The 72089-nt window shown below is 44.2% G+C and overlaps 1 protein-coding gene and 1 long non-coding RNA gene across 2 annotated transcripts; both read right to left on the bottom strand.

The window, feature by feature from the left end:
* Positions 1-19473: 19473 nt before the first annotated feature.
* Positions 19474-34482, bottom strand: LOC142786686 (uncharacterized). Its single transcript, XR_012889116.1, has 3 exons — positions 34351-34482; positions 22224-22291; positions 19474-19601 (listed from the first exon to the last, which is right to left on the bottom strand). It is a non-coding gene; the product is annotated as an uncharacterized LOC142786686 (long non-coding RNA).
* On the bottom strand, positions 24476-25572 carry LOC142786689 (uncharacterized; the record flags this gene model as incomplete). Its single annotated transcript, XM_075884316.1, has 1 exon — positions 24476-25572. A coding segment is annotated over one exon (909 nt), but the record flags the coding sequence as incomplete, so codon positions are not given.
* Positions 34483-72089: the final 37607 nt, after the last annotated feature.

Below are 72089 nucleotides of genomic sequence, written 5' to 3'. Positions count from 1 at the left end.
GTTTGATGCAGTGGACGCCAAGTAGTAGCTTCTTTGCATATACAATAAGTTCGTCATCTTGCAATGCCTTAGAGCAGCTTGTGATAAGCTAGCTTCTTCGAGCATTTAAATTCGGTCATCTAATAAAGCGAACGCCACACCATATTTGTCTTAATTATGATTTTACTAACTACCTAAGGCTTAATGAACGTAACACTGAATATTGCTGTCTTTACCGATATTGTTTCAAATAAAATGACAGCAATTATCTCGCATGCAATTAGCGAAACCATCATTATTATAGAACTGTTTATCTCAATGCTTATTAGCATGATCGTAATGTCCATCAAATTAGTAAGGTCTAACTCTCAAGGTGTTATTTAGCGTGCGCATGATTGACATCTGGTTACCTAAGATGATTTAGTGCATCAACTTGCAGGCTTTAGTTAGCACGGTTCTAGCTTTGCATGGCTTCATTGCCACGGTCCTATTAGGGCGTAATTATCTCAGTCTTAGCACGACTAGGCTTATACCCGTGACACACAGGCAAAAGTAAAGTACCTTGAAGTAAACCCCTTTTGTTGCCTAAGGGGACCATTTGCAGAAAGGAATGGCGCTGATGACACACGGCACCGGACTACTGCTTTAGGCGGTGAATCAGAAGAACGCTGCTGAAAAAATGGCGCTGTTTGTGGAAGCAGCAAGATTGGAAATATTAAAAATAATCTGCGTATGTACATCACATTCAGCGACACCCAAGCATAAAACCGTCTTTCTTTTATTGTCTGGTGGCTTATAATGCGCATACCTGTGATTTTCTTTCACTTTTTTGCGTTTTTAGCAACAACATAAGTTCGTCTGGCAACTATGAACAGTCGGTGTGTTGCTGTTTTTGTTTTTTGTCGTGCTTTTTACATGGCTGCGTCCAGTTGAGTCAGTGACGGCGTGCCGCGTTTCATCGTGGTCCTGCGATGTCTCTGCGCAGAGACAGAGATAAAGCAGCAGTTGAGGTGGGCCTGACTCTTGTCGCCCTCGGCTCCTTCGACGATGAGCTAAACGCTGCGAAGGCAAGAGTGATGAGCCTCAAACAAACACTTGTCATGAACAGCTCGATTTTGACTGCTTCCGCACTGTCCCCCCGAGCCATCAACCGCGAAAGTTGGGCCTAAGTGCGCAACGAACGCTGGTTCGAAGACACATTGCCGTTATAAGGCGATGGCCACTTTAAGCAGTGTTTTCGAGTAAGCCCAGTTACCTTCCGTTTCATTGCGGACAGACCACGCCTTTCGCTAGAGAGGATCACAACTAATATGCCCGATGGTACACTCCACCGTTGTGCTTTTGCCCTCGGAAGGCGTCCAAATGGTCCTCCCATAGCTTTATCAGTGCCCAGGTCTCCTTTTCAGTCCACTGGACACGCGGTTTTTTCTTCACCAACTGAGCCGACTCCATTGTTACAAGATACGTCGCCGACACAGCAACTGCCGCTGCCAACCCTAACCTGATCGCACTAGTGACGTAATGCAGGCGTTTGAGAGTATGGACAGACTATAGGCCTTCACTTTTCAACAAATCGCACTCCTGCTGAAAATGAAAACATTTTCTCATCGCAAAAAAATACTGACAGGGCACCACAGTGTTGCGACACGTTTTCTTCTATTGATAAAGTATGCACACTGTATGCGAGAGTACTCCCTTCCTGCCAGAAAAGTACATGCGGGATCTGCTTTTGCGAAAAGGATCTTTGCCGGAAAGGAGTTACTCCTTTGTCGTGTGTCACTGCGCCCGAACGCCTTTCCGAAAGATGTCACCTTGTCTAAAGGACTTCAGGGTGCTCGTGTGTCAGGGGCATTAATCACCTAGGTAACAGCATGTCTTGGCCTATCTAAAGAAGTATACTGCACAGCCAAATAGATCTTTAGCCAGCCGCACATGCATGGGTGCAAGCAGACGAAGAAGACGACAAAAAACGCGCACACAGGCTTAGTAGCGCGCTTGAATGTACAGGCTGACCACAATGCTCAACTCGTGGTCTCAGGGTTAGCTGCGGTAGCGATGTTTGGAGGTACTTTGCCGGAACGAATCTAAGAGGCCATCGTGCTGATTGTTTTGAAGAAGATATGATGCAGGCCTTAAAAGCTTCAGAGTGTACTTAAACAGCTAGTGCCTTCAAAGTTTTCATCTGTAAAGCGTCTGACTGTTTTATTGAATGGGGCACTTTCACAATGCGTGGAACGTTAAGCAAATGAAAGAAAATGCCTCTGGTTTTAAAACACCACCCAACTTTGTCGACCATCCGTTACACGAAGCTGGGCTCCATCTTAACCAGCGCAACGCAGCGGGCTGATACTTTTCTACAGAGTGGCCACTCGAGTCTTTTCGCGGCCGAACAAGGAAGGGCCTAGGTACTAGAACCTCTATCTAAAACCGCTAGATAGCGCACTGATGCTCGCTTCCACTCATTCGTCAACACATGCAGCCACTTACTTAAGGAGGCCCATGAAGACGCAACTATGGCATGAATTTTTGTAAACAAAAATTTATTTATTTGGCACCCCTTCATGATGGCTATACATCGTGTTAAGCTGAGGACGTTTATTTCGTCACCAGAAAAATAAGTAAAATATGAATAGAAAGTGTTGTCTTTCTGCATTTGTTTTGCACAAAGGATACAAATTCATGTGGTTTAAATATACTGTACATTTACTCCCTTTGTGGAAGCATGGGTGTGTAGTTTAGCGGTAAGGACACTTGCTGTCGGAGCATGAAGGTATGGCTTCAAACTCCAGTATCGTGAAGAAAATTTTTGCTATTTTAGTTATGCTGAAAACATATTTGGGTCTGACCAGCCACTCATGAAGCTCAAAGCAGTGGAGTGTCCTGACCTCAGGAACCTACGGGAGTGTTTGCTCTTAATGTAAGTATGTTTCTCTATGCTGGTGGTTCTATGAAAAAGGGTGTGTCGCCCAAGCTCCGAAAAATATCTAATTTTGCCAAGCTCGGGCGATATTGCGTAGGGCCCAAGGGCACTTTGTTTTTAAATGCGAAGAATTTCTTAGTGAGCTTCGGCGAGATTGAGCATACCTATCTATCTATCTATCTATCTATCTATCTATCTATCTATCTATCTATCTATCTATCAATCTATCTAGCCGCATACGACTTTTAGCTCTCCTGGCCGTTTCGATAGTGGTATCAATAACAAACTTGGTATGGCATAACATGACTGTATGAATAACATAGTCATAACATGAAAATCAAGGCATGTATGTTATGAACGTCATGATTTACATTTCATGGTCTTGCAGCTCTTGTGGTGGGTTCCTTCACGTGGCATTTTGCAAAACTGGTATGGTATGACATGATTGCATGGCGAACACAAGCGACAGACTCTAACATGAAAATCATGACATGTGTGTCATGTAAAAACATGACTACATGCCAAGCTTATGATGCACTCACGGCTGTTTCGCTAGCGTCACATATAGCAGACTTGGTATTACGATATGTGAATGGATGACGGAGTTATGTGACTGGTGAAAGCACGATAATTATGAGGTGCGTGTCATGTAACAACATGACTACATGCCACGCTAATTATGCGCTGGCGGCCGTTTTGCTAGTTTCACTTATATCAAATTTGGTATTACGGGACGTGAATTGACGACGAAGGTATGATACTGGGGCAAACGTGATAAACATAATACGTGTCATGTAACAACATGACTACAAGCTACGCTCATGAAGCGCTCAGGGCCGTTTCGCTAGCTTCACATGTACCAAACTCGGTATTACGCGATGTGAATGGACGACATAGGTAAATGACACATGCAAACATGATAATCACGACATGCGTGTCATCTAAAAACATGACTACATGTCACACTGATGACGCACTCGCGGCCGTTTTGCTAGCTCCACATATGCCAAATTTGGTAACACGCGACGCCAATGGATGATGAAGGCATGTGACTGGTGCAAAAATGATAATAATTGGATGCGTGTCATGTGACTACATGCCACAGTCAGGGCGCCAGTAGATTTCGACGTGACGCGGTGCGCGTGCTCGACAGCGTTCATTTTGTCACGTCACGCCGGCGTTGCTACGCCAGGCGCCAGCCCTGCCACATACTCGCAGGTGCGCGCCCCGCTGCGTTGCTTTGACGCATGCGCGATTCAGTGCGTCCGGCATCCCTCCGGCACGAAAAGACGAAGACGCAGTGTTGTTTGGTAACGCGTTGGTGCAAAATGCAGGATGTCGCATTTCACGCCGGTTGCCGTCAGGCCGCACCGATGGACGCTGGTCGCGCCGCGCGTCACACTATATAGCGCTCAAGTTTTGCAAACGTAGAGTCGCTTTGCCCAGCGTGCGCGTGCTTTAACGCTTTGTTCGTGTATCTTGGGCCCTTCAGAATGCGCTCGCAGTCATTTTGATAGCTCCACATATACCAATTTTATTGTTATGTGACGCTAATTGATGAAGAAGTGTATGACTGGTGCAAACTTGATAATCCTGACAGGCGTGTCATGCAAGAACATGACAACATACCACGCTCATAGCGTGCTCGTGACCGTTTCGGCAGCTGCACAAATACCAAATTGGTATTACATGACGTAAATAGATGAAGAAGGTAAACGACACATCCAAACGTAATAATTACGTCACGGAAGTCATCTACGGCATCGTTTACCTCCACCTCGTAACGTTGTGTAGATGTTAAAGTGACATATCAACATTTCTCATTCTTGCTTCACATATCATTGATTCTCATGATACGTGGGGTCTGCCGATTTTTTTTCGACATTTTGTGGCGTTTAGTAGAGAGATAACCACAGGTTCATTTCGTGGCCTTCTATAATTTTGCATGAACATGCAGTCGTGTCACTGCTGATATTCAGACACAGATGCAACCAGTGTACAATAGTACGCTACAGCGTGCATTTCTTTGAGCGTTTTAGTGAGGCCAAGCAGGGCAAAGTTGAATACAACAAGACTTTAGAGACAGTGTTGCGGAACGCCACGGCACGTGTTGTGGCCGGAGGTGCGACCACCTTCATAACCTCCAAACAATAACCTTCACGTCAGGCAACTTGCGAGGGACGGAAATATTCGAGCTGCAAATGCATTTAATAAACTATTAACTAATATACATTGATGATAAGTGCTGTAAAGGGCCCCTTTCGCATCATGAAAAAAGCGCCACTGGCCGTCGTTTTGTGCAATTTCTCAGGTTTACTAAACACCATGACTATGACCTTATGTTCCGCCATGAGAACCTCGAGATAGCTGGCGAGTTCTGTAACCACTTCAGATGTCAGTAAGAGTGGTGACTTTTCTGCCTTCAAAAGACAGCCTTTCGGCTGCGTGTTCATTCTTCAGTTTCCCTATCTCTCCCTATTATTACAGAAAAAGATCAGTGGTTCTCACCGTCCTGCTTGACCTAAGCAGTACAGAGCACCATAAGTATTATCCCGCATTCTCGTGAAAACCAACGCCTAGTGAGATTTACGGTATATTTAGCTCTTTTAAAGAAAATACAGCGGGCATACCCATACCTCGTGAATCAGGCGTATTCTATGAGACCATTTTAGTGTGTTGAATAGACCCGGTGGTGGTGTTGAGTTCTCAGAGCACCGATGTGCTCTGCAGTTACGCACTGCAGTGACGTTTAGTTTAACTACCACGTGATTGGATTTGTAAATAAATTTGGACCATTCTACCGATACATACTTGTTTCTGCGCTTCAAGTGTATTTTTTTTATTTATATTTGGCAGAACGTGAGAAGGTAGGCTACATTAGAGCCGGATATCCCAACATCATAACAGTAGTATACAATATTAACACAGAGAAAAGAAAAATTAAGCAGAAAATAGAAAAAAAAACAATGAAATGCAATGTACGTCATACAATGCATGAATAAGTACAGTATGTATGGTCATAGTCCGGTTACTATATCGAGATCACACTGCGGATAGAGCCCGTACAGATAGTGGCAAGGTATGATATGAATTAAAGCCAGTTCATTTGATTTGTGTTCAATAAAAAATCGCGGAGGGCGCTCACTGCGCACCTTTGATTACCCGAATGCGGCCATGGTCCAAGTATTTTTGTAATCGTGAATGGTAGTCTGTCAAGTCGGTTCAAGCGATCCCTCAGTTCAGCGCGTTGTTGATCGTATTGCGGACATTCTAAAAGAATATGCTCTCCTTACGCATCGACAGAATCACAGTGGCCGCAGTGCAGGAACGTTCGTCTTTTTGTGCGGCATAAAAAGTGAGGTGTGTATGAAACACCTAATTGTAGACGGTGCAATGGCGTGTAGAATGGTCTATCGATTGTAAGAGCAATTTTTCAGCAAAAAATTCGGAAGCAAGGGATAAAACAATATGCGACAAACACCAGCGCTACCATCGCTAGCTTCGAACTGAAGTGCACTAACTGGAAGTGGAGGCAGAGATCGGAAAGTGTCTATACCTCCATTGTGTCACGCTCTCGTTTGCTAATATGCTGCAGCAGAGCTGCTTCGACCAATGGAGTCCACTTTCTTGCGTTGCGTGGTATCAAAAAAAAACAATTCACAAAGCATTCCTTTCATGGTGTCACTAGTGAGCTCAACAAAAAGACAAAGAGCGCAAAACAGAGGCAAGGAGGGCTATCATGGAAGCTTTCCTTTCCCGCTTCATAGTCAAGCAGACTGTCTTTGTGTCATCATGCAGGTCTGCCGAGATTACGTAGTCACTCGTCAGCCTTAGTTATTGATTTGAAATAGTTGTTTGAGTAGTCTTTGAGTAACGTGGACAGCTTTAAGCTGACTGATTTCTCATGAAGGCGAAATTCGAGCGATACATGTATTATGTCAATCTTTTTCGCATTAAATCGGATGTTTCATTCCGAAAAACACCACAAATAGAAGTGGTGGGAAAGCGTTAATCGGCTAAAGCACCTTTAACACCCAAATGACCTGTGTACAAAATTATGAAACAATGAACTTGGAATATCGGAATCATTTCAAATTCATAACAATCATGATTGGGCTACCCTATACTTGACTCAATCATGTCCCTTATGGCGCCGCACAAATTTGTTTTCGCAGAAATTTAGTAGCAGACAAAACAAGAGTACCAATAGCATGAGAACAATGTGGCAGAACAAGCGTTTGAGGTAGGCTTCATTTGATGAAAAGTCAGTGAATGTCAATGGAAAGGTTTCAGCAAGCTAGCTTGTCTTCGTCAGGAAAGCCACAGGGCTTTGACGCAGAAAAGTTTGACGCAGTGCCTTGACGCTTCAGTGACATTTCCAGTGATGGAAATATTGCTCCAATTGCTCTAAACTGCTTTAAAAAGAAAATGCTGTTCCATACTGCTCTAAATTGCAATTTTGTTTGTAATTGTGCCGAATATGCCCCAAAATGGCGCTGAGAAAATGAAAATTACACAGTTTTGTGTTTCACCAGCACACAAGTCCTGAAGAAACTGACACTAACTTGTGTATTGCTATCTTGTTATGGTGCTAGTAGTGTGCAGCATTATTGGCGCTGATCTCATGCGACAAGAGCTGGCATAATAAGTTTATAGCTCATTTGACAGTTGATTTTTTTTTCTTTTCAGGTAGACATACAGGTCATTGCCATAAAATGTGAAAATAAGCAGGATTTAATTCATCTCTTATCATTTATGTACACCTTGATTGGAAACATTTAGGAATACTGTAGTACTTCCAAAATGTGGTGCTAAGTTTTACTGGTTCAATTTTATTTTTGTAACAAACACTAGTACACTCATAACTAGCCATCTTTTTATTTGTTTGCTTCCCGAATCTACTTGCATTGCTGTCGGTGTGATATATTTCATAATAAGTAATATTTATGAAATGCTACAAAGATGCTTTGAACTCCATTTGGTGTATGGAAAAGTTTGTATCAGCTCCTAAAACACCAATAGTTGCTCCAAACTAACATTATTTTACGCTCCAAAAACTCTTATGGCTGCTCTAAAGCAGAACTTTGCCAGCTCCAAAGTATGATCCAAAAAGTAAAAAGTCGCTTTCTTCACTGCCTTCCCTGCTCAACGCTTTCTAGAAACGGCTCCGTCGCGGTGCTCTAGTGGCTAAGGTACTCGGTTCCTGACCCACAGGTTGCGGGATCAAGTTCTGGTTGTGGCAGCTGCATTTTCGATGGATGTGAAGGTGCTGTAGGCCCGTGTGCTCAGATTTGGGCGCACAATAAAGAACCCCAGGTTGTCGAAATTTCCGGAGCCCTGCATGACGGCGTCTCTCATATACATATGGGGGTTTTGTGACGTTAAACTGCACATATCAATTAATCTTTCTCGTAACGTTCCGTACCATACGTCTACTTCACTGATAGTAGGATATAAAAGTAAACACCCACATATTAGCAAACTGGTTACATACGTTGCCACGAAGGGGCATATATGTGATTGACGTCATCAGAATTACATCCCAAAAGTACAACATTGAAAACTGTGTAGACGTATGGACAAGCATTCAAACATTTTACTAAACGGATCGCCGGCAGCAGCGGTAGGTTGTCTTGATGAATTACGCTATAGCAACAGTGTGTTTATTTAGGTTCAATCCAGTCAGTCCCAAGCACTTGTTTTTTATGGTGCCTCAAAGCGTCGCCTTGTCTCAAACCATTTAAATGACCTCGTAACACAACTTCTACGCTGAAAAAGCTTGCTCGTTCAATTGCCATTGATTCGAAAAACCGGGCAGTTCAGGCATGTTCTGTAATGCAGGCATATGTATTGTGCAATGACACAAAAGCCACAATAATTCGAAGGTATTTGACTCCAACCCTGTTGTTTTAACTGTTCTTCAAAGCCTCCAAGCACGAAGCACTGCAAATAGGCAACGCTAAGCAGCGAATAATGATTGCTGATGTTTCTCGTCCCAAAGCAATACTGTCGTGGAAGGCTCCGAAAATTTTGACCACTAGGGGCTTTAGCGCCGAAGCTCCTTATGGCGCGGCTTGTGCGTTCCTCGATGTCTCGCTAGACACTTTTCGCTACAATCTTTTATATACTAAATGATGACCCGTCTGTTTGTCGTTATATATCGAACGTCTACACCAGACACACTGCTACCATGTAAGGGCCTTCAGGCACATTCCAGCTGCATCTCGCAGCTCTTAGATATTCTGCAGAACATAAATGAAGTCTGATTTTGTTAACAACTCAATTATGCTTAAAAAAGAACATTTTTTGAGAGTATAAGTAAAATCTGAATCTCACCAGTGAAGACCGTAAATTATTCACGAAAAATTGAGAATGCTACTGATGAAGTGTTCAGTAGCTCTTTGCAATCACCAGGGCCGAAAGAAGGCAGCACAGGTACTTCAAACACAATTTTTGGAATATGAATATCAGTGAGAAAATTTTGCTACTTGTGAGCTGCTTAATACAGGCCCCTGTCATGGTCGGCACTCATGCTAACCCACTGACAAGGCTTTGTAGAACAAAGCCGACTTACTTGCCTAGCTCGTTTACTTGAAAGTTGTCGAAAAAAGCGACTTACTAGTATGGCAGATAACAAGCAATAGCTATAACAGGTACATTATCTGCTATAGAAGAAAATTTGGCCTCTGACATCCATAAAATAGAATCCATACTTACCAAAATGAACTAGAGCGGCTTGAGAGAGGCTACTATGACTAACGCTTCAGCCTTTTACAGTTTTGACACGAACAGCAAAAAAGCAACCTTTGGAATAGTTCTTCAGCCGAGACATTCAAAGAGACTCATGTTGATCGCAAATAAGGGTAACTTTTGCGAAGGAGTGCGAAGATAAAGTGCGATGTATATGAGATGCCATCCTGCCTTGACGCTTGCGAGGAAGCTCAGGGACGAACTACAACATGTCCAATTTATTATTATTTTCGTTGTCAGTGTTTCATATTGCTTCATTGATTGATTGTAAAGTGAAGTTTAACGTCCCAATACCCCCATATGATTATGAGAGATGGCGTTGTGGAGGGCTCTGGAAATTTTGACCACCTAGAGTTTTTTAACGTGCACCCAAATATGAGCACACGGGCCTACAGCATTTCACCTCCATCGAAAATGCAGCCGCCGCCGCCACCAGGATTCGATCCCGCGTCCTGCGGGTCAGCAGTCGAGTTCCTTAGCCACTACAGCACCGCGACTTGGCTCTTTCAAAATGCTGCTATCAGTGCAAGTGAAATCTGGGCTGATTAAACTGCTCGTCCTTCTGGAGGAAATGACCTATCGTCAGACTGACACAGAACCACGCTGAAAACATAAAAACAAGCAGGACCAGCTAAAGCAGCAGAAAAGTCACGAACCGCCACACGTGTTGGAACTGATACATTTTTCAGGATATGGTGCCATGAAGAAAATGTACGCATAAAAGAACCTAAGTTCAAGTATTTAGGTCTACGTTTTCCTAAAAACCAAGCACGAAGTTTTAGGTTCGTGCATTAGTGCCTCCTATCTTTTGTGTTTTTGTTCTTTGTAGATAAATTTTATACACGGAATATTGCATAAATGTAGAAAAGAAATAGAAATGCACTACAATAGAATTATCACAGGCTCTCAAATATGCGAAAAAATAACGGAAGTGGTGTTATTTTCTGGATAGTCCCAGTATTCCATGCTTCCAAAACAGCCAAAAACAGGGCTGTCTCGGAGCGTTTACCGAATGGAATACTGGGACTATCCAGAAAATAACACCACTTCCGTTATTTTTTCGCATATTTGAGAGCCTGTGATAATTCTATTGTAGTGCATTTCTATTTCTTTTCTACATTTATGCAATATTCCGTGTATAAAATTTATCTACAAAGAACAAAAACACAAAAGATAGGAGGCACTAATGCACGAACCTAAAACTTCGTGCTTGGTTTTTAGGAAAACGTAGACCTAAATACTTGAACTTAGGTTCTTTTATGCGTACATTTTCTTCATGGCACCATATCCTGAAAAATGTATCAGTTCCAACACGTGTGGCGGTTCGTGACTTTTCTGCTGCTTTAGCTGGTCCTGCTTGTTTTTATGTTTTCAGCGTGGTTCCGTGTCAGTCTGACGATAGGTCATTTCCTCCAGAAGGACGAGCAGTTTAATCAGCCCAGATTTCACTTGCACTGATAGCAGCATTTTGAAAGAGCCAAGTCGCGGTGCTGTAGTGGCTAAGGAACTCGACTGCTGACCCGCAGGACGCGGGATCGAATCCTGGTGGCGGCGGCGGCTGCATTTTCGATGGAGGTGAAATGCTGTAGGCCCGTGTGCTCATATTTGGGTGCACGTTAAAAAACTCTAGGTGGTCAAAATTTCCAGAGCCCTCCACAACGCCATCTCTCATAATCATATGGGGGTATTGGGACGTTAAACTTCACTTTACAATCAATCAATGAAGCAATATGAAACACTGACAACGAAAATAATAATAAATTGGACATGTTGTAGTTCGTCCCTGAGCTTCCTCGCAAGCGTCAAGGCAGGATGGCATCTCATATACATCGCACTTTATCTTCGCACTCCTTCGCAAAAGTTACCCTTATTTGCGATCAACATGAGTCTCTTTGAATGTCTCGGCTGAAGAACTATTCCAAAGGTTGCTTTTTTGCTGTTCGTGTCAAAACTGTAAAAGGCTGAAGCGTTAGTCATAGTAGCCTCTCTCAAGCCGCTCTAGTTCATTTTGGTAAGTATGGATTCTATTTTATGGATGTCAGAGGCCAAATTTTCTTCTATAGCAGATAATGTACCTGTTATAGCTATTGCTTGTTATCTGCCATACTAGTAAGTCGCTTTTTTCGACAACTTTCAAGTAAACGAGCTAGGCAAGTAAGTCGGCTTTGTTCTACAAAGCCTTGTCAGTGGGTTAGCATGAGTGCCGACCATGACAGGGGCCTGTATTAAGCAGCTCACAAGTAGCAAAATTTTCTCACTGATATTCATATTCCAAAAATTGTGTTTGAAGTACCTGTGCTGCCTTCTTTCGGCCCTGGTGATTGCAAAGAGCTACTGAACACTTCATCAGTAGCATTCTCAATTTTTCGTGAATAATTTACGGTCTTCACTGGTGAGATTCAGATTTTACTTGTACTCTCAAAAAAATGTTCTTTTTTAAGCATAATTGAGTTGGTAACAAAATCAGACTTCATTTATGTTCTGCAGAATATCTAAGAGCTGCGAGATGCAGCTGGAATGTGCCTGAAGGCCCTTACATGGTAGCAGTGTGTCTGGTGTAGACGTTCGATATATAACGACAAACAGACGGGTCATCATTTAGTATATAAAAGATTGTAGCGAAAAGTGTCTAGCGAGACATGTAATCACTTATAATCATATCTTAGCAAAAACAATGTATCATATATTTCCGAAGGACATGCCGACTAAAACACACCTATAGGGTACATGCATTATACATCCCGCAAAGATGCTAGGACCACTTTCACCACCGGCTACACTCAATTATAAAAATGAACTGCTCACGTGTACCACTGGCGCTATATTAAAGTGTGTAACAACAAATAATGTCTTGCTGAAGTTTTTTCAACAATGTCGTTCTGCTGAGGCTGAGGACATGGGTTCCATTCCCGGTGATAACCCTCACTTTTGAATGCCTGCGATAGGCAAACTACCTCTGTGGTCAGAACTGGGGGCATAATAAAAAAAACTACTGGTGACCTATGTTAGTCCTGAATACATTACTACGCTTTACCTCTTATTTATATTATAACCATAGCAAGAGAGACATTCATAGGAGAGAAAAAATAAGTAATAGAGAACTAAAATTAGGGTGGTAAAACCGTCCAGGATCATTGATTCCCTACCCCGCACGTGGGAACGAGATAACAGAGTTTGAAAAAGCGTCAGGAAAGAGGGGAAAAAAACACATGCCACAGTAATATACTTAGTACTATGATAGTGATACTTCAAACTAACTTATAAATAAGTGTCATATTCAAGAAAATTTTTCTCCTCGTGGTCATGTGTTCCTCCTCCGTTGTATTTCGATTAAGTTTCCGGTGCCAAATAGAAGACCATTTGAAAGAGAAATTAGGCGCCAAAACAAAGCCATCTTGCGAAGTAGAGTTTTCTAAAATTGTAGTATTGCTAATGGGGGCGTTCAAAATGCATTAAAGTATGTCTATGCTTTAGGAAGCTACTGTTAGCACTAAAGAGCCAATGATGGTTGCATGATCACTCAATTGTTTCAAAGAGGCTTTAGTCTGTGAAATGAACGTTCATTCGTCGGTGTTGTTGTCGCATGCATTGTCGAACTTCATGAAAGACCTTTTGCAAATAGTATGCCTGCTTCGAAGGGTTAAGTACTCTGATGATATGCAAGCTTGCGTTGCATGTCATTCGTTGAGAAAGCGCATATCGACCGTATAATGGAAAGAATGTCCAAATTGTGCACTATGTTACCATCATTACGTGCCCTTTATTGCTCTCCTTATCCAATTATATAAGGGCGAGAAAAGAAAAAAGAGGTTTTTATCCGCTTTTCCTAAAAGTAACTGCTATAGCATTATCAAATTTTCTGCAACAATTAGAACTTCCAATGTATTTTGTGAGACTCTCGGCATGAACGTACTACATAATATAACCGTGGGGACATAAGCTGCACATTTTCGACTTCAGTTGTCTGTGTTAGTTCACTGTGATACGATTTATTAAAAGGCTGATAATGGTGTGACAAATATTTTCATAAATTGAACGAATTCATATTTAACATCTCACAGAAGACTTGATGAGCGACCAAAATAAATTTAGATAACATTTTAACAAGTACTGCCAGAAATTTTAATTATAATCAGATTGGTGCTTTAATTGCAAACACTATAGTGTAGGGAACCCTTAAGATACTACTGTAGGGCGTGGTAACATAGTGATGTGTTTTTGATACCACTTTCCTTGAAAAAAAAATATACCAGCCAAACACGCCGTCCAGACAAATAACTAGCGAAAGCATAAACGTGTGGCTCTTGTTTAATCAGACGTGGCGCAGAACTGACGTGGCGTGGAAGTGTTTCACAGTTATTGGTTACATGTTCGTGCATCTTAGTGACGTTAGGCACACGTTTAGCTTTGGTTTACTGATGTTTTCATTTCACATACTGCAGCTTGCGCCTTACATGATCGCAGTCATGGATGAGTGTAATGAATGGTTAAACGCATTTCTCGATGCGTTAATCACAGTCGTTGTCCTCGAATCACAGGTGGTCACAGACGTCACAGCTGAACCCAAAGGGCCAATAGAGAAACTTCAGCCGACCCGGCGAAACAGCTCCCGAAATCGTCACGTTGAGGCCGCAGCCCCACTTGTTCAGCGTAGGCACTGGGTTGTGTGACCTATAAGCAGAAAGAAATTAGCTGCCATTTTCTCTTGTTCAAGAACCCCGCAATCATTTTTCTCTGTGGCATTACTGGAAGCGTTTGACATCGCGAACTAACTCGTTGGCGTGGTTTGCAGGCTCCATCCGCCACAGGCGCTCGCATTCTCGTTCACCATTTGGCACGACCTGGACGGCTGCTGGATCACCGGTACGCAGATGATGCCAGCACTCAGACTACCGGGGATGTTTTGTGCCAGGAGCGCACCATCGGTCCGGTGAATGAGAGCTTTTTACGTTTCCACAGTCGGCGCTCTTCTGGAGTTGTTCGCGGCATACACATACGGAAGGTTTCAAAAGAAACTGAGGCGCACGTGTTCAGCGCCACGGCTGCGACAGAATGAACGACATCTCTCACAACGCAGCCGATGGCCCACATGCTTCGGTAGAACGCTGAGACTGACGTAACAGATAGGACAACTAATGGGGACTGCTCGCGACACCGCTGATGGACAGTTTTTCGTTTCTCTTTGTCATATACAGATTTCACTCTAAATTAAAAAGACACTTTCGGTTTCAACTTCTTGAGGAGCGGGTTAACAGTGGCGTTACGTGGCAGTGTGACCTCACGTGGAAACAGCAGCTCACATGTTCACAGAGGCCGACTCACCATCTAGCCATGACGTACGAAAACAACGGTGACTAAATTGACGTTCCTTGACCGTGTTAGCAATATCATTGATATTGGCTGCGTGCAGGATGTAGAGCTCATATAGTCTGTGCAATGATGTTTACTCGTCAGGAGATTGTCGATTGCAATGAGGCTTGCTTGCTAAAAGTCATAAAAAAATACTTTGAAATCAAAGTAAAATATTTTTTGCTAGTCCGACTCCGGTGTGTGGACAACATCAGAACAGCATGCCGAGGGAACGACGAATCTCCCCTTACGGTGTCTCAGAATCAGGTCAGTACTTTTCTGAGCCCAAATACGTGAGCTGTTATGTTGTAGAAGCACAATATTGTGGCGAAATGTTGAAAGACATGGTGAAAAAATATTGACACACTTTTGGATATCCGACTTTGAGGCCAGGTGCAGTGATGTAGCGTTGGCTGTGGAGTACTTTAATACCTGCGCCAGCATTCCCTTTGTAGAGGAACGCGAGACGGCGAAACGAGCCCGTGCCCAAGTCACAGCTTTATTCTGGACGCAGGCACAGGCGAAGACCCCGCTGCAGGCGTGCAGCCAGGTTCCGATGCTAGGCCGTTCGGAAATTCCTCCTTGCTCGCACCTCACGTACCATGCGGCTCGCTTCTTTTACGGCGCAGACAGCTGGCCAAATCTAGCGTGGCGCTACATAGGCTCCCCCCCCTAGCACTTTGTGTGATTTAAAGCGTATGCACAAAAGGAAAAGCAAAAGAGACAGATATTTTGTACATGAGTGACAGTCCGTGGATTGTACGTGGGGAAGTCCGAGTCGTCAACGTAAAGAGATCTTCAGGAACCAGTGGGTCTCTGGTGGGGGAGGGGGCGACGCTTGGAGTTGCGCAGTGAACGAAGAAGTAAGCGTCGGGTTGCTGTGGTCGTACACAAGTGAGTGACAGGATGACCAGCTGGGGCCAGCCGGGAGCACACAAGGTGTCGCGAGTGAATATTGCAGGTAAAGGTGCGTTCAGGGTGAGATGAGGGTGGGTGCAAAGAAGCCCATGTGCCCACTGCGCGCGAAACAATGAGAAGAGGTGCAGGGAAGCCTTGCAGGCCACCCATTCATTACTAACAGCTTGGATGGTGCTTTCGCGGGTGTGCACAGCGCTGACGCCAATATCGACACGCAGGTGTCGTGACTTCTGCAGCAACCGAATATCAGTGAACTTGACCGCTTACGTTTGCAGTGGTTAAGTAGCATTGTACACGTTGGGCAGAGGTGAATGCCGTCTGCGGCTTGTAAAAAGACATGCCGACATTCCAGTTACATGCCTGCTGGTCCACGCTTTCCGCCAAGAATTCGGTAGAAGGTGTGTCATGGGATCCAGCAGGTGTATACTTTAGCGGAGGCTCAGTGGGCGCACCTTGACTTGAGGAAACACCTTCAGTATTCGGCGCACGCGGTTTCTTGCGCAGGTTGGTATAGCAGATGGTTGCCTCTACGGCAAGTGTGACATGTGTGGTCTGCTGTCCTATAGGTGGACTATCCACGTCGTTCTCAGGAGTGTCGGTCATAGTCACAGCATCTGAGAGGTTTGGCTGTGGTTGATGTCTGGTGGCTTTAACTTCGGCTGTGGGAGACTATGAGGGCAATGCTCATCGCTGCTGGCAGGACCCGCAGAGCGATGGGGATTGTAGAAAGTCGCCTTCGGACATCGTGGACGGTCACCGGGAGGTGGATAGCGAGCGTGAAGATATCCGTAGTCTTGGTAGACTCCTGGACATGCGGCGATGTAGCCGTCATGTAGGCTGGCATGTCCGAGAAGTCGTGGTCTGTGGAGGTCGGAGAAGACGTGCGGGTGGCGAGAGTGCCTGTGGGACCATCAGCCGAAGACTTCGACAAAATGCACCTCGTGGCGGCATGATCGTTGGCGGTAGCAACGTCTTAAAGAACCTCGTCGGATCTCATGACTGACTGCTCGCATGCAGCACGAATGTCCTGAACGTCGTCGGAAGGGCATTCGTACGCGGGACTCGCGTCGCTGGTGGCCGGACGAGAGGTTGTAGGAGACGTAGGTGGTGAAGATAGGTCTCGGTCAGTGGAGAGTTTCGGGTCGGAGCGTTCTGCACGCTGTGGCGCAGGGGAAACCTCGAAGTCACGGGTGAACGGAAGCGGGCGGTAAGTGCGGCCGTAGGAGACCAGCACGGAAGAGCAGAGGTCATCGTACGGCTGCGGACTTGAGTTTGATGTAGAAGCGAGATGACGCAGTTCTACCGGAAGGGCACCGAGAGAAATGGCGTGCATCAGCGACTGGTCTGTGACGCCATTCACCGCAAAAACGGCGTCGAGCTGCATAAACCGTACCTTGGGGTAGGTCGATTGCAACGGTGGCACTGGCGGGCAGAGTCGCGGGAGCGAGGCAGCCAATGGCTCGTCGAAGCGCTCGTCCTTCTGATCACTAGATCCTTTCGGTCTGGAACGATAGCAGATGCGAGTTAAAGTGCAGCTGCTAGGTTTCAGCTGGCTGAAACATGGCCGCAAAGCTCAGAGGCAGCGGTGCAGCGCTGGTCGCTTGCCCATCGGTCCGGGGTCACCATATGTTGAAGTGGGAGAGGCGAGACGGCGGCAGCCAGCCCGTGCCGAGGTCACAGCTTTATTCTGGACGCAGGCGTAGGCGAAGTCACCGCTGCAGCGTTCAGCCAGGTTCCGATGCTTGCTTGTTTGTTTGTTTGTCCCTTTTATTCTGGTGCAACCCACCATGCGGGATCAGCCATGAAACGAACGGTGCCTTGCTATTTAAAAGGAAATGTTCGTAATTTAGAAATGTTAAATTTTAATGAATATGCTTGATTTCCATAACTTTCTTTTTAACGATGAACATAGAATTCAATTCTTTTCGTTTCCCGAAGGAAATCGCAAACGGCCTCGCAAACGCTCCTGTGGCTAAAACCCAGCACGATGGCGCCAAAGGAAAAAAGAACCGGAAGGGATAAACTTATTCTCAAACTGCGAAGCGGTTCATCTAGAAGTCTTTTTCTCTGATTGGTGAATAATCTGTACGTTAAAAAGCAATGGTCAAGAGATTCACACTCATTGAAATGGAGGTAAAAGATGAGTGTACCAGACTATACCTGTGTAGGTAAAAATTCAGTGGGGGGACTCGGCATCGTATTTTGGTAACTGCAATTATCGTCCTTCTGGAGGAACACCATCATCAAGTATCGGGCGGATATACATGCAGTTATTCATGATGAAAACATCATAGCCTAAACCCGAAAATTTGTTGCTGAGTCTACGAAGCATCTCCAGTGCACGTTTTCATTTAGCAACCTATATTTCTGTATGTGAACTCCAATTAAGTTTTTCATTCTAAGTGATCCCTAAAAACTTAACAGATTCTACCTGCTGGATAACATTTTGCCTGTAATGCAAAGCGATATGGATCAGAACACTCAAAGGAAAAACTACCAGCGCACTTTTTTTGACATTCAGTGATAAGTTTACTTTTTAACCACGTTTCTAGAGCGTTCATATACGTCTGCAGACTTCGATGAAGTGACTGTATACGTGCAGCTGTAAAAAAAAAACTCGATATCATCGGCATAAACATACGCTTGCCCTAGGCCATTCTGAAATTCCCCGTGGCTCGCGTCTCACGCGTCATGCAGTTCGCTTCTTTTTCGGTGTGGCCAGCTAGTCAATTCTAGCCTGGTGCAACACCTCCAAGACAAGAAGTTTCCTCTCCCCAGCAGGTAGTTTTTTTCTATATAGAAATAATGTGTCTGCTTTGATCTTGATGATTAGGTTGTTAAAAATAAATGTATTGCGCAAAGTACTAAGGCTAAGTTATGGAGAATTCTAACAAGTAACCATCAAGTAATGTGGGCTGAAGGTTGCCACTTTAGGCAGTATAATTTAAAAGCTTATGAAAGCGCAGCGAGCTTGGTTACTGTGAAATTCCTCACAGAGATATATATTAAACGCTTGTAGATTTGTTGAAGCGACCTTGTTGCACCAAACCTAAGCTGTAGTCAAAAGCAAATAAAGCCGAAAGAAAGCCATTTACCTACAATGTCCCGCTCAAAGGCGTCTGCACAGTTTGTATTAAAATTGCGGCTCACGCTATTAGAGAAAGTGAAAAAGGGCAATGTTTGTTGTACAAGTGTGTGCTATTCATATATCCTGCTTGTTTACGTTGAATACACCTGCAACTTATCATGTTCCAACTTTATCACGCTTTGTCAATTTTGTGCTGGTGCATTTTCTATAGATTTTTTTGCATCTGAGGTTAATCATAATGAAGAAAAGTTAAACAGATCAAACGTACATAACAGTACAGTATCGAACGACGCACACTGAATATCAGGTGAAGCAGTGGAACGCAGAGAATATAGAACAGTCGTAGAACTTTCTAAATCAGTTTACTTTCTTTTCTGATACGTTATTTTACACCTTAACTTTTCGAATACACGCGTAGATAGCTTTATATTCTGATGCAGTCATTATTCTTCAATATCTATATTGTGATTACAAAGAACAAGAGTTGGCACTCACAAGGCATGGCGTGCCATCTATTTCATAATTTACATGTACTCTCGGTTGAATGTAGCTTGATCGCAACAAACATGAATATCTGCACGGCGTCGTGACGGCCGTCTGAAAAGAAAAAAAAAGAACATGAAACCAATGCTTACGAGGTTTGTGTAGGAGGTGCTATGTTAACATATGTGAGAAAAAATACAGAAGGTCTAATTTATACGCTGAAATTATTGGTGCGAGCAAATTTTATCCAATGCTGATGGCAGAACTCTCAGTGGTGAAGGAAGGCAACTGACGGCAAGAATTTCTTAAAAATAAAATGCTACTGGATATACCAACTGCTTTCTAGCGACGATTGTAAAATCAACGTTTGAGACTTTCTGCCTCAAATCTTGAATAATACCATAAAGCTCTCACTAATGAAGGGTACTTGATAAATTATTACTAGGTGGATTATTACCAGCCTTTTTAAATTTCGACCACATCCGACTTCGTCCCGCACCTTCGGCGGAATAATGCAAAGCGGCAGTCGCGAAGCTATGACAGGGCCGTAGTTTTACCAAGAGGTAATTGAGCACCATTCATGTTTGCAAGGAATGGCGATGCGAATGTTGAGCTGTACTTCAAGATCTCATAGTGTTACATCATTCCTGGTGGTTGGTTTTGACGGCAAATCGGCGCGGACTGTTATTTTCAGGAATATGAACCTCTTATTAAAGCCCGATTTATGAAACTTCTCGTGAACATAGTTTATGTCACAGCATGAAATACCACACAAATGTACATGAAAAAGGTGTTTTTGAATAATTAACACTGAAATTAGCTTAGTTTGAATAATTCAAACCTCAAATAATAACGGCACGGCTTTCTAGGTGGCCATTTAAACGTGGGTTTACGAGCAAAACAAGATAATGGCATGTGCCGCAGAAATGCGGCAAGGACCGCTACCGAGAACACCAGGTGTAAGCGATAAACCGTAGGTTGGCTCACCGAGGTCTAGCATGTGACACACGTAAAAAAGGAAGAAAGAAAGGTGTTGGGAAACACTTAGGGGAATGAAGACGTAAATTAGAAATAAAGAACAAATAAAAATTTAGAAAGAAGCACAAAGAGAGAGCCAGAAAGACTTCGGAAGACAGAGAAAGAAATTGACACAAAAGAAAGATAGAAAGAATCGAAATAGAGAAAACAATTAGGAGAAATAATAAAGGATGAAGAAGCAGACAGAAAAAGAGAAAAAGTCTTAGAAAGAAAAAAAATGCATAGACATGGAAAAGACATATAGAAACAGATAAACAAACAGAGAAATAAGTAAAAAGAAGAAAATACAAAACAACAAATGAACAAACAGTTACAATAAGCCTAGAGAAAGAGAAAAAAGTGAAGAACGAAAGAGAAACATGAAGAAAAACAAGAAAGAACACCCCAAGGCAGTCTCATTTCGGGCTTGAAAACACTAGTGCGCAGCAATATTTTTTTTTTACTCGATCATATGGTGAGCTCTCAGAATCAAAACCCACTGCTACAATAAAAAAAATTTAACCATGCAACCACTTCAAAATATAATAAAACACTTTTTTTTATTGCTGGACAAACGGCGTTAGGAACGCTTAAGACCAACAAATAGTGCGCGTGCTCTCTAAAATGAATGTACCAGAAATAATTACCTACTTCAGTGAAGCTACGCCTCACACTTGTGTCCTATTATGAAGGGATCAACCATGTTTTTTTTCCTCATCACTTCCGTAAAGTTACTTTTTTATTCGCTTATTATAAGGTATTACTGTCACGTGCATGTACGCATGTTAACGCTTAGTGGCACACATCAATCTCGTCATCTAACGCCCGTGATATAGCATACTGGTTCTCCCAAATGCTTTAAATAGCCACAGCTGGTCTATGAATAAACTTGATTGTGTTCATGATAAATGGCGACGTATTTTGGAACATTACCATGGCAGTTTCAAAGAAACAGGCCTGCGTCATTCGTAATGTATTATAAGTGTAAGTATACACTGCAAAATAAGGCTCATTCCAAATAGCTTCCGCAGCAACAGCACTATCACGCACAAACGCTCTAGTGAAGGCCTTATTGAACTTTTTGCGTGATAGTGGCCTATTGAATAGGCTATAGCACTCCAGCTCATATTTTTTTGTTTTCTCTCTCGTGCGTCCACTTCGCTCTTTGTTTTCTTTTGTATCTTTATTTCCCATTTTCCCTTCTCTAAGCGCAGGGTAACAAACCAGATGCTCCAATTTCGGATTAACCTCCCTGCCTTCCGCTAATTTTATTCTCTCTCTCTTCTTATATGCAGTGGTTTTTTGGGTGGGGGGCAGCATTTACTTTTATTATTGCAAGTGACCAGCTTGTATGAAAGGATGCTAAAAATATCGTTTAAGAAATAGATGTGTATCGTGCTACATTAGTGAAATACAAGCTTATAATTGGCATGAACACAATTGAAAATCCCATTTGCAAATAAACCTATGGTTATATACTGGAGTGCCTGGATATCCAACCCAGTTTAGCGGTTCGGGTATGTCAGTGCGTACCAGTTCATGTCTAAGACATCTTTTAACTGCGTTCACTTTTATCGAAATTTAAACGGGATTGAAAAGTTGACCCGTGAATATTACTGTTGAAACTTTCTAAGTTTTTAAAAGTTCTACCCCACGTCACAATGACAGAAGTAATTTATTAGGTTGAGTACCTTTTAGAACACCAAGTTGTGTACTTACTATGTGATGTGGAACAAGTCGGTAGCAGAGTGAGTGACTCGATATTGAGGCGTGAACGTTAGGAAATGCTGAAAAATAAAATGTTCAGAAAAATATGAGCATCCCTCGTAGTATTCGCAATGTTCTGATGAGACATGCCAAAATGTGACTATGCGGGTGATCACAATTCGAAAAAAAAAAGCTCGGCTTCAACAAAGCAACATCGAACTCCGTCCCTGCTGAGCCTGTTGGAAGAATTATGGGGCTGGCTTGGCTAGAACTCCGCCCCCTCACCCCTATATTGCACCCATTTCCATGCTCTACAATCCTATGCTTTCTGTCTTTTTTCATTTACAGCACTGGTTCTTTTGCATCATTTTACTTTTCAGTCCATTCGTTTTTCCTGCTCGTCCTTACAATTTGTTTTTCTTATACTCTTTCCTGCTTCTCAACCCCACAATTTGTCTTCTTCAATCTCACTTCTTTTTCAATGATAGTATATGGGGTGTTACGTTCCAAAATCGCGATCAGAATATGAGCGATGCCTTATAGTGCAGATATCCAGAAATTATGAGCATCCAGTGTTTTCTAACCTGGCCTGAAATCACGCAGTACACAGTACTATTTCACCTCCATCTAAACGTGAACGCTACGAACGTGTTCGAACCCTAGACCTTTCGGCCAACAGCCGAACATCTTAACCGTTACACCATGGCGGTGAACTTACTTCTCTCTCCACCCCTTGCTAATGGTCTTGACATCTTAGAGTGGCACCCTTTCGCGTCAGTTTGTGGACTCCTCTCTTGACCGCACTGCAGCAGCCGCTGCTCAAGTGTGCGGATCGTCTGCTGCTTGTGGGAACAATGTCGAGCGAACAACCTCACGAGCCTCGACTAACGCAGACAACAAATGTTTTCAATTGCAAATACAAGTTTGTTTTAGCTGCAGCCGAAACGACAGGCCAAGAAACCTACCAGATGGCCAATGAGCAGTCCAATGCCACCGACCACACTGCTGGCTGAAAAGTATATACGTTGCATATACTTACGTACCGCTATCGTCTAGGCACCCTATTGATGTGTACTTTTGTATATTTGTGCGTGAGTCTTGAAATAATGTAAGAGCAATCATGATGCAACAGAGCTGCAGGGTTATGTAAAAGCAAGTGCTTACGTGAAACACCTCTTACACTGTTCTTACGTACTGAGACCAGGGAAAGTGAATGCATTCCTAACAAATATATTACACCACTTGGCCTTCGCGACAAGTGCAAACATTTATTTCCCATATTCAGACCATGTATGTAGGAATTTATTTCATGTCACACGTACTTAGTTTAAATAGTCACTTAAATTAGTTGCAAGAGGCACACGCCGAATGTAATATATGATTGTCAGCCACGCTGTAGTGGAGGGTTCTTGCATAACGTGCAACAAAATATAGGCTCTCTAGGATTTTCGCCATTATAGAAAATATGACCACATTATTAACTTCGAGCTAAAAAATTCTCATCCGCCCAAGAAATCTAGTGCAATATATTCTTTCATACAAAGTAAGCGCAAAAAATCAACGCTGAGCATGCCTGTTAGTGCGTTCGAAGCCACCAGTACGAAGTTTAGGCCAATCCGAGTACTACCGATCATTACCATGGTGGCTGGATGATCGTAGCATGAGAGTTCCCTCTAATATCTATTGTACAAAACTCCTTGGCCCACCTTTTACTCGCTATACTAACCGATAGTGGGTGCTACGTCGCAACAGAGATTAGGGCTTAGGTAGAGCGAAGCCCGTCGAAAACAGTATAGTCTTGTTGCCAAGAGGTTTATCTTTGTTTGCATGATACATAGAACCGCACTGTTGTCATAGTATTCTGTCTTGGAACGTGCCTATATGTTTTTGGCATTTAGTAGTTTGAGTAATAGTGAATACTTGATCTCAGGCCATTCTACATCTTCGGGCTTGCGTTCCAGCATGTTCCACTGGTTATGAGGATCATGTTCTTTATTCGTATTAATTTGTCATTTCCTGGACCACTGCCAGTGCATTTTGTTGGCGTTTGGAACGTCCTCAATTACTCATTTTCGGCACCTATAGAAGCACTGACTCGACTTTAACCTCCCTTGATGTCGCACCACAGAAATTACGGAATTAACTGGTGTCATTTATATAAAATGCGTCACCATAGCAAGAAACAAGGGTTTGTAGTACTAAAACCTTGAAATTGTGTGAATGAAAAAAGAAAAAATTAACCTTCGACACAACTTTGTAAGAAATATTGTTGCGAATGTATTTACTACTTTAGAGTAGAAAAGTACTCCAGCAGTCAAGATGGCAGCCGTTGTGTATTTTCGAACAGCCCCAAAAACGTCGTCGTCTTCTTCTTCGCACCGCCCGCATAGCTGCATAGCCGCGAACCCGCAACATCGACCTCCGGCGGCGAAAAGCGCCGACCCGGCGCTTGTTAGCAGGTGTTGGACGAGATGTACGGCTTGAGGCGAGCGACGTCGCTACGCTTCAGCAGGAGCAAAGATCGGCCATCAATTTCTTGGTCCCTGAAGGCAACTGCCTGTTCTGGAAAGCCGATGTGCACGAAGAACTTCTCGACCTCTTCGACAGACCAGTCCTTTGCATCAGGAACCACATCGGGGTACTTGTCCAGGGCAATGTAGTAGGCCGACAGGTCCATGTTCTCGCCGTCGAAGCCTTTGAGCTCTTCGTCTGGCACAGGGGAGTCGCATGGTGTCGGAAGGCCAACCGAGTTGTCCACTTCAGTTTTGATCTTGACACCGGCAGTCTTCTTTGTGCCATCGCAGCATGTCCTGCAGAGCCACTTGCGTTGTGGCCTCTGCATCAGCTTGGGCCTGTGGCACACCATGTGGTAGCCTCGATCACAGCCGTCACAAATGATGAGTTCGTCAGTGTCGGCAGAAGAGCTGCACCCCGAGCAGGTCTTGCAGTCCACGCATTGCCACGTCGCGAGCCGGGCCGCTGCAGCCAGCTCCGCAGAGTAGCTGAGGCATGCAGGGTGAGCCTTGGTGTTGCAGTCTCGACAGATGAGCAGCGACTTGTAGTCGTTGCTGGTCACTGGCACGGAGAGGTAACAGACGAAGCAATGCGGCTCGTCTTCCTCAAAGAACTCGGTCACATCCATCGTCGGACTGTCCAGGTTCTCCAGGAAGTCCGGCCCGTGCGTCTTCTTGATCCTCACTCGACTGCTAGCAGCTCGCTGCACAGGAGGTGGCTCGCACCACGGCGGCCTCCCGGGAAAGACGGACGGCACTGCGCCCGCCTTCAGGTTGCGGCAGACCACGGGTCCGTCAGCGTAGTCCTCGGCCGTGAAGTGCAGGCAGCAGACGATATGTTCTGCTGATCAGACCACGCGAAACGACATCATAGTAACCTGAAACCAACGATAAACTTGTGAGCTAAAAACGAGTTCTCTGGTTATGGTCAATATGCCTCACTGAAACTGATATGTGCAGTTTAACGTCTTAAAACCACCTTGTGACGACCGACCTTAGAGAACCACCAAAACCATCTCACTTAAAATGAAGTCACAGAGATAGGAAGCCTACTGTACTCATTACGATGATCGGGAAAGAGCTGAAGATGACTAGACGTCAGCATTTTTAACTCGAAAGCTTCGACGCGTGGCCCCGGCTCGCTTGGAATGAGGTCAGTGCCGCCAAGCGTTAAAGCAGATATGCTTGCTGCAGTTATCGTTAGATGGTGTGCGCGTCGATTTCACTAGTAAATTCTTGTTTCCAGTCTGCCTCACTGGCATGTTGAATGCACTCACTTCGCATCTCATTTTCGCAACATTTTGCTCGTGGTTACGTTATCGCGCCCCAATGGAACTTGTTGTCGTATACTCACCTTGACGATGAATAATTGCGTGCGACAACTTACGCACCTTTTCAGTTTCATTTTTGAGCTGTTGCTTAAAAAATAACATGCATGAAAAGCAGAACAAACGCATTTTATGGCGTCTATGAAAGTTGATTTGATTTGGTTGATTCATGTGGGGTTTAATGTCCCTAAACCACCATATGACTATGAGAGGCACCGTAGGGGAGAGCTCCAGAAATTCCGACCACCTGGTGTTCCTAAACGTGCACCCAAATCTGTTCGTAAAAGTTTTCACAATAAATATATCTGAAATGTGGTGGCAGTGTTCATGTTCTCATGCAACAATTTTGAGACAGCGTGGATTGAAGTGTTTTCGAAATTTAGAATGTGCCTTCCTGCTAGGTTTACGCTATACGAAAGATGTGGTCTTAGAGTGCAATGTTTTTGCGTGCTCTCTGCAATAAAGACGCGTGTATACAACGCAAAGAAAGCAATTTTCGGGAGTATTTATCGCTTAAAAGCCTAAATTCTTCCCACCTTGAAACAAATATTGGTTCTGGGACGTTAAAGCCTACGCATTGTTACCAGTACAAATCTTGCACTTCAACGCCACATCTTGCGCGCAGCGTGAGCCAGGCAGGAAGCCACCATTTAAATTGCGAGGAGAGTCAAATGCATGCTGTCTGAATAATATTGAATCAGAAAGTGAACAGCGCCACTGCATTTCAAATGTGCAACATTTACAAACACCATGAACGTGTGTTGGCTCTCTTTTTATGCTTGTCTTTTTTTCTGAGCTGCAGCTGGAAATTCGAACTAAAAAGTTGCGTAAGGTGTCGAACGCAGTGGTTTATTGTCGAGATAAGTGTATGACAACGAATGCCATAGGCGCCCGCGATAACTTAGCCAAGAGCAAAACATGGCCAAACGGGATGCAAAATGAGAGCACGCCACCCGCCTCTCAGGCCCACAGGAAACAGAAAGTTACTAATGAAACCGACAAGCCCTTCATCTATCGATAGCTGCAGCAGGCATATCAGTTTAAGTGCTTGGCGGCGCTTACCTCAGTCCAAGCAAGCCGAGGCCACGCGTCGCAGCGTTCAAGTAAGGGTGCTGACGACTGCACTGCTCTCTGCTTGTTACAGAAGTGATTGCGGCATTGAAAAGAAATTTCATTATCGCAATACCACAGACAATAACCATTTTCAATGCAGAAATTGTGAGCACGTCAGTTCAGCGAACACGCAGTCAGACGAATACCATTTACGAGGCAGCTTGCCCTCCAATTCCGCAGCACTGCTGCTGCTTTCATCAACGATAGGGACATAATTATGAAGAGGAGGAAAGAAGAAAGACAGGAAGGTTACAAGTTTTGAGGCTGATAAAATGAGGACCGAATATTAGGAAGTGCAAGAGGAAGTTTGTGTCATTGAGAAAAAACGAATTCAATTCGAAGCCGTTCTAACTTTTTATGTCTGTCAACTTTACCGTACCTTCATGCGATTGTGTCTCGCAGAGAATTCGTAAGGTCATGTATTCACAGTAATAAGATTTTTAATTCGATGCAGCTGGGCAAGGTTTTTCTTGAGTCTGGGGCAATTTGATGCAGCTGCTTCATCTTTTATTTATTCTGAAAACGCTTAATTGTCTAAAATCAATTCCAAATTATAAAACTACAAACGTCTTCGCCAACACTCTCACTGTGTAATATATTACTTTTCTTGCACAACAAATGCTTGCTTGCCTAAGATATCCAATGAAGTGTCCGATACAAAGTTCTTAGCTGCTGAGTATAGCATTCAATGCTCTCACTACTTTCTTGGCGTGAATAAATAGACATCTATGTATGCTTGTTTTACAGGTACACGAATGCTTAGCAGTGTCGAGGTCCAAGCATTCTGGATTTGTCTAGGATTGCCTCAAAGTGCATCAATAGGGGCGATTATCGCCATCACAAGGAACTATCTCATCAAGACCCACATTGGTGTTGAAGTGATGAGGGCACATATACAACACCTTGCTCGAACCCCTCACCATCACTTAGACTCTCTACCAGCGGACCTATAGCACGCACATCTTACAGCAAAACAGTGAGCGCACATGGTGAGTCGATGCGAATTTTATTCTCTCCTGTCGCTAAATTTGTGATTCCTCCGAGGTGCCTCGCTCAACCAAGTAATATTATTACCATACCTGGCATAAAAAAACACGATTTGTCGTCAACGGCTTTTAAACAGCTCACACAACTTCTCTTGTATGAAAAATACCAAGACTATACTTATATATACTGACAAATCGGTTCGGTTAAACGACTCAACAGGAGCAGTTGTGATACCAAGGTTGGTCACGACAATTAAATTCAAGACACTTCAGCCTACATCACCGGCAGCAGAATGAATAGCCCTTCGTACCACGTTGCAATTCATCAGTGACACACCTACACGCAAGTGCACTATTTCCTGCGTCTTGAAGACTCCAATGCAGTTTCTACTATCAGCCTTACGCCGAGGATTGCATGACCAGCTGGTTGGTACTAGAAATAGCACAGGGTATACAACTCTTAACTGCGAAAAGGCATCAAATTACATTTCAGCGGTTACCCAGTCACTGTGGAATCATCGTCAATGAACGGGCCGATCGAGCTGCTCGTAGAGCCCACGCTGAAAACGATGAACTGCTAATACCACTTTCTAGGACCGATGCTGCACGGAAGCTCCGCTGGCTTGCTCGACAACAAACCACAACACAATTGAATCAGCCGCACTTCAAGCATGCCCGACTGTACTGGCCTAACCCTACGTTAAGTCTTGACGTACCGTCGAGACTTCGCCGAGCAGACGAGACCCTTTTTTGCAGGCTGTGGTTGGGCGTTGCGTTTACCAACGCCTACGCTTTCTGGATTAGAATGGCTAACACCACAGCATGTGAGCACTGTGGCAATAAAGAAACCATCCGGCGTATCCTTTATGACTGCCTAGAGTATATAGTGGAGACTGACTATGCCTGCCCAGGAAAGTATCTCAGCAAATTAGATAATCAACCTCTTCCTAAAGAAAGAATTTCACAATATCGACAGGATGCAACGTCACGGAAGAAGGCCCTGAAAGCGCTAATGCGCTTTTTGCGATCGACCAGCTTTTTCTGAACGGTTGTAGCGTTTGTTTTCTCCTGATTGCATGCGCGATGTTTCTCCCTTTAGAGCCTCTTTCTTGCCCCTATTTTCTCACCCAAGCAATGGGTATCAAATCGGATGCCAATATCCGGTTAATTTCCCGGCCTTCCTTTGTTTCTCTCTTTCTGTCCTACGTGCGATCGCGGTGGTGTTGTATCCAGGTAAGAATGTTGATATCGAAAAACTTTTGACGGTCAGAAAAGAACGCAAAAATTTAGACTGTGAGATATTACCTTGAAAGAAATATCCCGTGGTTTGAAGAAAAGCCTTCGCTGTCTTGAAAGTGTAAGTTTAGCGCGCTATGTAGCAAGTGGGTAACCTGGTGAGTTTCTTCAGCACTAGTTGCCCCGAAGAGTCTCTTTTATTGAAATTTATTTTAAGCAGAAAATGGGGCCCACACAACTAGCAACTTGTGACGACAATCGCGGCATGTACACGAACGTCTTCTCGGAGACCACGAACCTGACGTTTGTGAGACAGCCGCAATTACAACCTCAGTGCCCGTGAGAGTGATTCGAAATAGCAAAAATAACAACCTTGCGCAAATCGAAAATAAGTGTGCTCCTTTGGTAGGTCGAAATTCCCTGTCGGTATCTCTTGCCAGATTCAATTTTGTGTTTAACGCACAGTTCAGACACATGCACTAACACACAAAAAAAGGGGTCTGACCGCTCCTCTCGTCCTCTCCAGCACAAATTTTGAATTACTGTTTGATTGCCCCTTTATTCTTGCGCAACTCGCCGTGGGAGATCGGCCAAAAAACGAGCGGTGCCTTGCTACATATAAGAATTCTTTTCATAATTTCAAAATGGTTAGCAACAGGTAGTTTTGAAATCATTCGTTAATATATTTCACAATCAAAAACAAAAAGTATAATATTTTTAAACAATATGTTTCAATTTGATAACCTCTAAATTGAATTCATTTTATCAAATAAAAAAGTATGACGACATTTTTGAAAAGTGTGTTAGAATTCGATAAACTTAGCGTTCAATTCGTGTCGTTTCTCGTAGGAAACAGCATACAGCCTCGCCAATGCTCCTGTGGCTGAAACCCAGCACAGTAGCCCGAAAGAAAGGAAGAAACGGAAGGGATAAACAATCTCAACTTTCTGAGAGTTTGTCTCAACGTACTTTTCTCTAATTAATGAATAATGTTGACGTCCTTGCCATCTACAATATTACAAGGAACATAGCAATGTGCAGCTAGGCGTAGACAGCAGGACTAGGTGTACCATGGCATGTCCGCGTTTATTTTAGGACACTTTTCAGACCGACTAGAAGAATAGAAAGTACGCCATTTTTACGTTGGTAGTTGAATGGGCATGACCGCCCACTTAGGGTTGTAGTGGAATAAGAAATTGAGTCAAAGAGATTTGAAGATGCCTGATTTTGTCCCCAGAACGAAACGAAGAAGAGGCAGAAAGCCGTGGAGAGGAAGTGAGATCGAGCTGAATGCCTCGAGAAGCGTAACCGTAAATAGAACTAATACCAACAATAAAACTAACCGTATAATTCTCGCTACGCACACCCAGGCATAACAGCATTAAGCAAAAACCAATTTTAGGCACCCGTATCAGTATTGTAATGCACATCTGAGTGTTAAAACTACGCCGCCTGTTACTCCGCTTTTGTGGGATTCGACTGTTTTCTTAGGGGAGCTAGACATTTTTTCTATCTGTTTGTTGAAGGTCTCTATTCGTGTGCGTACAGAAACACACACAAAATTCACAATTTTTGAGGGAGCTCATAAATACATGCCGCAACCATGATTTGCTACAGCAGCGAGCCGTGACGATGACGTTTCGTGCAGCGATGGGTCATTAGCTTTTTTTGAAGGCGTCAATTTATCCTGCACCTGTATTTTCAAAGACGTTGAATGTATATTATTATCTGAAATGAGCGATGAAGATCCGCTGGCATATCATACAATATTTTCAAAATCCTTGTGTTTCGCCGATTGTAATCGCCGATTAATTTTGATGACGAAAATTGAAAGAACTTCCTGCAAATTTTGCTATTCAGCGCGACAGCATGTAGCCCATTGAGGGCTACATTTAGTGAAAAAAGAGTACGTGTAACGAGTGCGCAAGTACGGTATTTGTTAGCGTTTTAAATATTTAGCATACATTAGCCACCAGCTTTCAGCGATTCGATGCTTGGAGCTTAGTACCATGCTTTTCTTTTAATCTTTGCTATTTTATGTCTCGCTCTTGTCGATTTCGCTTTATCATCGGCGGCAATATTCGGCCAAAGTCGCAAGCTGTAACGGGCATTAGCAACAGTATGATCGACGCAGCTTTAAAGAGGCACCTGTTGCGACTTTCAACAACCCCACTTCACCTTTTGCTTAAATGCTGAAAAATGTCCTCTGAACTCATGATTAGACTTGCAAGCTCCAAGCACTTTGCAAGGACCTTGTGTAACTACCTACCTCTGATTAGGCAAGTAGCTGTGATATCAGGCTACGGGCTTATCACATAGATTAACCTGAGCCGCGTGGCAAATTTTTTTTACGTAAGACACACAAGCCGAGCATGGAAGGGCGTTTGTTGTACGATCATATGTTTTGCAAAAAAAAATGTAGCGGTGATGGAACACATGTAGTAACAATGGCAGAAGGCGGAATTCCGGAACGCTGTCAATTTCAAAAAACAACCAGTGCATGTGAGAGTGTGCGTCTCTGACAGAACGAAATAAAATTTTTTCGGAGAAGTGGTTCTATTAGCTGCTCGAGATAGGTCCTTCAGTTTGCGAATGAAATTGCACTGATTATCCAAAGACTGAAGGATGGCATAATGTAGAGGGCGTACATGTCTACCGCTCATCACGTACGCCCTTAAAACCAGTGAAATCATACTATCAGATTCAGTTGATTGATGATATGTGAGGTGTAACGTCCCCAAACCACCAAATGTGTTGAGAGACGCCGTAGTGGAGGGTTCCTGAAATTTCGACCACCTGGGGTTCTTTACCGTGCACCCAAATCTGAGCACTCGGGCCTACAACATTTCCGCCTCTATCAGAAATGCAGCCACCGCAGCCGGGACTTGATCCCGCGACCTTCGGGTCATCAGCCGAGTACCTTAGCCACTAAACACCGTGGCGGGGCTATCAGATTCAGTGACGCAGAGAAATCTGGGCTTGACTTTCAGACAGGTGACGCAAGTGATCCGAAATAGGTCGTGTTCGACGTCAACCCTAAAGTATTACCTCAAAAATTTGCCATGTTAGAATACTATTAAACCAAACTGTAGGGTTTCCGAATTCGCCATAAACATGAACTTACTCAGAGCTCGCATTATGCGGTTAGAGGAGCAAGTCATCGTGGAGCGTGTTTGAAAAAGCGCACTGACTGTTAACAACTGTATGAACGCGTGTCGTGACAAACTCGAATATAGCAGACTGCCTAGATGCGCGCGATACAGAATTCGCTTCACAGAAGCAGTACCTTGTAGGAAGGTACTGGAGTTGCTAATCCTCCAACATAATAATGGTGCAACAAAGCTGACATCGCGCCAGTCTTCCAGCATCTGGACATTACGCTTCCTGCCGATGCGCTTGCGGGTCTTTCTCCTCTGTCGGGAAATTTATTTCATTACACTCAGTGCATAAACATTTCTGGTCTTGAAGGTAGCAAGCGCACTCATGTGGCACTCTTGCGCAGCCCTCTTCATTTCAATGAACTATCACAGATGAAAGGATGGATGTGTTATTGGTATATAAAATGTACGTCTAAATATTGTGTGGACTGCCCACGTGTGCAGGAACTATATCTCCAAACATAGGCAAAATAGTAGCGTTTGTGCACACAGACGGCTCCCGCACCCTTGCCCAGTGGTGCCGACGCAGTTAGAAGTGATGCTTCATGAGCGCAGAAAAACAAAATGCATGGCACAAGCAACTTCTTGAAAAACTACGTAGTTGCTCGTGTGCTTCTGCATATGAGTGCGATTGTTCAAAGAAGCAAAGTTACAGGCCATTTGCGGACTACCTGCATGCATGTAATGGTTTTCAGCGAAACGTGGTCGTGTGCAGGCCAACATTTTGCGCAAACACAAGAGTGAAAGAAGTATCACAATGGAGACGTGGGGAGAAACATTGCTGGAACGCGTGTGTTTTTCCTCGAAAGTTGAATGTATACCTGTAATCGATAGCAGTAGAATGACTGATACTGTTACAAAATATATTGAAAATGAAAGCTCGAAAGCACCGCTTTGTTGTTTTCGTAAGCCATGGGTATTTAGGCAAAATTCTCTATGCCACACTTATTGATTTGTAAGTGTCAAAACACACGCAAAGTAAAGCCAACTTACACAATCGAGCTATTCCTGATGTGACGAGCAGTCAAGATTTGTTATGGCCAGTCGGTGGCACAAGGATGAAGAATACAGTCCTTGCCTATCACTTCAACCCGTTCTTATTCATCGTTTCTTCATTTTGATGTTCGTCTTTTCCATATATTTCTAATTCCAACTTTTCCCGCGTGGTAACCGCTACATTTACAAGGCATGGACTTGTGGAGGCTTATGTAAATGTCTTTTCCCACCTATTTTTTAAACCTTTCGGCCTATTTAATCAGGGTATTCCTGAGGTTTCAAACGTGTTGAAATACGGCCACCGTCGCCTAGCAAAACCTTTGTCGACGACAGCTGAGCTTAAGCCATGGGTTTGCCACAGGCGTTGCTGAAAAAATCTGATTTTCACAAAAAAAGTAGGATATCTTTGCATCATATGCAATCCAGTGCTACGGCAGAAAACTGATACCTGAACGTTCATAGATAAAGTGACAGTATCATCGTCGCGAAATTGAAAAATATTGGTCTTTCACATTTGTAGCATACCAGTCACTAAAAAGAACCTTTTCTGCAAATACTTCATCTTGGTAAACTCCATCAGATTCTAACGTCATAACAGGCAATGTTCTAATGAATGACAACATTTTAGAGTCTTTTTGAGTGAAAAAGAGCTTAAAGAAAAAAATCCTCTATTCTGCCCTACGAATCAACGAAAAAGTATTGCTGCTTCCTTCTGCCAGACAAGCACATTTTTTTTTACTCGTCTGCACTGTGGATTCTTCTTTTTGTCGTGTATAGAAGTAACTGGCTGGAAAGTTCTGCAAGCTTACCGTGTATTGCAAATAGCAGTGATAGAAAGGTCCAAGTGGTCATCATCGTTTAAGCAAGTGCTTCGTTTCGTGTGAGGCACACAATACTGCCTTGTTGGTTTTAAGCCACGTATGGTGTGCGTTCGAATATTCGGAAAGTGTCCCCTTTCTGTTGTTGCTCTGCGCCTTAAAAAAAGAAGAAACAAAACATGCTCGATGCTAAACAGTGTGTTTAGTTCGCTCTTTTCTCATTTTGGGTGCACACGTGCGGGCGCAGAACAAAGGATGAGATATTTTGGGTACTTTGTCTGACAGCTAGTCCACTGTGGTAATCTTTGTCCTACGTATACTTGTATCTGTACTTGGCCCCTTGACAAGAGTGTTTTCTCGGGCTTGCACGTGTATCATGTAGTTTACTACGAAAAAGTTAAGCCACAGAAATGTGAAGATTGACGTATTATTTAGTACGATAAGCACTAGAGAGTCCGCAACACAAGAGAAATTGTATGGTGTTCTTTTTGTTTGTTTATAGGCCTGCGAGCGGACTTAACAGAAAACAGAGCAAGATATCGAAGTGGTGTCTTACAATTCCCACTGCACAAGAAAAAGTCGTTTTTTCAGTGTTAAAATAAACGGCCCGTCACTGCAAGAACCGTAGTCATACAAGTCATACAAACACTCGTTTCAAAGCCGGTTCTCCTCCCTTATTCCACTATGTAGGTTTGCAGGTGCCACCGAAGTCGCGGATGCTGATACTGGAATAAATTATTACGCAGATTGCAACCTACAAAGCAGCAGCACTCATTTCTTTGCGTGTTCACCTGTTGCAGCTATCATATTCGCCTTTCGCCCCACAATATTGCATTTGAATCAAGCAGTACACTTCAAAAGCTACTATGCCTTTGCAGCAATAACAATTCCATATCTCTTACTTGTACTTCCATGCCCATGCAACGTATGCACTTAGAAGTCGAGAAGGTATCATAAATGAGTATAAAAGAACACATACTTTATATCCCAGAAACGTTCTATTCATATACCATTTCTCTGAAGAGCATATGCATGCCTGCTAGAAAATTTCGAATAAATAGCCCTTGCAGAGTTTGTAGCAACTGAAGAGAATTTTTTAAACATTTGTTGCTCTCGCCGTGTCACTGGCCTTACTAGCAAGCTTGTGAGTACTCCATTAGAAGTTCGCGTGAATGTTTTGCGTTCTTAAGAACAACGCATTCGGTATGGAGCACTCGCACGTACCTATTGCTTGACAGCGTCAAGGGAAGCGCAGTGTTCTTACGTACGCAATAGCCTGCGCAACTCACTACTAACTCGAAAGGTGACCGAGGACGAGGCGTTCACCTAGACAGCGAGAGCTACGAAAATAAATAGTACATAAATTTTTGCAAACACAGAAAGTTATAGTTGTTTTAGTAGTTTATAGTAAACTTATCTTATTTGAACACAAACCCTTGGCATCAATCATATGGCAGTGATTTCGATCGCCATGCTGTAAGTTACTATTCCTGAAAATGCAAATAATTCTCTATTGCAGAAAACAGCGTCCCCAGCGTGATGCCAGTACGTTTTTGGCACGCGGTGCAGAGACTGGTGCACGCAGGTATTTATTGTCATTTTGCTGGGCACACTAGGAAGTAGCTGTGTCGCACTGGTAGGGGCGCTGGCTTAACCGCTGTGATGCTGGTGCGCACTGCGAAGTGCTGGAAGCGCTGGAATTTTCACTGGCAAGCGCTGGTGAATATTAGAGCACGCACTGTTTCTACCAGCGCATCTGCAGCGTGCATGTTATTGTAGCGTGTGCCGTGGTTTGTTTCAGTGTCGTTGAATATGAAACGCTTGATTTTGGCAGGGAGAGATCCTACCCTAACAGATACCGAGCATGCATAATTTTCGCGGCGTACGTACGTATCGCAGCAACTATAATGCACCTTTTTCGCATATGCCCCCACGTAAACCGGCCATATTCGCATCATCCGTGTATTGTTGTAACGATTCCAAGTTGCAGTGTTTATAAGCCTGCAACTGGGTGCCACTCCTAACAGAAACAGGACATTGTTTTTGCCCCTAAGCTGACAAAGCGTAAATGAGCACTCTCGAACGCTTCGCAAGGTTTCCCAGCCCAAACGAGAGAAAAAGCTGTCGTTCGAGTCCACCACACCACGTGAGTGGATGTCTGGCCATGGTCATCCTTCTGCTTACTTTAGGTAGCAGCTAGAAATATTCTGAAGCTGAAATGCAGAATCTTCAACCATCCCAACTTACCGCGTCGAGAGCGTTCTTACCCGCCGGCCGCATCGGCGTGTATGTCAGCGGCGCTTCTTGCTTCGTGTACACAGAATTTTAAAGTGTGAGAATAACTAAAATATAGTTTAGACATATATGAACCTAAATCAACTATTTTGCTTTGTGTCGATGTTCGCACAAGGAGCGCTGACGATCGATGCGTCGCGCTTTTAGCTATACGCAGGCTGTCACCGAAAGCTGCCGGCCGCACTTAGCCGGTAATTCTCCGACTGATATGTAAGAACACGCAATTTCCAATCGGTAATTTGGTACGCGTTCGTGAACTGACTCCCTGGCATACGTTTTCAGCGGATCGCATTAGTGTTTCTTAGGGCGTTTTTTGACTGTTGTTAATGATATACTTGCATATATCTGTACACTGGCACGCCCGCTGTAAACTGCCAGCGTAGGCTATAAGAAAGACTGTCGCTCGGTATCGCCACTCCATAAATGCAACTCTGGCAATGATTGATGTTCTACTTACTTGAGGTATAGTTTAGGTAACAGTTAGAAATGCTGCGAAGCTCAAATGCAGAAACTTCAAGCATCGCAACTCAGCTGCTTCGAAAGCGGCCTTACTCAGTGCCCCATCCCAGCAAGGCCTATCGTGCCGGCGGCGTCGGTGTACATGCTGCCGGCCCTTTTTACTTCAAGGAGGCTCAATTCTAAAGTTTAAGAATGACTGTAAAGTGCAGTTATGGCATCCCTGAACCTGAATCAACCATTTCTCCACGTGTGCGGTGCCCTCACAAGGAGTGACGATGATCTATGTGTCATGCTTTCAGCAACGCAGGCTGTCGCCGAAAGCTTTCTTCTGAGCAAAGTAGCCGGTACTTCTCTGACCCATTTGTTAGAACACGCAATTTTTAGTTGATAATTTGGTACACGTTAGTGACCTAACACACTGGCATACTTTTTCAGCGGATCGCATTGGTAATTTTTTCGGCGCTTTCTCAGTGGCCGGTATTGATATAACTGCACGCAAATATGTAATCTGTCACGCCAGATGTATACTGCAACATCATCGTTTGCGCAAAAAAAAACTCAATATTCCCTCATGTGCGTGCATATCTACGGAACAAGTCATTTTAAATCACCTGTACATGTTTACCAGTAGCAAGTGGGAGAATCGACTGTCAAAAGAAAAAACTCTATCGGCAGCAACAGCCGACAATCTGTGGCTGCTATTCAGTCAATTTGAGATTTTTCAGGGTTGAATTGTGGATGTTTCAAAAATGTTTGGGCTGTTGCTAATATGCGCACACCATGCAGTGTCCGGAAGCTGTTCGTCACTGTCAAATCAAGACGCAATTGTTATTTCGAAAGGGATATCGCGTCAATTTTGACTGTGTTACTTGTAAACATAAAGTCAAACGGTGCTTAATTCCTTGAATAAATAGTCAATGTACAACTCAACAACCACGTTCTGACGTAGTTTATTGGTTAGTGTACTCGGTTCGAAATTGGAAGGTGGCGTGTTCAAATCCCATCTGGAGGCATTTGATTTCTTTTCACTTTCTGCTTTTTTTATTTTTATTGTAGTTCCGCGCTACTTTACTTATATAATTATTTATTTATGGCTAATGGGCACCCCCGTTTTAACCTTGTGAAGTCATTATGCGCAGAATACTAGACGCTGACGCTCCAGCGTCCCAGTACCAGCGCCATGCTGGGCCCATTATCAGACATGGTGCTGGACGCTGGTACCCAGTGTCGCTGGTTTTTTCAATAGGTCTACCACCAAATGCCGAAAATCGCCACCTTCACTTAAAAATAGTCGTTACCAAAGAATACCGACATTTTACTGACTAGACCACAGATACCGTGGAAGTGAGAATGACTGCATAAAACACGGTAAGAAGCATAAACGCTGTTGACAACATCCGCATTACCACTTCAGAATTTACAAAGTTGGCTGCAAGTGTAGAGGGAAGATTTTATATTGTCGTAGGCAGGGTAGTGGTTTGGAAAGTCGAAGACACCCAGCAATTTGAAATCCCTCAATAATGTTGAACTTTTTATGTGTTTCTTTACACGCAGCCACGAAGTCCTACGCAAGAACCAAAGTAAAAATAATCGGACCGATAGAGCGTGACCCCATAAAAGTGGAGGAACAGTCAGCGTAATTTCATTAGTCACATTGTGCACTGTATAGCTGCTAGGGGTGTCAAAAAATTAGTTGTGGCGGAGCTAAGGTATGTCTAGGTGTTCGTAGCGGGAGCCACATGGTTAACCTCATTGTTTTGCTTAGTTCTCTAAAACGACTGCACTTCTCAAGGCATGCAGCTGAATCTTGCTCCATCTCCTCGGCTAGCTACCTCTTCTTCGTTTTTTGACAAAGCATGACAAATTTTAATCTCTATGACTCAGTTTATATATGTGACGATAAATCCCGCCGAGCCTCTTCTTCTAGTATGTGATGAAACACCGGCTCCTCTGTTGCTGCAATGCGGTTTTTTCGTCTCCACCTCTACTATCATTCCAACCGAGGTGGCCACTAGACAACGACTCAGCTCGCAGTGTTGCCACTTGCCACAAGCCAACGACGATAATACGGTCAACGTAGTACTCGCCGATAAACAAGTGTTTACCGAATAAAGCTATTGGCAGGCGTATGCATCAAGCGTGACCGCAGCTAGGGTGCTTCCAGCTCTCATCACGTCACTGGCGCCATGAATGCCCTCATTTGCCGGGACCTTCCCATAATTACACCTACCGATCGATTTCTCGAGCTAGCCCTTCACAACATTATCAGAGAACTCATAGGTGAGCACTGCCAACCACAACATCTTCGCCTCACGCAAACCAACGCTGATCGGCATATTTTGCGTTCTCTTAGAATCCAGGTACCTGCCAATGATCTGGCATCAGTACATATTCCAGACCCTCTGCACAGTGAACTCCTCATTGCACCACACAGATACCTGCCAGTGAGTCGGTAAGAGCCCCACACCAAAATGTTTGCACAGTGAACTCCTCATTACACCTCTTACCCATAACATGCACCATGGCAACCACGATAAACGCCGCAGAGCTCGTACTCGAACTTTTCACCGATGTTAAGGCTCCGAACTGGACGCCATATGGGTAGACGCAGCCTGCATGAGCAATGAAGTGCTCGCGTTTACGGTGGAATCGATTACATTTGATATCCCAATCGTATTCCAGTCTTCATTCTCACAGTCAGTTCATTGAAGGCATTGATCCGACATGCCCTGACTGTTGGGCCACAATTACGTTATACCACGTGATTTCGCTGCTCTCCTCCATACAGAGTTCCAAGCGCATTACCAAAGAAGAATAAAGCTTTGCGCTAAGTAGCCCAGAACTTTTACATCAACTCAGGGCTGTCCAAAGGGCCCACGACGTCGCGATGACCCTCGGTCTATCCGTGCCGACGTGGGAGCAGCCAACAGCTCTATTGTCTTGAGGTATTGTTCCTCAGGACCTCAATAAACTGGTGTGGCTGTCTGTCTCTCCTCAAAGACACACACACACACACTTCCTCCAGACACTTGTCCGGAAGCTGAAGAGGGAGCGCCATCGCCTCGGTATTTATTACCACAGACGCACGATATATTACCACGTTTATGATGAGAACCTTGTTTTATTCGGCACGTTGGGCGGACTAGCCAAGCAGCATGCTCAGGTACAAGTTCGTTTTTTCTCACTCACGCTTGTCACACGTGCAGACTATGTGGCGTTAGTCCCCACTTTGAAAGCATCAACAAGATGCTTGTGAAGAAATCATTGGCCACGTATCTGCATGCTATCTGCAAATGTATTCGAAAGACGATAGTCTTGCGTGCGGAGTGAGTGAACAAAACATTTATTTGATGTTCTGCCCAAGAAATGCGGTGAATGGTATTCTGGAGGCGCTGCGTTTGAGCCCATCGAGCGAGCAGCGGAGGTGAATGAGCGCATCCAGTCACGTCATTCGTGAGACATGATCGCCACATGGCAGTTTTTTTGGAAAACATAGCGCGTCGCTCTGAGACGAGTGTGCACACCCGTCTCAGACGTCATAAGGTGTAGAATGCAATGCGACGGGTAGGTGCCACCACTGTCTAGTCTGAGCAAAGCGTTGAAAACACTCGCCTTTTCGTGCAAGTGTGGCATGGTTAGCTGAGCGTGATAAGCGCTACGGTACTTTAAATTACTTATGTGTGCCTTTTCTAGTAAAATCCGCACATCCAGAATACATACGTGTTGCTACGGTGCCCTATACATGCGCAATTATATTTTTTATTGGCAATTGCACAAGTATGCTAGTTAAACCTTGAGCAACGATAATGGGCGCTGTGGATGGGGTCGGCTGTTTCAAGTACCCGGTACCGTCAAGAATGGACAAACAGATAAATGTACAGACATGCAGACAGACAGACAGACAGACAGACAGACAGACCAAAATTTTTGCGTTGAAGGTTTTGCGTTGAAAAATGAACGCATAGTATACACGCGCATATGTAGAGGGCCAAAGAGGTTGAGTGCCAGTGCGTACCACAGAACAAATAAGAATATTGGGCCAACACTTGCACCAAGCGAGAAAAAAATGCACAGAAACACAGGAGAACAAAAACAGTAGCAACAAAAATCGCTGCCCGTTTTAACACGCAGGAACACAAGGGCTACTGAGGGAAGTATTGCTCCAGCCGCACGACATGCATAGTTTCGGACCAAAGCTGTCGGTAAGAAGACACTGCGCCGTCCGGAACTACCTCATAGAGAAGATCTGTGACGCGTCTCAGAACCTTGTATGCGGTCCAAAATAACGACTTAAAAGTTTTTTGGATAAACCTGGTTATCGGACAGGCATTCACACCCACACTCGGTTGCCAGGGTGGTAGGCGGCGTTTTGGTGGTGGAGATTGAAACACCACCCATCTGCATCTTTTTCATGACTGCAGTGTTTATTCAGGCTAGCTAACGAGCTTCTTCGGCGTGCAGGGTGTATTGCGTAGCGTGCATGCAAGTTTATTGCTATTGTCGCACGGAAGCATAGAACTGAGCATGGTGCGCACATTGCGCTCATAAATGAGGCGGAACGACTTCCAGAAATCGCGTTGTTGCTTGCGTTGCCGTATTGTACGCAAACGTGATGTACGGAAGAATCTCGTCTAAGGTTATTGTGCTGAACGTCCACATATAATGGATTCATGTCTGCTATGGTCTTGTTAAGCTTTTTTGTCAGTTCATTGTTTTGCGGATGGTAAGCGGTCGTTTTTGTATGACTTCTACAGCTCAGTTACGAAATTTGCTCCATTATTTGTGCTGCAAATGACATCCATCTGTCTGTTTCACGCATAACAGGGCACAATTTCATAGGGCGATTTGGTGCACGAAGAACTTTGTGACATCAGAAGCCGTGCCGCGGGGTAACGCTTCTGTTTCTGCATAACGCGACTGATAATCTGTCTCAACCATAATACATTTCTTACCGCAGGACGACAAAGTGAAGGGTCCCAGAAGGTCCACTGCCACGAGGTCAAATGGTGTCTGTGGTGGTGCGATCGGTTGGAGCAGACCCGCGGGTCTCATAGGCGGAGGCTTGTGATGCTGGCACTCACGACAGCCTTCACATTGTGATATACGTTAGCTGATAGCTGTGACTATTATTACTGTTTGCGTAATCTGGCGCGAGTTCACGAATAACCCAAATGTCCTGGCGTGGGTTCGTTATGACACGCAGAAGGATGTCATTGCGCGTATAGGTATGAACAACGAGTAGAAAAGCGTTCCCGTCACGGCGAGCGTTTTTCGTGTAAAGGATGCACCTCATCAGGCAAATAAAGGATAGCTTGTGAGCAATGTGCCGAGGGAGCTGGGAGCTCCAACCATCCAGGCAATCAATATGTGGGCGGAATTCTTGGTCTGCCTACTGTGTTTACAAGAAGCCGGGAGTGCTGACTCTTCAGAGAAAGCCATCTTCATCCTTGGAGTTCTTGAGAGCATGTCCCACGGGCGCTCGAGAAAGGGCGTCGGCATCCCCGTGTTGGCGCCTTGACCTGTACACAATCGTTAATGTCGAACTCTTCCGAGCGAACAGTTCAACAAGCGAGAAGGCTAGATGGATGTCCGAGATTGGGCAGCCAGCGGAGCAAGTGGTGGTCAGTCACAACTATGAAGAGACAACCGTTAAGGTAAGGGTGGAATTCGGTCGTCGCCCACATGGCAGCGAGGCATTGTTTCTCAGATGTAGAATAGTTGATCACGGCACGAGAAAGAGAACGACTGGCGTAAGCTATTATACGCTCAACGCGGCCATGTCGTTGTACAAGGACAGTGCCAAGTTAGACGTTGCTGGAATGCGTATGAATTTCTGTAGCAGCGTCCTTACTGAAGTAGGCGAGAACGGGGGCTGTTTGATTTATCTGCCCTAAATCTCAGAACACTGTATCATGCTCAGCGCTCTATGTAAATGGCACGTCATCTCAGACGAGTCATGTAAGAGGTTCAGCTATCCTCGAAACGTTGGCGCTAATTCGGCAATAATACACGCAAAGCCGAGGAAATGGCGTACTGCTCTTTATCTGATGGAACTGGGAAGGTGGCGGCGGCAGCGTTTTCGTCTGTATCAGGTTGCACTCCATCCGCACTAACAATATATGCCAGTTATTTTAGCTTTTCACACCCAAAATGACATTTTGGGGGTTTCACTGTGAGTTCAGCTGACCAAATGGCTTCCAGAGCCTTTCTGAGGTGATTCAGATGTTCTAAGAAGCCCTCGTAAAAGCTGAGCACATCATCGAGGTAAACAAGGCAGCTCTGCCACTTCAAGCCAGCGAGAACGGTATCAATCATCCTCTGATAAGTGGCTGGAGCAGAACAGAGGCTAAAAGAAAAATTACAGAATTGATTATGTTGGTCTGGAGTCACAAATGCTGTCTTTTTTTTCGATCTGGTTCATCCGATTCAATCTGCCAACAGCCACTCCTTAGATCAATGGACGAAAAATGCTGCGCGTGTTGTAACTTGTCGAGATAGTCATCGACCCAGGGAAGTGGGTAGACGTCTTTTTTGTGACGTTATTTGACTTCCTGCTGGCATTACAAAATCCTAGCGTCCCGTCTTTGTTCTTAACTTGGACGACTGGCGACGACCAATGGCTGCTCGATGGTCGAATAACCCTGTCGTCGAGCATCTCCTTGTGTCTGTATAGCCGCACGTTGTCTAACAAAGATGCGGTAAGGCTGCTTCTGAATTCGGCGGACTTTATCGTCTGTAATGATTCGATGCTTGGCGAGGAGCGTTTGACAGACTTTAAAAGAAGTAGGGAAGGAAGATTGAAACTCCTTTAGAAGGCCATGATATGCAGCTTTACTCTCATCTGAAAGTGTTGAATTAACGTCGATGTGGTGTAGAAATTTCTCATCGCCATTCGTTTCCTCGGACGCAAAGCACTTCGCGACGTCGGCAAGAAGGTCTTCATAGGCGATGGGGACCCCGCTAAAAAGATGGAACTGTTCGTCGCTAGAATTCTTAAGTAGTATCTGTGACAGTCTCTTACGGACATGCAACACACTTCGGGTTGTGCATACACCTTGGAGGAGCAGAAGGAAGCATTACTTTCGACCACCACGTCACCGCCTCGGAGGTCTTCGCAAATCATTTCGATGGGAACAGTCGCTCCAGGCGGCAGAATCACACTATCATGAGCAAGACGCTGCGCTTCAGTCTATGGTTACTATCAGCGTCTCAATCTGTTGTGCATTGAGTCGAGGAGGTCGCGATGTGCCCGCGGAGATTTATAATGGCACCGTATTATCGAAGTAAGTCCATGCCAAAAATAAGCTTACGCGAACAGTCGCGAAGCGCAAGACAGGCGACCACAAACGTTGGCGCACGAGTTTTCACTTTTGCTGCACAGTGACCCAACGGTGTTACAACGTGTCCTCCAGCTTTTCGTATTCACGTTTCATTCCACGGGGTAGTCACTTTCCTGAGATTCTTTGCTAATCTCCCGCTGATATTCAAATAGTCTGCACCAGTGTATCCTATGACATTGACCTGAAAACCGTCAATCAACGCGGGTATGTTGAGTGATAATTGGTCACTGTGTTCAAATGTGGGTTTCTGCGTTTGTTAGGTACTGCGCTCAATCCCTGACGAAATGTCTTCAGCGTTGCCTGCAAGTGTCGATGGGAGGTCTGCCACCCTTTGAGCCTCTGCGACTTTGCCCCGAAAGACGCTGCTTTCAGTTTTCCAGATGAATTCTTGGTGATTGTCCCCGTGCCATCACCTAAAACGTGGCCCGGTAGCTGTGGGTCTACTCAGAAGTGGTGACCGCGATTACCCTCGTATAAAGAGTGCATGCTGCTGCAAGAGATACTGTTCGATTGCTTTTGGCCTTTGAAGAGTTCGGGAATGGGATGAATTAACGGAAAACCTGCGCAGACTACGTTTCCAGTATGTACATTCGCGGTAAAAGTTCCAGCCTCACCAAATGGTAGCAGAGGGGTCATCTGTCTCACGGATGCCAGAGGTCAGACTTGCACGTGGCTGCTCGGCGACCATCGAAGTACAAACCAGCGTGCGCAGACTGAATTGTGTGTGATGGCATCATTGTCTGGTTCGGGACGTATGGCATCATGTAGATTGGTGCATGCGGCAGTATCTGCAGTACGCGCGGCGTTTCTGGGCCAGGACTCCTGTACTAGAAATAGGCGTGGCAAATGGCAAGACTTCTGCGTACGTACGACAGTGACTGTCACTAGACAGTGGAGCCCTATCCAAATCAACCGACATCACTAGAAAACGATGGGCGTGCAGCACCTGCGGGATTTCACCGTGGGTGACACTGGCGATGGAACCGACAGTGGTTTGTCCTGTCCCATACATCTTTTCCACTTTTTCGCAGATGACCAAGTGGACGACTTCATGAATCCATTCGGTGCTCTTGCTCCCAGGGGTGGCAAAAAACGTGGGGGATCATGCGGCATTCACCTGGCGGCCAAAAAAAGCAGACCATTTGTGCAAGGCTTGATTAATTGTGGCCGCTTCAGTAAAGAACTCAGCTACACTCTTGGTAGGACTACGCACCAAACCAGGAAAAAGTTGTTGCGTTACACCACGCATGAGGTGGGTACATTTTCTGTCATGGCAGAGTCCGCTCACTTGAAAAGCCGTGTCATATCCTCGACGTTAATCGAGAAAGCCTCGTTCAGCATTTGAATGCATGATTGCAATGCATGCTCCAGCCGTTGGCGATGGTCAGGTCTCCTGTAAGTCTCCAGAAGGCGCTCCTATAACTCGAGCCAAGATGTGAAAACATAATCCCAATTTAGAAATCATGGCTTGGCACCATCCTTTAGGCAAGTGTGCACTTCCCGGAGCTTCGCCGCTTCATTTCAGTACTTGATCGCTGCGACATGTTCAAACTCACCCAGCCAGTACACATGTTTGTGCTGCTCTCCGTGAAATGCGCTGGGCAGTAGCGGGTTCTGAACAATGCAGTAAATCAGCGCAGAAGGGATCGAAGCTTGCTCGGCAGCTTGTGACGAAGTCAAAGTCGTTGTGGCAGTATTCTGTGTCAGTATTTCAGATGGTGGGCATCGTTGGTAGCGGCTTGTATTCAGAGGTGTCCACGACCACAGGGCTTGTGTTCCGACTGCTGGGCGGGGTCCTGTGGATCAGGTGAAGCATGAGTCGTCGTACTCAGCTCCTCCACCAATCATGACACCTATATGACGAGACCCTCGTTTTATTGGGCTCGTTGGGTAAACTAGCCTAGAAGCAACTCAGGTAGAACTTCTTCGTTTTCTCTCGCTCGTGGTTCTCAAATAAGCAGTTAATGTGGCAATATACTTTATCAGATTTGCAACCACAATCTTACATTTCACAAGATGCATAGTACACGTATTGGTTTTTTGCATACTAAAGCCACGCGCTGCAAAGCAGTCCATGATGTGGAGGTTTATTTCGGTACCTACGCATTCTGGGAATTCTAGAATCACGGCTGCCAACCTCTTATCTTCAGGTTCTTTCACACGCTATGACATAGCCTCCGATTCCAGACTCACACAGAAGCGTGCGAAGAGTTTCAATGAGCTGACTCAGGTCTATTCATAATGCGCTTGAATGATACGTGGTGTGCTGTCTGATTCAAGATGACACCCGGAGGAAGTCAACTCGTTTGTTAGCATTGCATGTGGAGGCATGGTAACATATAGGACACGTGGATGTACAAACCGCTCCACATTGACGGTATGAAGTCATAACCTGCACTGAAATGAATACGGGACCAAAATACATTCCCAAAACCACGGGACCAAAACCACGGAAAGTTTAAAGTGCTCGCCCCGTAGTTATTCGCCGTGGAGTGAAAGGTTATAATTCTGCCTTGTTACCATGCATCACGACGATGCTTTGCGAAAACATGTGCATGCTATATAAAATCCTACAAACTAGAACTGACGTACAAAATGTTCGGCAGTCAGATGTAGTAATTACGGAGCTTGCCTGACAAATTAGCAGCTACAGTAGTTGAAGGCTAGCGTGTAACGCCGTCACTGCAGTATGGCACCACACGTTTAGTGTGGTGATGGTTTGTAAACATATTTATGCTGTCGTAGTTACTAGCAAAGTCAATTGCTGCTTCACCGGAGCATATTCATTCAAGGTAACGTTTGTGTCCCAGCCATACTCAGCCAGAACACACGATCGAAACTTGCAAGTAAAAAAGAATACACAGGCACACGTTTCAACGCTGAAGGATGAGACATTGCAATAATTACTCCGACAGCTATGTCATTCAGAATTTAGTCGTGAAACGTGGATTGTTGCTATGGCTGTGCGTTTCATTGCCCTGACCTTTTCTCCTCGCTGGTCAAGCTCGGGTGCGTTGAAGGCATGCGGCGCTTCATAATATCCCCATCAATTGCACTGCATGCATTCCACGAGAAAAACTATCCCTTTATTTTGATCTTGCTTCAGGCTATTATATAGTGAGCACATTAAAAGTGACTTAGTAGCACGAAAAATAATAACACACGAGGATACGGAAAGTGCAAATGAGTCTTCATAAGTTCGCAGCTGATCGCTCATTGTAACCGCCGCTGGCTGTCACCCTCAGTGTTTTCTCTCTGCTACGTCTAGTAAAATGCTCAACGTTCAGATCACTTTTAAAAGAAATTTGAATAAAACCCTCCGCCGAACAACTTTCACTACTCGGCGCCATTATACCAGAGAGATGTCAGGGCGTGAAGGACACTACGATTTTAAACCGGTGAACATGGAAATCTATTGCAGTATGCTGCAACGTACCAACAAACGTGCGAAGAAAGGCGGCGCAGCGATGAGAGCTCCATAGGCGAAATATGTGATTGAGAGTGCTTGGTCTACGACATTTCATTTAAATGGCTGAAATTTCTCACACACAAATCATAACAGCAATTTTCTGGTGAAAGAGAAAGCAACTGATATTCAGGTAGTGCAAGTTTGAGATTCCTCGCAATAGAAATGCACTTCGGAAGCCCGCTGACCTCCCACGCACAGTATTTTGAGGTTCATGTCCTACAAAACACTGACAAATGCTGCATGAAAGTGAAACAAAATGAGCTTCGACTGAAAAGGTGAGGTCATAACATTTAAAAAATTGTGGCTACGGAAACCTCGTGAAGCTGATATGCGTATGCTGTGGGCTATCATTAAAGGCGTGAGTTGCCTAGAGTATTCTCGAAAGCCTCGAGTCTCCAAAGTACGAATAAGATTCATCGTGTCACGTAGAGTCGAGTTCTTCGCTGATGCAAGAACCGTGCCAAGTCGCAGTGTTCGTTTGTTCCTAACGCGTTAGCACAAAGGCTACCATAGTCGAGCAAGGAAATGACTCCGTAGTGCTCTCATTGTGTCGTCTACTTAGCCTTCTCGAGAAGAACTTCGATAATTTAGCTTGGCGGCATGACAGTCTATAGAAAGTGTGATTAGGGCAACGCTTCAAGTCTATCTTTCACCCCTGAAGTCCCTCAGCAAGCAACAGGACGTCCTACGGCGCCAGCTTCATACTCACACTCTTCTCTCTCTTCCCATGCTACCTCACTGTCACCCCCATTTCTTCAACTCAGCCTGTAATCTCCACCCTAAACCTCATGCTTCTGCTATCCACATACTTTTACAAAGCCCGACAGATCCTAATACGTTGGCTCTAGAGCACGTAAAAGCCCTGGAGGGCTGGAAGACCCTACTTTGTTGAGACCCTGGTGAGCAGACAATGTTTGACAGCCGTGCTGCCAGCGTCATGGACCACCACCAAATGACCGCTGCAGGGAGCTTGCTTCCTCCAGATTCCTCCGTTTTGACCATTTTTCACCTACTATACCTTGCAGTGCTATATCTGTGCACATAATTTATTGATTGATATGTTGGGTTTAAAGTCCCAAAACCACGATTTGATTATGAGAGACGCCGTAATGAAGGGCTCCAGAAATTTTGACCACCTGGGGTTCTTTAACGTGCACCCAAATCTGTGCACACGGGCCTACAACATTTCCGCCTCCATCAGAAATGGAGCCGCCGCAGCCGGGATTTGAACCCGCGACCTGCGGGTCAGCTGCCGAGTACCTTAGCCACTAGACCACCGCGGCGGGGCGTGTGCACACAAATACATACATACATACATACATACATACATACATACATACATACATACATACATACATACATACATACATACATACATACATATGCATATGTATGTATGTATACATATACCTAAATATGCATACGTGTATACATGCATGTATTATACTTACGTGTGTGCGTGTATGTGTAAACGTATACACACATACGTACAAACATAATCGTGTAAAAGGTAAAACGAGTTTAAAGGCGTATTATGTAAGCTAGAAAGGGTTTTATGGTGGGAACTGGATACTGGTTATGGCGATTGGAAGGTTCAGCGTATCTTATATCTAAAAATATACAAGCAATGATAAGTGTTCCAGTATCTCCAAAATAAACCACTTGCTATATTTATTCCTGATTATTGTAGGAAATGAAAATTCTGCATCAAACAAAGGCCACGTATTCTCTTGTAAGTCGTAGTCCAAAATTTGTCTGCAGAATGTAAACTTTTCCTTGGTCGACATTGTTGTCCCGTCGTTTGAAGTGGCTGATAGATGATTTTTTCAGATTGTGCTTTGTGTTTGCATGGTCGTCTTTCATTGTCCCGTAAACTGATGGTTTATTTTCCAGTTTCACCTTTATTTCGGTTTTTTGAAGTGCTCCATTCATCACTAGCCCTCTGTGCGTCAACAGACGCATGCGTTTCACTTTTACCTTCAGCTAAAACATCCTCTCATATCACGTGTCGCGATAAAAACAGCGCTGTGGCTGCTGTCTTACCCAAGTTGATGTAAGGTCGAAAATATTTCTTTACATTGGTTCGGAAGGTGGCAGTATATGTGTCAAATGCCGTTACGTTTCTTACATTTTTTAGAGACGCTTCTAAGTTGTCCTCCCGTTGAGGTAAAAAAACGTGTTTTTCCCAATATGAGTAATATCGCATTTTTCTAGTTTTCTACAGAGGCGTTCCACCTCTCGGACTTGTGCTTTCGTTGATTTGAGCAGTAACCTAATTGATGAGGGTATGGAAACACAGAACTTGATATGGGTGCGGACGGTATTCACTAAGCATAATGGGAAATGAATCATTGGTCCCGTATCTGCATGTTAATCTGCAAATGTCGTCGAAAGACGACAGTCTTGTGTATGAAGAGATTGAACAAAACGTGTATTTGATGCTCTGCGCAAGAACATCGGTTAATAGTATTCTGGAGGCGCTGTGTTAGAGTGCTTCGAGCAAGCAGCAGAGGCGAACGAGCACACCAAGTCACGTCCCACGTGAGACATGAGCGCTATCTGGCACTTATCTTGGAAAACGAAACACGCGGCTCTGAGACAGGCGAGCACGCCCGTCTAAGAGGTGATAAAGTGTAGAACGTAAGGCGACGGGCAGGTGCCACTACCGTGTCGTCTTAACAAAGCGTTAGAAACACTTCCCTTTTCGTGCAGCGTTGCATGGTCAGCGCCGCGTGATAAACTCTACGGTCCTTAGAATAACTTATGTATGCCGCCCCGCCACGGTGGTCTAGTAACTAAGGTACTCGGCTGCTGACCCGCAGGTCGCAGGTTCAAATCCCGGTGGCGGCGGCTGCATTTCTGACGGAGGCGGAAATGTTGTAGGCCCGTTTGCTCAGATTTGGGTGCACGTTAAAGAACCACAGGAGGTCGAAATTTCCGGAGCCCTCCACTACGGCGTCTCTCATAATCATATGGTGGTTTTGGGACGTTAAACCCCACATATTAATCAACTTATGTGTGCCTTTTCTAGCAAAAGACGCACACACAGAATATGTACGTGTTGTTATGGTGCCTCATATATGCGCGATAAGTGCTCTTTAATTGACAACCACACAAGTAGGAACGTTGAACCTTGAGCAAAATTGGTGGGCGCTGCAAATGGGGTCGGTCAATTGAAATATCTGCTGGTGCCGTTTAAAATTCCCAGCACCGTTAAGGGTGGACAAACAGATAAATGAACATACAGACCAAACTTTTTGCGTCGAAATTCTCAAGAAGGAAAAATGTGGCCACTTACCTCCGTGCTTCACTGCTAATGTTGCTGAAAGATGATGGTATTCTGCCGGCTGTACTACACGAGAACTGGTCTCATCTGCGGCCACCCGGTATGTTGTTCTCTTAGCATTTCCGTCCTTTCACAATAAACACAATGCAGGGTCATTTGAACAGATTTAGTTTACCACATTATCACTGCTGGCATCACTCATGATCTTTCGCTAGCCTAGACTGTGACGGTTTTAGCTAGTTGGTATTACATGATATAGTTATAGCGCTACAACAGAACGACAACAATGGGGAAAGACGGGCAGTTAAAAGTTAGCCGTCATCTCCTCATTGTTCTTTTGTCGTAGTTCTGTTCTCGCGATAAAATATCGTCGTTTCGCTAGCCGCTGGGCTTGCTGCTCTAACGTTTTCTTGACAAGCTTTATTTGACACTTATGGGCACACCGGTTTTTCTTCGCTGCAATTGGCTCGTCCATCTTCTTCCTGCACGTTCTGGACATGATTGATTGATTGATATGTGGGGTTTAACGTCCCAAAACCACTATATGTCGTTCTGGACATGTCTTGTAGAGTGCGTAGTATGCAGACAGCACCTTGACGTTTTAGCGAAACGTAGGAAACACCCGCTTTTCAGATGCAAAGCAGCTCTTTGACGAGACTGTGTAATGCTGTCGCAGGTGTAGGAGAGGGACAATTGACTCACGCCTTCCCTCGCAGTGTGTGGTGACGTCACTCTCTCTCTTTCTTGCCACGCACTCGCCGCGTGTCACTTCTTGCGAGCTTCACCCTCTCCACACAGCTCGCAACGTTCGAGCACACATCGAGTGAACACTCTTTCGACTTGTTTATATGCGATGGAGAGGACGCCGAAAAGCAAAACCAGGGCCCACAAACTCTCAAGTTCAAGTGCTCACCTGTAGAAAATAAAAAATCAACCGCAGTGCTTTGTGCTTCACACACCCAGTGTGGATCTAGTAACTGCTCTTGCCACTCGCGTTACCACACTTTCTTGTAGAGGCGCCTTCGTCGGGGCCAAGTTTTGATTCTAAAATGATTGAATACTACATCTTTTCGCACCGCTACACATAAAAAATAACTTGTTTTTATAGCAAGTAGTTTTTCTCAAACATGTGCTGCCTCATCAACCTTTTGTTAGTTCTTGCTCCAGCGGACTCGTAGTCAGCAGCAGCCTATCGTCATCATTATCATTATTTGAAAATATACCACGGCCAATGGTAGCATCGGCAGGTAACGGCTCGAGGTACGTTCGAATGTGTCTCGCACTGTTTCATTTCGCTCTAAATATTTTGAGCCACTGCCCACCGACAATTTTTTTTTCGTTCAAATGCTTTCGCTGAGTGGATTCAATGGACTTGCGGGAAACGAAGCAACAGTTAAAGCTTTCATCGGATGAATGCCCGTTGCAAGCTCGAGGATTATGGGCCGGTGAATAGAAACCACTTCTGTTTTTTAAGGACGGTAGCTTCTGAACTAGTTGGTTTATTTCAACTTATGTAGTATTTTTTTGCCAACGACTGCGCAGACGTGACATTGCGACAGCGCATTGCAATATAAATGTAAATATTTCACGTGTCAATATGTCCCGGGAAAAACGTGCGTTACTTGTGGCATGGCTTCACGTGGGAACAAGTCACTGACTCAATAGTTAATACTGAAATTCTATCGCCAGGTAACACAAACCAAGCCGTTGCGATGAAACAAGGCAAATACATCACTGTCGCCTCGCATGTGTGTTCGTAGTTAGCCCATATATTACCGCAAAGAACCTACGAGTTCATAGATTACCGCGGTCGCACTTGAGAAACATCACAATTATTTGTGAGATTTGGTATAGTATGACAAAGAAAATGTGATATAAATCAGAAATACTTCTTTTTCTGCCACAGCCTTCTGGCATACCTGACAGGCAAGCAGCTTTGTATAGTGGGCAAGGAAGCTGCTACATGACATGGCTTGTGGCGAAGCAGCCCTGAATGATACATGTGTTATGAGGTACCATTACATATATGTATAAAATACTGCTGTTTACCAGTTAACTGAGCTAATTTGTTTAATTTGGAAAATTTTATGCATTAATATCTGGTAATGTTACTTGTTTTTCAAGACTTCCATGCAATGACAGGATGACTTCTCCCGATTGTCCACTCTGCAAGCACGTTGAAACATCTGAACGTCTACTATAACAGGTCAAATCAAACCTCACACATGCAATGCTGTATTTTTGAAAATTTTACCAAATTTTTATACATTGCTGATTACCGTGGCACGGAATCATTACTTCAGACACTTTGAAAATGTTACACTATAATATTGTGTGGCACTGCTGAGTTCAACAACACAGGTTTGATTTCAGCCACAGAGGCCATTTATCGATGGGGGTGAAATTATAAGATGCTTGGGTTCTTAAGAGTTTGTCTGATTCGCCTGCACCACATGAGCCATTTTACAAAGCGATGCATCTCGCCATTCATTTTAGCGGTGCAGCAATGACGTCCTCTAAAGCGTGCTATTCGTTTCTCAAAATCGCACAAGATCGAGCTACAGCACTAAAACTAGATCATAATTTTCCTGTGCCTCCTACTCTGACGGCGCTGGTTTGGTGAAGCCGCATGCACAGCTTCACAAAAAACATATCATACCTGCTTCTACAAACGCGACGTGCTTTGCCCAGATGTTTGCACCTTATTAAACTCACCGAACAAAAATGACGATTCCACCTTGTCGGCACCTTATTCCACTTGTGACGCCGCACTGCTGAACTCGTGATGCAAAAGTTCTAAACTTCTCAAGTACAGATGAGAAGCAGTTCTCATTGGTGCAGGTGAACTAAACTGACGCTTAAAAGATAGAAGCTTAAAAATATGAAAAATCTGTGAACACGAGGTGTCCGAGCAAATGTTTCAACAAGCAGTCTTGTCTCCTGCGAGGCTACAATGTCATTTCTTTTATTCCCTGGAAGCTACAATCAATCTAAATTTCCCCACTACTGTACGACTCATGATCTCTTCATAGTAGCATGTGAATAATCAGAAATTACTATTCGCATTACAAAATCAACACTCCCGCAGCGGAGGGCATTAACAGACTTTCAGACATTTATTTGTGTCATTTAACACTTTACGAACTATACTTGGAAATGTTTTGTCCTATGTAACTATCTTTAGCTCATACAAGTTTACAAAAAGATGCGCCAAAGCTCATAATGCTGCACAAAATTGTTCTGGCTTTTGCAAATATGTTCAATGGGCTTCTAAAATAATGAGTCATAAAGGTGATAAGCACTTGAAGCACAGCTCTTTCAAACACGTGAATGCTGTCTTGATGAGCAAAATTGTGTTCGTTGAATATAATACCGTTTTCTTTTTGATATAGCAGAAATGTCCCGAATTTCTTTGAGCCCATTTGCTTCTGTTTAAATTAAGTTGTCATAGCTACAATGCCTGCCACTACGAAGTGAAATGTTGTGCACTACCATCACGAAAAATAAATCTCGAAAATCGCACAGGTAGTGGAAACATGCAAGATCTTGACTTATCCACAGCCACACTGCAAGATAGTACGTATTTTAGGTCCTAATCTCTGAAAGTAGCAGGGAGAAAACAACCTCAGATTTCAAACACGAGTATACTAAAAAAGTAAACACAATAACAAGTGTGTAATTATTTTGACCTTTATTGATCCACTATTTGGACAGATTCACATCACATATCACCAATTAATTTCGGGGGTGCTTGCTTGCGAGAGAGTACTAAAGTTCTTTCGATATCTCTATGCAAAAAAAAGAGACTGTGTTAGGGCTGAGCAGATAGTGTACTGTAAGAGCACCAACAAAGATGTACAAACAACAAAAATGTAAAGTGTATGCCTAAAGCATATTTGTTTTTCATTGGGCTTTTTTTGATCTGTAAGCACACACCTCATTACTCTGTTTTTTAGCATACATGTTCGCTGCTTACTCAGCAGACCGGTCATTACATGCGACGAGAAATTACAGCTGTGGTAACTGTGTAACTTAACTCTAACAATAAATGTAGCAAGCCTGAAATATTTTCAGGCCCATCCCCTAAATACATAATACCTATGATATGGGCTCACGGCTGAGAAATAAAACTAGTGCCTACCCTGTCGACACGACGCGACATAGCAAAATTGTGAACTACTCAATGTAGCATTGTAGAGCGAGAAACATTCAGAACTGCACAGATCCACGATTGTTCATTTAACAAATTTAACAAAACTAGATTGCTCTCACTGCACGAAATATCTATCGGCAATGTGCAAGCTTCCTTCCCGATTCCACATCATGCATTCACTTCACTTCAAGATCAACACTACAAGGCAAGCGCCGCATCTGAAGGCAGAATCGGGCCCACGCCCTGAAGCCACGCTATTAAACACAAACCCCGCAACACAGTGAGAGAGACGTTCATTCAGCGATCTCAATGTGTAGTTGTATGCATGTGCTTGTTAGCTTTCAAGAGCCTTTACACATGGTTTGAAAGGTTTTGATATGTATGAGTGACCCTTTTTATTCGGACTTGACTGTATATATTGGTTGTACCGGCTTGGACAGTCGCAATAAACGATGCAAACCTTACTTGATTGACGTTGTTTTTTGCCAGCCTAGGCCAGTTAGGTCCCCTAGCGATAATTGCAGACGCGAACCGTGATTTAGCAACGAAAAAAAACACCAAAGGAAGTGGGTCTGCCGCTAGGGGGCTGAGCCACTCGGACGCCTCTCGAATGGGCTCTGCCAGTTTTTCACTTTCGCGGTTGAATAAGGACAACCACGGAATTCAAGACCACCACAGCTGTCGCCAGACGATCACCCGATTCGTCCGATGCCAGAATATACCAGGTGGGCCTACTTTTTTTTGAGCCGTGACACTTCTTTTAAGTTCCCACAACGGCGTCGCCCTAGCTACGCCATCGCAGTGCCGACGCAGTGCCATCGACGCGCTGGCAACTAGGCGACAAGCAAGGCCCCCGGCTCGCTCGAAGCCTGCGAAATGGATGTTGTGGAAATTGATGGGGAGACGATGTCTCCCGAAAAGTACAACGACACTCAAGGATGGGTTGTGGCCCATGAACGACGCAAGAAGGCAAAAGACAAGAAAAACGCGGAACCAGCCACGAACGCGGGAGGTGCGTCCATGGAGGCGTCTCGGAGACTGGAGGATTTTTCACATCGCCGGCCAGTGCCAAAAGAACCGCAACTACCAGAAGATAATTAAAAGGTTGTAATACGCCCAGGAGGAGGTCTGAGCTTGACGCGACAGAGTCTATTGCTCATAAGAGATTGTGTTCTACGAGCGGCAAAAGTACAGCCTGACATTGCTGGGGAAGATACTCTCAGAATCAACATGCGACAAAATACCATGAGCACACCTAGTCTGGCCAATGCGAAGGAATACAGCAACATCAAGGAAATTATGATCAATGACAAGAGCTATGCTACAGCCGATTATGTAACAGCACCAGAAAACACATTCAGAGGGGTTATCCACGGAATACCGAAGTATGATAATCAAGAAGACATAGAAAAAAGCTTGGTCAATCAGAGGAACCCGACGATTCTACATGCACGACGTATGGGACTTACGGACTCAGTGGTCATTGTTTACGAAGGGTTGTTTCTGCCGTATTTTGTATACTACCGTGGTGCCCAATATAGGTGCTTCCTATACAAGAAGCAAGATAAAACATGCACTACTTGTGGTCGAATCGGACATCGGGCGGATGTCTGCCCACAGCCTGACAGCAAGAAATGACGTGGTTGTGGGGTGCTCAATCCAACTGAAAACCACCAGTGCGTCCCTAGGTGCAGCCTTTGCGGGAAAGGTCATCTTACAGGGGATAAAAAATGCAAAGAACGGTTTAGGACCCCGTACCTTTTGAAGAAAAGATGGTGAGAAAAGGAACAACAACAAGGCAATGAGCGAAGAGAAATGAAGATTTTGTCGAACACTAGAGCAACACAGGCATGGAGGGAAGCGTATTCACCAGAAAATCCAACGGAGGAGAATGGCAATGCCACTCAGGACAAAGGGGGACGACGCAGAGATCGTTCCAGCTCCTTCCCGCGACTCGCCGAAGGGGAAAGAGAAGAGACTCAACACAAACCCAGATCCACATTCAGATCAAGGTCCACTCGTCAACACAGATCCAGGTCACGAGCCAAATCCAAGACAAGGGCAACGACATCACCTCAAGGACAGTCCCACGAGGGTCCTGGCGGTGGTCGGGGCAGTCAACAAATGGTGAGCTGGGTGGGCTCTCCGGTCTGGGAGCTTGCCTGAGGTTGTGGCAGAAGGGTCCACCCTAGGTCAAGAGCTAAACCATATTAAGAAAATGCTAGAGCAACTCACCCGTGAAAACGCGAAACAGAGGGACGAAATAAAACAACTAAGGGAAGAGAACTCTAAACTCAGGCAAAACCAGCTGCGCGAGTCAACTAGCTCCATTGTATCGTGTAGTCGAATTTTGACTCCAGCGCCTGCAAAGGAGTCAGGAGTGCGTGCAGCGAAACGAAGAGCAGAGGAAATATCTCCTGTAGAAAATGAGGACCTCTCAAAACCTCTGGAAAAGAAAGTCGAGAATATGCTCGGAGAACTTACTAAGGTTATGCAACAACAATTCGCTGGATTGCAGCTGCAGCTCGTAGAATTAAAACAAAGAATAGATAGCATAGAAAATCGACTAACGCTGGTGGAGAACACGCAAACAGATTTGAGGTTTATAGGAGCAGGCCCGGTTAAAACTACAACTAAACCCTACAACCGGCCGACTACGACCGAAGTAATCTGAATCGCAGGGGAAGGAACCATTCCTAGACATGGCACGACGCAATCAGTATAAAATTTGACAGTGGAACTGTCGTGGATATCGCAGGAAACGGGGTAACTTACAACAGTACCTAAACAGAAAGGAGGCCCCAGACGTCATCGCCTTACAGGAAACTGGAGGAATGGCTAAATTGTCGAATTACAAATCCTATGGTACCCCTGATGAAAAAACGTTCGTAACAACCATCGTGTGAAGAAATCTCACGGTGATAGAACATGATACAGAAATCTGCGATGTCGATCATGTTCTTGTTGAGTTAGTTCCATCGTAGAAGACTGGTGAAAGTCAATTCATATTAGTTGTCTATAGCAGCCCTTGACAAAAAACCAAATTTAGGTCACTTTTTAGAAAAACGATCAGCATTACTAAAAGCAAGCACTGGTTATTGTAGGAGATTTCAACGCGTTGCATGCGGCAAGGGGTTATAACAAACAAAACATCAAAGGTAGAAATCTCTGGATCGACGCCCCACAGGAGGGCCTTACGTTAATAACCGACCCACTTTTCCCAACTAGGATTGGAAACAGCGTATCCAAAGACACGTCTCCTGACCTCACGTTTACTAAGAATATCATCTAACCTTATTGGCTTAATACACAAGAAAATATAGGCAGTGACCACTATATAACTGAGACCACGTTTAAAGCAGGTCCACGTAAAAGAGGAGGCAAAGAATTAAGGATGGTTGAATGGGATATCTTTAGAAAAATTAGAGAGAAGGAAGCATGCGATGTCATCGAAGACTTAGATGAATGGCTAGGGAACCTTAAGCAAAATATTCAAATCACAACTAAGATGATACCCAAAACAGAAGGACTAGAAAGCACAGACAGTAAGGTCCTACATATGTCGGAGGCAAAAAAGAGCCTAGAAAAACGGTGGAAAACACACAAACACAACAAACGCCTTAGAAAAATTCCGCCATATCCACGAAGTGAATGATGATGAGTGGGCGAAGCTCCGGAGGTAAACCTGGTAAACCATGAATCCTCTGTACATTTTGCCCACTCGATTTTATTACATCGCTCCCCCTAGCGTACGTCGCCGCACTAAATCGAACGATTGCCTTCAACCAATGACACGCGCCATATGTGACATCATTCCTATTTTATAAGATCTCGCGTCTTTCGTCAACTACAAGTACCGCTTTCTAGTTTATAACATCTTGCATCTTTTCATCATCAGCTACAAGTACCACCATCTAGTAAACACTACAAGAACTAAACGAGAGGTGGCTACATACAGGAGACGGTACCACCATCTAGTGAACACTGCAAGAACTAAACTAGAGGTGGCTACATACAGGGGACGGTACCGCCATCTAGTGAACACTGCAAGAACTAAACTAGAGGTGGCTACATACAGGCTACAGGGGACGCACAGCCCACGCCCTAAGGAGCTCCGCCCCTAAAAGGATAGCCACCCTCAGTAAAGATATTGAGAAGTACGCGGAGCAACTATGCAGACAACAATGGGAGGAAAAGTGTGATGCGATGGAAAAACAAGTAAGTCTCTCTAAAACATAGAACCTGTTAAGGTGTCTGATAGACTCGGAAGCGAGCAAGACAGCACAACAACAAAACTTTATTAGACTTGTCCGTAAGTCCGTAAATACAAAGGCACGGAGGAAGAACTGATTGAAGAAATCAGACAGAGATACATTGGAGATACAACCAAAGAGCAATTAAGCTCGTACAAAGGTGAAGAAAATGATTCCCTAGACCGACCCATATTAGAGGACGAGGTATGATCGGAACTAATGAAACTGAGCACAACATCAGCCCCGGGCCCCGATGGGATCACGAATAAAACGCTCAGAAACTTAGACGACAAATCTATCACAGCCCTCACCGAATATATGAACAAGTGTTGGGAAAAAGGTAACATACCCAAGCAATGGAAAACGGCAACAATCATAATGATTCCCAAGCCAGGCAAGAAACTAGATCTTGATAATCTTAGGCCTATTTACTTGACATCCTGCATAGGAAAGATATTAGAGCATGTCATCCTAACTCGCCTGTCAAATTATATGGAAGACAATGAGCTCTTTCCTCACACGATGGTAGGCTTCAGAGCGAAACTGTCTACACAGGGCATTATGCTTAAGATTAAACCCCAAATAATTGATTCGGGTCTCAATACACACGACACAAAGGTGATAGTTGGCCTAGGTCTTAAAAAGGCATTCGATAATACATCACATAAAGTTATACTTGCCAATCTTCAAGCGTTACGGGTAGAAAAAAGAGTATACCATTATATAAAAAACTTTTTAACTGACCGGACTGCCAGAATAATACTAGGCGAAGCAGAATACCAAGAGTTTAGTCTGGGCAGCAGAGGTACGCCGCAAGGCTCAGTCCTATCCCCCTTTCTTTTTAACGTGGCCATGATAGGTCTCCCTCCCAGACTGAAAGAAATTCCAGGACTCCACCATAGCCTCTATGCAGATGACATTACCTTATGGGTAGCAGAGGGTAGTGACGGATACATAGAGGAAACTTTACAAACAGCAGTGAATGTTGTAGAAGAATATGCCATCCATACAGGATTACAATGTTCACCGGAAAAATCGGAACTTCTCTTCTATAACCAGACATGTAGCGGTCGGAAAAGCATCCAGGAAAAACCTAACATTAAAGTCTTTCTTGGAAAAACGCAAATACCTACGGTCGAAAGCATAAGAATTCTGGGACTCCGAATCAGCTCAAACGGGCACAATGGAGAGGCGATTAGAATACTTGAAACCAGTGCGCAGCAAACTATGCGTCTACTTAAACGAATTGCGAACCGGCACTATAGTATGAAGGAAAATAATATTTATTTTATTTATTTCAAAGTACCTTACAGGCCCCATGGGGGGCATTGAGTAAGTGGGGCTATACATATATACAAATAAACTGGAAAAAAATATACAAGACTGACAATTGAGCAAGGGGGGAATACATATAGACACCTCAAAATGAAAAAAAGTACAAAAGAAACAATTGAGTAAGGGGCGTAATACTTATATACATCTCAAACTAAAACAAATACAAAAGAAACAATTGGAAAATAATAAGTCAAACAAAAAGCACCAACATGTACAAAAGTTCAACATGTACAAAAGATACACGCATAGTAACCGTGGGCGAAACACTGTATTTCCTGCGCATGCAGCGGCCACAAGGCAGAATCCTCGCGCATATGAATGTGACAATCACAAAAATGAACCAATACGGACCAATGAATTATGATACGGCATCTACTTGCTGAGGAATGTGAAGTGGCTTGATAAGATATGACGGAATGTGTCAAAGTTTGTCTGGGATGCAATGTCGTCTGGCAAACTGTTCCACAGACGGATAGCACGTGGAAGTGCGGACTGATTGAACGCGTTTGTTGTGCCGTATACACGGGAATAGCTAAGATGATTGTGTAGTCTATGTGAAGTGAGATATGGTTTTTGCAGAGCAGTAACGGTGATTCGGGAAGAATGGGTAATTTTATGAAAGAATGACAGCAGGGCAATGTCGCGACGAATGTTCAAGAGTGGGAGTGAAAGTTCCTGTTTGATTTGTGATATACTAGAATGCGGACTGTAGTTATTGGCAATGAAACGGCTTGCTCTATTCTGGATTCTTTCCAATGAGTCAATTAAGTATTTTTGATGGGGAGACCAAATCGAACAGGCATATTCTAGTTGAGGGCAAACCAGTGTCAAGTAAGATAATTTGCGAATGCCTGATGGTGCAGGTATGATAAGACTGGTACAGGCTTTTGTCATCAGTCGTATTGTATATGTGATTCCGTACCTCAGGCTGCAAGTGGCCGAGAAAGAAAAGATTGACAGAATCATTAGACGAGTTTTCAAACAGGCGATTGGACTTCCAATTACTACCTCTAATGATATATTACTTCAATTAGGGCTTCCAACACATCAGAAGAGCTCATAGAAGCTCAAAGAATTGCACAATACGAAATAATAACGCAGAGTAAAACAGGAAGAGCCATACTAGAGGAACTGGGTATAAACTACGCAAATCAATTTGGCGCCAAAAAGGATATCCCGTATGAAATCAGGAAATGTTTAGTAATCTTACCGATTCCAAAAAACATGCACCCCGAACATCACAAAGCAAGGAGAGCTGAAAGAGCGAAAAATATACATAACAACGTAAAAGATTTAACGGAAACAACATACGTAGACGCGGCCAAATACGAAGGAAATGACAACATGACTAATAACAGGAGTGGAGTACAAAGGAAATCATAAGGTCAGCGGCTCGGTGAGAACGAGCTTTGCAGAAGAGGCGGAGGAAGCAGCTATTGCAATGGCCATAGCATCCACCTCGACTTCACTCATTGTTAGCGACTCGCAGACGCGTGTGAGAAGCTTTGCATGAGGGCGAATATCCCAAATAGCTTTAAGAATATTGGTTGGATACAAAGACCAACGAACAATAGAAATAGTCTGGGCACCCGCTCACTCCTCCTTGCCCGGCAATGAGGCTGCACACCAGACAGCTCGAGGACTTACAGACCGAGCCTCTGGATTGGCCCGGTCGAACGGGGAGGACGATGAGAGATTTGAGCGGATGACCACTTACAGAGATATTGCGCAGTATTACAGGCTAAGCAGGAAAATTTATCCTCCCACACAGTCGTGATTGAAAAAAGGACAGGCGGTGGCGTGGCGCCTACTGCCGACCCACACGTTTCCTAGTCCGGTAACAATGAACCGCTGCGGGCCGGAACTTCATTCGAACAAGTGTAAATTTTGCCACAACAGGGCGGACTTGAGCCACATTTTATGGGCATGCCCGCAGGCCCCTATGAGAGGCGAATTTCCAGACGGGAGTGGATGGGATGCCGCGCTCCTCAGCTCTCACTCTCAATTACAAGCCCGCTTAATACGGCAGGCCGAAGACGCCGCCAGGGCCCATGGGATCATGGCCGCCGTCGAGGTTTGGTCCTCCCTTCTCCCCTCGCACCTGAAAGGGGAAGAGGACCTTTCTGCTAATTAAATAAAGTTTGTTCATCATCATCATCATCACCAAGGGAAGTGAGCAGCGCAAACTAGCAGTGATCCCCCCACCTGCAGCAAAAAATGTCTGTGTTTATTGATGATGATTGAACTACCAGCGCCATCTGGCCTCGCGGTATTGCAGTTAAGCACGCCGCCACTACGTATTCACATGTTATTCTAATACAACAGCCCAAAGGTACAGTTTCCGTTCTTTAAACTGGCAAGTGTTTTGTGGCGAAACATGTGCCGAAGCGATTTGGCATAGCCCGGTCATCGCCGACGTTTTGAGTGTTAGCAGAGCCGATCACGTTCGCGAATGGTGACGTCACGCCTGCATCACTGATGAGGCGCAAGCCAGTGAAGCCGAATGAAAGCGTCGGCAGTGGAAGGCCAACGACACCAACGTGGTGTTAGTAAAGCACGCCGATGACAAAAAGCAACTAACACAGTTGGTTGCTCTCTTGTCGTGTTAGTGCGCAGGTTCATGTTTGCTTTCTTTCTTTCTATATCTTTCTTTCTCGTTCACCTTATACATAGTCGTCATGCTTCCATCAAAATAACAGTTTAGTTCGCGCTCATGGGTGTCCTACTTGTGCATTCCGCGTGTCTTTGTGCAATTCACCGTGTTGTAAGTGTCAACCACGTAGAACAAACTTGGTTACAGTGATTGGTTACCCTTTTGATGCTCTCGAATACGTTGTTCACTTTCCTTGCGATACGCCGAATTCTTTGATTATTACAGTATTTGCCTCCTATCAATAAGCTCAAGACCCCGAAAAATTCTGCTTTTGGAATCCACTATGAGTGGAGCCAACCAAATAAGAACACAAATATTGACTGGGCTCCGATGCAGAAACAGAATGCTCTGAACATTTGACACACGTACACATCCACTTAAACGAAAGAGTAATGAGTTATGAATACCCCGCTAGCGCTTCAACTGTCTTCACCAACTTTGTGTGTTTTAAAAGTGTTGTTTTGTGCAAGCCTAAGCGTTCAAGCTTTGGGTGAATGCACACTGTATTATAATGTCAGGGTAAAAAACCTCATACACGGGGGTCAAAATGAATCCTTTTATTAATTCAGATGCACTTCCGTATTGCAGTAACAAATAAAAATCCTGCGAAAACAATAAAGCTTCTACTGAAAAAATTTTCCGAACAATTTCTTGAAAAATCCTTTTCGTTTTCTTTTCTTCTTAGGAGTTTCCTTCTCTTCATCGGTTGGATTATCAACAGGAAATTTTGTAGAATAAGTTCCAGCTTTCTTATTTGTCTCACTTTTACCCTCAGTGTTTTCAGTATGGCTCCCCTCGTTGGTCCTGGCTTTTTCGACTCCATCTTCTCTGCCACTTTTTTTCTCATCACTGTGAGTACTATCACCTCTTTCGATCGTTCCAGTTTGATGCTCTTCTTTCTGTTTAGTGGGGCTGTTTACAGTAGCGTCGTCAGTTATGTTGACCCCGGCTTTCGTCAATTCTTTCTCCCTAAAGCCATCTGCCCTGTTTTTCTCGTCGTCTCCGACAGTCTCGCCTCTTCCGGTAGTGCCACTATCAGTACGTTTTTCCCCCTCATTTTCAGTAGTTCCAATGTTCGGGCGCTCACTTTCCCCTGTGCCGTCTGTTCCATTACTCCCATTTTTCTCAGTCTCTTCTTTTTTCTTAACATTAACGGTCGTGGCCTTTCCGGGCTTTCCCTCATATTCCAATTTCTCGCCATCGAAGTTTTGGCTCTCTGCTATTTTCGATTCTTCATGTTGTTTTCCAATGGTAATAGGAAAGCGGCTCTCTTTAGGTCTTGATAAATGCCCGATGGCTGCAGCAGTACCAGCACCTGCTGCCGCACCTGCAGCCATGCCAAGAGCAGAAGTCGCTAATTTCGAGAAACCTCTACCTTTTTTCTTTTCTGGTGGATTAAATATGATAACGGCAGTGCTGTGGACATGTGGGTGATACGTGTGTGTGGTGGCGCGTTGCGGGTGGATCATGTGTGTGGTCGCAAGTGGCGGGTTGTAGCTGTATGTGCTGCCGGGTGGCGTGTCATGCGCGCCACTCTGTACTCTCCTTATGCCAAAATATTGAAACTGCTCACCTCGCCTGGTGCTACCTCGAGTACGACGTCCTCGCTGGTAACGTCGGCGCCTATTGTAGATATTATGCCCTTTTGGAGAGCGTTTTGCACGAAATAATTGTTGAAGAACCTTTCGAGTTCTATTTCTCTCGTAAGACATACCTGTGGTATGAGTCTCTTCGATATAGTTTTGTGATTTTGTTGCATACAGATTGCTGTTTGTTTCCGCGGTAAACCCCCTTATTGGAAATACGGCACTACCTATGACAGGGGTGTTAGTGTCGTAGCCATTCATGATGACGTCGTTGCTCTGGGGGTTGTCATTCTTCTCAGAAATAGGCTCCCATTTGTAGGGCTCCAACAGCTTATTATTTCCATTAAAAAGGCAGGTCCCTCCACTGCAGCGGCCCACATACTACAAAGAACAAACAAAGTTAAGTAAATAAGGATTCTGTTTTTGTATAATTTTCTAGTTATAACTAGTTTCTAAGATGTATTTAGTTCAGATCATCTTTAATCAATCTTAACATAAACTATGAGACGTTTTTCAAAGATTACAACTAAGATGCTGTATGTAAAATTGAAAACAACTGTCATAGAATAGATAACTGAAATAACACTGCAGGACCATGCACATATGATGTAGGCATCTGCTGCAGCTTTCTCAATGAACGCCTTTTTCGGTGCTATGATGACTTCTGGATAAAACCACCTAACTGCCTCATTGCTAAAATACTGACATCTTAATTGTCAATGTTACTATCTAGCAGAAACTTCTCATAAAATGTACTACACAAGAAAAAATAGCTACCAGCCAAAATGGGCACAGTGTTTCCTATCAGCAGCTATAAATCCATTTTATTTGTCATAAAATAAGCCGTATAAGATATGAAAAACTTAGAACTTTAATGTAAACTCAAGGCAATACATTAATTTAGGCGCCAGCTGATACTTCAAGACGATGCGATGTAAAAAAAGACCTTAGAAATAAAGGTACCTTAAAAACTTTGCTTCAAATTTTCAGGCATAATTTTAAAAAATCACGATGTTATTAAGAGAGATGCAATGATTTAGGGTTCCGGAAGTTCTGATGACATGAAGTTCTATGGTGTGCGGCTAAATTCAACCGTACAAGGTATGCTGGCAACTCACCCTCCACTAAATGTCACCGCTGCACCCGGTTTTCAATCATGCGAGCTTCAGGTCAGCATACGCGTGGCCATAACGACGTGATAATCAGGGTGGGTACATTAAAAAAACATTTCAAGCTTGTGCAAGTTGCTATGAATATTTGGAGAGTACTAGGAGCGTATAAAGAACTAGTAAATAAGTAAACAAAACGAAACAAAAGCGGCACAGGAAGAAATCTATTTCTTTGAAGCGCTCTTCCTCTCCATTTTCCCTGTGTTGTTATGCAATCTTTTATACGCTGTTATTAGATTTTCATGTAGTAAAAGTTAGTGAAAGTGCTGAGAAACTTCAAACAGCCTTCTGCTTTCTAGTAACACCTACTAATTTATTTGCCCCGCTGCGGTGGTGTAGTGGCTAAGGTACTCGGCTGCTAACCCTCAGGTCGCGGGATCGAATCCTGGCTGCGGCGGCTGCATTTCTGATGGAGGCGGAAATGTTGTAGGCCCGTGTGCTCAGATTTGGGTGCACGTTAAAGAACTCCAGGTTGTCAAAATTTCCAGATCCCTTCACTACGGCGTCTCTCATAATCATATGGTGGTTTTGGGACGTTAAACCCCACATATCAATCAAACCAATCACTAATAAATTTACGCTTCAACTTCCTTGTCATGAAGCATCATGAACGCGAAAAGAGGGCGAATATAGGACAGATTTTAAAGCAGCAAAAAAACGAAAGCATACTAGTTTCTTTTGTTCTATGATCTATCTGGAGCGGCTGGTTGTTCTATGCTATCTCGTACACGTCAGTGCATAGTTAACAGTGGGTTGGATCCAGAGCGGCGTAACATGTGTGCGCTGTGCTGAAGTGAGCTAAAGTTGCTTCGATGTAGTGACATGCTTTCTCATTTTTTTACATAGGTCAGCAAAAACCAGAATAGGTTGTCTGGCACCACACAGAAAGTATTGCGAAAACAACAAAAGAAGAACAATTATTTCAGGAGCTCCTTTTTTGTTAGAAATACATCAGTCAAACTAATGGACAAATTAGGCTAAAGACATTATTTGAAGGTTTCTGTTTTTTTACTGTAGATTGAAGCCTATCACTTCTAATAAAATGAAAGAAAGTGGACTAAACCAAACTTTTATATCTGTCACACTGGTCTCAAACACACGCTACGCGGTCTTCAAGCGGCCCCCGGACCATTTGCAAGCCGTCCGCCACACACCTGAGCTACGTCGATGGCCTGCTTAGTTCACTCCATATTCGGTGCATCCTACTTCTTCGAAGAACTGTTACCCTTCGCGAATGTGAACAAACCCGGTAGAAGAAGAAAAGTTGCGATTGACCACTTTGATCACCTCCGAAAAATAAACCCGTGCGGGTATTTCTTTTTTTTTTGTAGCTAAACGTGTTGGATTTTTTTCTGCGTGCACTCTACTCGAAGCTGCTGGAATCTTGCAGAGCACACCATGTTTCACGCTGCTTGTAACGATATTAGATCAGTTTTTAAGTGCAAGTGAGTCTGCTTTTGGCCATGAACAGTGTATTGCTAATGATGCAGAAAGAGAGCATGCGGAGTGGCGCGTATAATAAATCCATTTCAAGTGTGCTTGTCAAAAGGTTATAATCAGCTTCCCCGTCAATTTTTTTCTTTTGTGTACAATTTATGGTGAGGGCTAGCCACGTAGGATAAAGCAATCTCACCTGAAAGCCTCTTGTAGTGCTTGTAGACGGATCCTGAAGTGAAACCAAGAAATCACGCCTTTCAATTTGTGGTTCGCTGAGGGCACGAATAAAATATTGCTTCAAACTAGACCAATGCGCGTTCCCTGGCCCTACACTAGAGTACTGGCGAAGTGAATATTAAAGTGTAACAAATAATATTTTATATGACACACCGTTAGCATATTTGAAGTTACCTAACGGTAAGACACTCATAGCTCCCTGAAAATTTTGCACGATATTGCACATTTTTGGTTGACTTAGCTTCATAAGACAATGCCCGGACGTGGTGCGTCGCCGTTATGTGCCGATCAACGACTCAGGCGAAAATACACTTTGCTTATATTGTGCCACACCCAATATTTTGAAAGGAATCTGATTCTTTGTTTTTATCTTTGACCCGTATTCTTCGCACACGTGTAGTGTTCTTACGATGTATTTTGGGAAACAAATTGTGTTTTTTGACCTCTTCCCACACTTTTACAGCTCTCCTGGTCTAATGCTCCACATTTTAACATATAATTTCATACTTTAGTTCCATCATAAGAACTCTTTATCCTGTCCACGTCTAAAGAAAAAACGAACGAAAACAGAGAAGGTAGGAAGGTTAACCAGTCACATGCTCGTAGGACAACATGAGAAGAAGCCTTGGGCTGGAATAAACTAATAATTCGAAAGAGGTGCACCCACTGATACTGCACGAATGAGTCATAAATATTTACCACCATCTCAGCATGACACTAATCATAAGCCTCATTATCTCATCTCATCTTTGCAAGAAATTTTATCTGAGGAGGCAAAAGCTTCCGCCAACGGACAGTAAACTGAACAGGCCTCAGGCATTGACAATCTGACTCCAGCAGGTCGGGGCACATTTCAGCCTCGCACTCTTGCTCAACATGAGAAGAAGCCTTGGGCTGGAATAAACTAATGAATGCGAAGGAGGTGCGCCCACTGATACTGCACGAATGAGTCATAAATATTTACCACCATTTCAGCATGACACTAATCAGAAGCCTCATTATCTCATCTGACCGTTGCAAGAACTTTTATCTGAGGAGGCTAAAGCTTCCGGCAACGGACAGTAAACTGAACAGGCCTCAGGCATTGACATTCTGACTCCAGCAGGTCGGGGCATATTTCAGCCTCGCACTCTTGCACAAAATTTACCCACAGTTTTAGAGGACAATAGCATGCGCGCTTCGCTCCGGCTTTGCCTGCTTAGATCTTATGCTCTGGCGGTGCCCTGCGTTACCGGTTGAAAACATTACACCGTCAAAATGGGATGTTGTGCTACATAGTATGGAATTAGGGAGGCAGCCATGAGCAGTACAATGGGCCCACGACGTGGCGGCGAGGTTAGGCCAATCTGTCCTTACGCGGGAGCAGCCAGCTACGGGCTAGTTCACGTCGCAATGCAGCTAAACTAAGTTTTTTTATACCAATACCCACACCCATCTGAGCAGCCACTGTGTTGACGTGAAGACCATGAGGACACGCAGGCAGAAATCGCACTCTCCAAGATGAACATTTTCCCGTAATAAAACAAAGTGGACAATATTAGTAGAGTGAGAAATAGCCTTTGATAACATGAGGAATTTAGAGTGCAGGCTGAAGTAGAATCAGAACTTGAAAATTACAGGCAACCGTACAAGTCAAAGCACTTTTAAAACTTTCTCTTGGAAAAAGGCTAGATGCTATATGGCAAGGCCCTTATGGTACGTATATTTCTTACGATGCCTGTGATATACATGAATATAGTTTTAGCAAAGCTTTTGACAAATTTATAGGAGGTGAGCGCCACCACCACCAGTGGTTGCCAACTGAGCAGTTTAACTGCCGATTTATTATCCTTATGCACAAAGTGCACCGTTACGTTGTTGGTGTAGGTGGTAAAGTACAATCCTCGGCCTTTAAATAGTACCGCACTGTTCGGTTGAAAATTCTTTCGTGTTATGTCTCAAGTGTATTATCATGTTAAAAAATAGGCAAGAAAGTAGGGCCTTCAGTATTTAATTTACTACTGCATCGCAACACGCAATTATAAAATGTTTAAAAGGATCTGGTCACTGGACCATACAAGCTTGCCTCAGATGTAGAATTGTTTTTTGAGTCAGTCGGAACCTAAGAGTAGCGTTCATGTTCCTAGGTGAAAGATTGTGAATGCTTGCTTCAAATAAAGTGTTTTGGAGCTTTGAGCTTTATGAAAAATGATGCTAGTATTACTGGAAGAATATTCCAAAACTCTTTGATCGGTATTTGTATTAGATTCTGTAGGTTGATTATTCGTTGTGTATTCACTTAGGTTCTGGAATTGAGTACTCATGCTCCCTAATATTGTTACGTGGTTGAGGATAGATAGACTGTGCCTAGCTGCGTCACATCAGCGCGTGTTGCGTCTGTACTAGATTTCGTTAAATACGGGTTCATTCTAGCGCATAACCCTTCAGACCTGCAACGCGTGGTGGCCGCATACGCTAAGCAGTTCTCCAACCAGCCTGCATTACTGGTAACTATTTGAGGTTACATATACCCTCGATTAGGAGTCGATACAGCCATTAGCCAGTTTAAGAATCCATCCATCCATCCATCCATCCATCCATGCATCCATCCATCCATCCATCAATCCATCTATCCATCCATCCATCCATCCATCCATCCATTCATTAATCCATTCATTCATCCATCCATCCATCCATCCATCCATCCATCCGTCCGTCCATGTGTTCGTCCGTCCGTCAGTTCGTTCATTCTTCCACCCATCAATCCATCCGTTTATGAGTCCATCCATCCGTCCATCCATTCATCCATACACCCCTCCATCCGTCCATCCGTCCGTCCTTACATCCATCCTTCTCAGGCTTGATGTAAGGACGTAAAGAAATCCACTCAGACTGGCATCATTGTATGAAAAACATACGAAGAGGTAATGAGTCTAACGACTTCTATAATAACATGCAATGGCTACGGCGCACATCATAAAACTCCCTCCTGCAATCACGTATAGATCACACTCGCATGCAGCGCGATATGTTAGGTGAGTATGCGCCACAGATTATTCTTAAAAACTTTGTGTGGAATAGGTAAGAGAAATGCACACCATTTGTTACAGGTGCTAGTAATAATTAGATAAGTATTCCTTGGATATGTATTCGTATGACTGAACCGGCCTAGTGTAGAAAGTATGCACCACAATATACATGTGCACGCTTGTTACTTGTCGTTTGGGTGCTGGAACGTGAGCCTGTGGTACGTCGGGCAATCAGCTTCCCTTCAGACGCCATTGAAGTCACGCGCTTCGTTAGCCCACTATATGTAAACTACTACTGTTACACAATGTGCAAATACGCTTTGTAAGACCTGGCCAAAAGTGAGACATGTGGCCAGGACCTTGGTTACGGCTTCTTAATAAATCAATTCGTAGGATGCGTAGGATCTCCCTTACGATTTATTATTAGAAGTGGTCATAGTACATACCTAGGGACTTAAACCTGTGAGTACATCGTCAGCCAAAACTTAAGCTGAACGTTGACGGCTACTGTTTACTTTTCAAACAAACGTGACGTACGTCCTGATACTGAAGATTTTCACGTGAGAACACATGAAATACCTCCGATAACTTGGTGCTAAAAACTTAGCTGGAAAACTCGAGTGACCTAGTACAGATTTCTTGCTAGCTGTTTCTTTTTCAACCGCCCTGCTACACTTTTTGAAGTAACCATTGAATAGAATCACTAAGATAGTTTATTGTCACACAAGTTCACCCCAGAAAAAATTTGAAATCAGTCCCGTACGAGCGGCATTCCAAAGATTTCTCCCACGCTGCGACTGCATTCTCTCTTTTCTCGCCCCAACGAAAGCGCTAGAAGCTCACCAGTGAGGAATCACTCGACGAAAAATGAAAAAAATACGTCCGTCCTGTAACCCTGTGCACTTTTTCTTTTTTTGGAATACGCGACTTCTCACTGTGATCGCACGTGCCTGCGTGGACAAGTCGCGGCCTACCTTGGTAGCCCGAACAACGACCAAGCGCACCGTGTGCAGGTAATCCAGTGGCTGACACAATGGGTGTGACGAGTGA

The sequence above is a fragment of the Rhipicephalus microplus genome, unplaced genomic scaffold (genome assembly GCF_043290135.1).
Source record: "Rhipicephalus microplus isolate Deutch F79 unplaced genomic scaffold, USDA_Rmic scaffold_28, whole genome shotgun sequence".
Classification (NCBI taxonomy): Eukaryota; Metazoa; Arthropoda; class Arachnida; order Ixodida; family Ixodidae; genus Rhipicephalus; species Rhipicephalus microplus.
The sequence above is the reverse complement of the archived record's forward strand: the minus strand, read 5'-3'. Positions and strand labels throughout refer to the sequence as shown.